The sequence below is a fragment of the Nerophis ophidion genome, linkage group LG03 (assembly GCF_033978795.1).
Source record: "Nerophis ophidion isolate RoL-2023_Sa linkage group LG03, RoL_Noph_v1.0, whole genome shotgun sequence".
Lineage (NCBI taxonomy): Eukaryota > Metazoa > Chordata > Actinopteri > Syngnathiformes > Syngnathidae > Nerophis > Nerophis ophidion.
The window spans coordinates 18,145,953-18,218,041 of NC_084613.1; the positions used below are offsets into that span (position 1 = coordinate 18,145,953).

General features: G+C 39.5%; 4 protein-coding genes and 1 non-coding gene across 5 annotated transcripts; 2 read left to right on the forward strand and 3 right to left on the reverse strand.

Annotated features, from left to right (window-relative positions):
* Positions 1-5,646: 5,646 nt before the first annotated feature.
* Positions 5,647-18,175, forward strand: LOC133548721 (uromodulin-like). The gene is made up of 10 exons (XM_061893694.1): positions 5,647-5,760; positions 5,827-5,912; positions 11,401-12,195; positions 13,534-14,010; positions 14,487-14,801; positions 14,887-15,095; positions 15,720-15,871; positions 17,470-17,712; positions 17,791-17,953; positions 18,029-18,175. The coding sequence occupies exons 2-10, from the start codon at positions 5,855-5,857 to the stop codon at positions 18,128-18,130; spliced, it is 2,514 nt and encodes an 837-aa protein (XP_061749678.1). The 5' UTR covers positions 5,647-5,760; positions 5,827-5,854; the 3' UTR covers positions 18,131-18,175.
* A 9,561-nt stretch (positions 18,176-27,736) lies between these two features.
* akip1 (A kinase (PRKA) interacting protein 1) lies at positions 27,737-34,164 on the reverse strand. Its single transcript, XM_061894471.1, has 5 exons — positions 34,011-34,164; positions 31,188-31,360; positions 31,051-31,125; positions 30,876-30,983; positions 27,737-28,012 (listed from the first exon to the last, which is right to left on the reverse strand). Exons 2-5 carry the CDS (start codon positions 31,341-31,343, stop codon positions 27,863-27,865), a joined length of 489 nt encoding a protein of 162 aa, XP_061750455.1. The 5' UTR covers positions 31,344-31,360; positions 34,011-34,164; the 3' UTR covers positions 27,737-27,862.
* A 2,123-nt stretch (positions 34,165-36,287) lies between these two features.
* rpl27a (ribosomal protein L27a) lies at positions 36,288-44,169 on the reverse strand. The gene is made up of 5 exons (XM_061894472.1): positions 44,079-44,169; positions 43,475-43,538; positions 43,310-43,385; positions 36,539-36,713; positions 36,288-36,450 (listed from the first exon to the last, which is right to left on the reverse strand). Exons 1-5 carry the CDS (start codon positions 44,079-44,081, stop codon positions 36,322-36,324), a joined length of 447 nt encoding a protein of 148 aa, XP_061750456.1. The 5' UTR covers positions 44,082-44,169; the 3' UTR covers positions 36,288-36,321.
* Positions 39,473-39,602, reverse strand: LOC133550255 (small nucleolar RNA SNORA3/SNORA45 family). Its single transcript, XR_009806269.1, has one exon. It is a non-coding gene; the product is annotated as a small nucleolar RNA SNORA3/SNORA45 family (small nucleolar RNA).
* A 5,039-nt stretch (positions 44,170-49,208) lies between the features above and the next one.
* On the forward strand, positions 49,209-60,345 carry LOC133549250 (E3 ubiquitin-protein ligase TRIM33-like). The gene is made up of 9 exons (XM_061894473.1): positions 49,209-49,284; positions 49,361-49,505; positions 49,712-49,960; positions 50,032-50,102; positions 53,855-54,214; positions 54,322-54,427; positions 54,490-54,564; positions 54,646-54,798; positions 57,661-60,345. Exons 3-9 carry the CDS (start codon positions 49,733-49,735, stop codon positions 57,868-57,870), a joined length of 1,203 nt encoding a protein of 400 aa, XP_061750457.1. The 5' UTR covers positions 49,209-49,284; positions 49,361-49,505; positions 49,712-49,732; the 3' UTR covers positions 57,871-60,345.
* Positions 60,346-72,089: the final 11,744 nt, after the last annotated feature.

The following is a 72,089-nucleotide window of genomic DNA, read 5'->3' on the forward strand; positions in this document are numbered from 1 at the left end:
GCCTGGAGGTGTTTTTTTAGTGCAGTTTTGAAGGAGGATAGAGATGCACTTTCTTTAACACCTGATGGGAGTGCATTCCACATTGATGTGGCATAGATGTGGTGCATCGGTCCATTTCGTTTTTATGAACATTGGATGGAAGATGACCAATACAAACTGGATAAAACGTGGACCAAATACGAGTATGAAAAAAGGAAATCCAACATGGTTCGATGTATTTTTTGCTCCATTATCTTGGTTGTCGACTTAAGTGTTTTTCAACCATGTTTCCGTGGGAAATTATGCAACTTTGCCTAATTGGTCCAAAAAAACATTATTTGCAAATCACTCATAATTTGCAAATAATGTGCCGCTGCTTAGTGTCTGTGCTATAACAATCAGGATGGTTCTTTTCCTCTATGGCCCAGAGGACACGACGTCCACAGTTTCCAAAAACAATTATAAAAACGTGGACTCGTCAGACCACAGAACACTTTTACACTTTGAATCAGTCCATCTTAGATGAGTTGGGGCCCAGCGAAGCCGGCGGCGTTTCTGGGTGTTGTTGATAAATGGCTTTCGCTTTGCATAGTACAGTTTTAACTTGCACTTAAAGGGGAACATTATCACCAGACCTATGTAAGCGTCAATATATACCTTGATGGTGCAGAAAAAAGACCATATATTTTTTTAACCGATTTCCGAACTCTAAATGGGTGAATTTTGGCGAATTAAACGCCTTTCTGTTTATCGCGCTGGAGGCGATGACGTCAGAATGTGACGTCGCCGAGGTAATACAGCCACCATTTTAATTTTCAATACATTACAAACACCGGGTCTCAGCTCTGTTATTTTCCGTTTTTTTGACTATTTTTTGGAACCTCGGAGGCATCATGCCTCGACGGTGTGTTGTCGGAGGGTGTAACAACACTAACAGGGAGGGATTCAAGTTGCACCACTGGCCCGAAGATGCCAAAGTGTCTGCCGCCAGACCCCCATTGAATGTGCTGGAGTGTCTCCACATTTTACTGGCGATGACAGACATGGCACAGAGATGTATGGATGACCTGCAAATGCATTTGCAACGATAGTCAACGAAATCACAAAGGTGAGTTTTGTTGATGTTGACTGCCAGCTAATCGATACTAACATGCTATGCTAATCGTTGCTAACATGCTATTTGCCGGCGGTGCTAAAGCAGACATGGTACAGAGATGTATGGATAACCTGCAGATGCATTTGCAACTATATTACGTTTCCTTCCACCCACATTCAATGCGAAAAAAACACTTACCAATCGACGGATTTAAGCTGCTCCAGTGTCAAAAGATGCAAAAGTCCTGATCGTTTGGTCCGCACATTTTACCGGCGATGCTAACGCAGCTATTCGGCCAAGCTATGGCTATGAATAGCGTCAATAGCTATTCGCTCAATAGCTTCAGTTTCTTCTTCAATACTTTCATACTCCAACCATCTGTTTCAATACATGCGTAATCTGTTGAATCGCTTAAGTCGCTGAAATCCGAGTTTGAATCCGAGCTAATGTCACTATATCTTGCTGTGGTATTCCCATTGTTTATTTACATTGGCAGCACTGTGTGGCGTCACAGGAAAATGGATAGTGGTTTCGAAGATAGCGAAAATAAGGCACTTTAAAGCTTGATTTAGGGATATTCCGAGACCGGTAAAATTTTGAAAAAATCTTCAAAAAATACAACAAGCCACTGGGATCTGATTTTTATTGTTTTTGACCCTTTTGAAATTGTGATAATGTTCCCCTTTAAAGATGTAGCGACAAACTGTAGTTACTTACAGTGTTTTTCTGAAGTGTTCCTGAGCCCATGTGGTGATAGTCTTTCCACACTGATGTCGCTCATTGATGCAGTATCAACTGAGGGCTCGATGGTCACGGGCATTCAATGTTGGTTTTCAGCCTTGCTGCTTACGTGCAGTGATTTCTCCAGATTCTCTGAACCTTTTGATGAAATTACGGACCGTTGATGGTGAAATCCCTAAATTCCTTGCAATAGCTGGTTGAGAAATGTTGTTCTTAAACAATTTGCTCACGCATTTGTTCACAAAGTGGTGACCCTAGCCCCATCCTCGTTTGAAAATGACTGAGCATTTCATGGAAGCTGCTTTTATATCCAATCATGGCACCCACCTGTTCCCAATTAACCTGTTTACCTGTGGGATGTTCCAAATAAGTGTTTGATGAGCATCCCTCAACTTTCTCAGTCGTTTTTGCTACATGTGCCAGCTTTTTTGAAACATGTTGCAGGCATCAAATTCCGAAAGGGGTTTACATTTGCAAAAAATAACAAAGTTTTCCAGTTCGAACATTAAATATCTTGTCTTTGCGGTCTATTCAATTGAAAAGGATTAGCAAATCATTGTATTCTGTTTTTATTGACCATTTACACCAGGTGCCAATTTCGCTGGTTTTGGGTTTTGTATATATTTCTGAGATTTCCCCGGCTTTATGTCAAATGTAATATAACATGTAAAATGTCATGACATGGAGATTAATATAACATTTTACCACAGCCATATTGCCAGACCCTTCCTGCCTTTTCACAGCTGCATACGGGCGGCAGGCGGGGTACACCCTGGACAAGTGGCCACCTCAAGGCAGCATAACAATACGCATGTATAATATTTATTAATGCGCTAAAATGCCTATTTGTCCATCACATAAGATTGTGTTACGTAAGAGTACTCACCCTCGTTAAGTGCATACTTTAAGAATTGTGCAAGGGGAAATTTACTGTAATAAAACACTGCAAATATTGACTGAACACTTTAGCAAGTCAATTATTGACATTTATATGAACGGTTTACCGTAAGGGTGGAATATAATATATTATGAAGACTTATTGCATAAGCACACATGAAGCATATAACGTGTTCATTCAAGTCTCTATGATGATCACCTATTGAACTGTAATCAATCAAATTCTACATTGCTACAATTAGGGCTCCCCTTTGTATTGGAAAATGGTCTCAGTCATTAAAGTGCTAAAAATGAATCATACATTAATATTTTTCTCACTTTCAATACTTAAATATCTATTGATCAACTACAGATCTACCCCTTGGCATAACATTTACATTCTCTAATGTTTTAACCCCTTTTGTCAGAAAAAAGAACACTGCTTTTTACTGCAAAAACACAGACTATGCAATATTTCACCCCCAAAAAGTAATAGGAGCCTTTAAAATGTAAATATTTCCCAACACTGCATTATTTTCATTGTAGTTTTTTGTAAACACATATCGGACTAAAAGTCTTAGGTATGAAAAAGGGCCCCACTCATAAAGGTGTTAAAAAGAAGTCATGTATCAATAAATATGAGAATTTGCAAGTCAGCCGATACGATTGAAACACTTGAACGTCCCGAGTGAGTAGAGTGGATGTGGATGGTGGAACGGTTCGAATCGGATGAGAAGAAAAATACTGGAAATTCAGGGCAAACCGGGAATTTTAGGAGAGGGATAGTATGTTTAGCGTTCGATAATTTTGTTGTCCCAACCAAGAGGAATGTTTTGAAGGTGGAATGGTCAAAAACGGTTTAAAAAAACAGACGTTGAAAACTTTTCAGCAAGAGGGGAAAATTGGGCTTTGGAAAACCGGAAATTTGGATGAAAAACAATTGTAATTTTGCTGTCCCAACCAAGAGGAATGTTTTGAAGGTGAAATGGTCAAAAACGGGAATTCTGGAAATTCCTGGAATTTTTTTGAAACTTTGGAGCCTTGAATATGTCAATAATTTATCACAACCTACATTTTGATTCATTATTATTTTGTGAGCAATGACAGTTATAAGTGTCATTTTTTCATTACATCACACCCGTTTGCTCTTTTATCCACCTTGTATGTTTTATTTTCATACGAACGTTTTAAAAATACAGACTTTGAAAGCTTTTCAGCAAGAGGGGAAAATAGGGCTTTGGAAAACCGGTAATTCTGGGAATTCCTGGAATTTTTTTTAACTTGGAAAGAGGTAGTTTGCTTGTCCAAGGTGAGTGGAGTGTGTGGATGGTGAAATGGTTCAAATCGGATGAGAAGAAAAATACAGGAAATTCAGGGAAAACAAGGAATTTTAGGAAAGGGAACATATTGCCACACCGGAGTCGGTTTGGAGGGACTGGAGGAGGTGCGGATGAAGGGACAGGACTGCGGAGCTGGCACTGAGAGACGGGTCGGAGAGGCTTCGTGGTGTCTTGGCTGGGTTAGCAGATGTCGGACACCTCAGTCTCCTTGGACGTATCCTCGCTCATCCATGTGGACTGGACACTGGCCGAGAGTTGGTTGGCGACCGATAGTGGTTGCTTTGTTGGGTCTGCTCCTGTCTCTGGCCATGCTCCCTCCACCCCAGCGGACTATGGCGTGGAACACCGCAGAGGCCACCACAGTGTATGTTTCTTTACTTTTCATTCATAGCTGTATGTAGAGGTGGCTGGTTGTATCTGCTGCTTTAATGTCTTTCATGTCCTTTGTGTTCTTTAATGTTTGATGTTTCCCTCTTACACACATGTGAGAGGGATGTGTACTATAGCTATGAGTTGTTATTTTTTTCCCTTGGCCTCAGTCTGGACCCCCTCTCCAGGGCCCAGGCTTAGACCGATTTTTTAATTATATTTTATTTTACTTTAATCTTCTATTTTTTTCCCCATTCCCCCCACTTGTTTACCTGTATCTCACCTTCTTTGTAAGGGGCGCTGGAAGCCGGCAGACCCGTCAGCAATCCTGTTCTGTCTCCCTGTAATGTTTGTCTGATCTTGAATGGGATTGTGCTGAAAATTTTAATTTTCCTGAAGGAATAAATAAAGTACTATCTAGTCTAATCTAATATGTTTAGCGTTCGATATATGGGCAGAGCAGCGTCGGTGGATTGTTGAAAGGTCGGAATCGGGTTTGGGAATTTCGTGAAATTTTGAAAATATTGATCCCAGCACATTTGTCTTAGATGGTATGAATGGGTCGGCAATGGAACTTTTAGAATCGGTTGAAAAATGCTGATGTAGTAACACTTCAAATTTAGAAGTGGTATTTTGGAATTCCTGGAATTTTGAGGAAACCGGAAATTTGGAAGAAAAAAAATGTCATTTTGTTGTCCCAACCAAGAGGAATGTTTTGAAGGTGAAATGGTCAAAAACGGGAAAATAGGGTTTTGGAATTCTGGAAATTCCTGGAATTTTTTGGGAACTTTGGAGCCTTAAATATGTTAATAATCCATAACAACCTAGATTTGATTCATTATTATTTTGTGAGCAATGACAGTTATTAGTGTCATTTTTTCATTACATCACACCCGTTTGTTATTTTATTCCACCTTTTATATATATATATTTTTTTTGTATGAACGTTTTGAAATCCCGCTGCGGGCCGCACTTGTCAAACCCCTTCACCAACACTTCTGATTTGCTGGAGACATGCATGTTGAGCAAGACGTGTTGGGGGAAAAACAGTGTTCCAATATTTCCTGAACAAGCAAAGAACAATTCAAACGTACCGACAAATCCCCAAAGTGTTGCATAATTGTCGGAGACAGTTTGATTTAGAACGTTCTGGAGAGGGACAAGGACACACAATTGATTTCTGTGTTATCAGTCGACAAATTGCTTTTCATTGTGTTGACTGTTATCTCTGTTTGTTGGAAATTAATATGTAACTTTTCAAATGGTTAACCATCATTTTGTACAGTAACGAGCGCTATAAATTCCCACCAGTCGGTGGTTACCTCGGAACATCGGCTCCTGGACTTCCTCCTTGTCAAGGTAGGAGGTTGGAAACCGGGACAGCAAACGGGGGAAATCTAACGTTGAAATCTAACTTTTTCGTAGTCGGCTTTGAGAAGAAAAGAGCTCCAGGATGTTGACGGCTGCGAGCGTCTTCCTGCTCCTCCTGCAGGTCATGACACGAGCGTCAGGTAAGGTTTTGAGTAAATTGGAACGTTTTCAGCGGCTTGTAAGGGGAGAACACGCACACGGGTAGGGGTCCCATCCCATCCCATTTTCTACCACTTATTCCCTTTCGGGGTCGCGGGGGGCGCTGGCGCCTATCTCAGCTACAATCGGGCGGAAGGCGGGGTACACCCTGGCAAGTCGCCACCTCATCGCAGGGCCAACACAGATAGACAGACAACATTCACACTCACATTCACACACTAGGGCCAATTTAGTGTTGCCAATCAACCTATCCCCAGGTGCATGTCTTTGGAGGTGGGGTAGGGGTGTTCAACAATAATAAAAAAAAAAAAATCTGATTTTCAAAATGAATCATGATTCTTACTTATAATGATTCTTAATCGAGAAATAAAAAATATTTTTCTTTCCTCAATCCGTCCATCAACTCAGAAAATGATATTGTCGAGTAGGTCCGGGGTGTCAAACTCATTTTAGGTCAGGAAACTCTTTTCCGGACTATAAAAATTATGGCGTTCAAATTAGAAAAAAATAAAGACAACTTCAGATTGTTTTCTTTGTCTTACTTTGGCCCAAAAAATAGAACAAACACATTCTGTAAATATTACAATAAAAATATAGAAAAAAGCGGTAAAGTTTAGATCCATGAAGGAAAGAAGAAAGTGAATGAATGTTTTTAACTGAATAAATGTAAATATATGCATAACATGATTGACACGAGTGTCAGGTGAGGTTTTGAGTAAATTGAACGTTTTCAGCGGCTTGTAAGGGGAGAACACGCAAACGGGGTAGGGATGTTAAACAAAAAAACAAACAAACAAAAAATAAAGTTTTTCACAATGAATCGTAGTTCTTATTTATAATGATTCTTATTCGAGTATAAAAATGGATTTTGTTTTCCTCAATCTGTCCATCCGCTTAGAAAATCATATTGTTGATGTAGATCCGGGGTGTCAAACTCATTTTAGCTCGGGAAAATCTGTGCCTGACTATTACAATCATGACATTAAAAAATTAAAAAAATAAAGACAACTTCAGATTGTTTTCTTTGTCTTACTTTGGCCCAAAAAATAGAACAAACACATTCTGTAAATATTACAATAAAAATATAGAAAAAAGTGGTAAAGTTTAGATCCATGAAGGAAAGAAGAAAGTGGATGAATGTTTTTAACTGAATAAATGTAAATATATGCATAACATGATTGACACGAGTGTCAGGTGAGGTTTTGAGTAAATTGAACGTTTTCAGCGGCTTGTAAGGGGAGAACACGCAAACGGGTAGGGATGTTAAACAAAAAAACAAACAAACAAAAAATAAAGTTTTTCACAATGAATCGTAGTTCTTATTTATAATGATTCTTATTCGAGTATAAAAATGGATTTTGTTTTCCTCAATCTGTCCATCCGCTTAGAAAATCATATTGTTGATGTAGATCCGGGGTGTCAAACTCATTTTAGCTCGGGAAAATCTGTGCCTGACTATTACAATCATGACATTAAAAAATTAAAAAAATGAAGACAACTTCAGATTGTTTTCTTTGTCTTACTTTGGCCCAAAAAATAGAACAAACCCATTCTGTAAATATTACAATAAAAATATAGAAAAAAGCGGTAAAGTTTAGATCCATGAAGGAAAGAAGAAAGTGGATGAAAGTTTTTAACTGAATAAATGTACATATGCATAACATGATTGACACGAGTGTCAGGTGAGGTTTTGAGTAAATTGAACGTTTTCAGCGGCTTGTAAGGGGAGAACACGCACACGGGTAGGGGTGTTCAACAACAACAACAAAAAATCGATTTTCAAAATGAATCGTGATTCTTATTTATAACAATTTCAGGAAAATCTGTGCCTGACTATTAAAATCATGGCAATCAAATTAATCCCTCAGTGATCAGGATTAATCAAAACATTAAACAAACACATTCTGTAAATGTTACCATAAAAAATATAGAAAAAAAGCGGTAAAGTTTAGATCCATGAAGGAAAGAAGAAAGTGAACGAATGTGTATATGTTTATACATATGCATAAAAATTTGATTTCTTTTGTAGAATTTTTTTTAATGAATTAAGTAACGTTTGTGACAATATAGAATGTTGGATATAACAGGATAATGCATACATTTATCATTTGTTTTCAAAACGCTTACAAAAAAGTGGTACCCCCAAAATTGACTGTGGGACCCTTGTATAGTTTACACAATTACATTTCCCTTTGCAACATGTTCGAAAAGGAGTAGGAAGAAGGCGAGCTTATTTAAGCCGACCCCTTTTCCGATTCATAGCGGTTTTAGTAGGACGTGTTCACTTACTGTCCTCATTTATGGATAATATTAGTTAAGTCGTTTATAGGTCACATACGAGATGAATATTATCGCATTTTTGATCAATTTCAAGATGTTCTTCAAAATTCTTCTTCGTAGTACTTGGTAAACATTTTTAGTTTGAACAGCCTCTTAAAGCGGGCCCATTCCAAAATGTAATTCCACATATTGAAAGGTTTGAAGTGTTGTACGTGCATACAAATATTTAAAAATAGATCTCTTTTCAAGTCCAACGGACATTTATTAGATCTGATTGTCCATTTTATGGAGGAATACAGTTAATCACAGAACTGGCACCCAATAATTTTTTTTTTAAAACTATACATTTTGAATCGAGAATTAATTCAGAATTGCATCGTCACCCCCAAGAATCGACTCGAAAACAAATAATATGCAACACCGTTCTGGTTTCTTGAGGCAAAAAATACCAGAGTGCAATTGTGTTTAATTATGTGTCGTCTGTAAACACAATTATGAAGTAGTTTACTCTTTAAGTAATATACGGGGAGTAGAAATCATTTCTCATACAAATGTCCGATAATCCACCCATCCATTTTCTACCGCTTATTCCCTTTTGGGGTCGCGGGGGGCGCTGGCGCCTATCTCAGCTACAATCGGGCGGAAGGCGGGGTACACCCTGGACAAGTCGCCACCTCATCGCAGGGCCAACACAGATAGACAGACAACATTCACTCCCACATTCACACACTAGGGCCAATTTAGTGTTGCCAATCAACCTATCCCCAAGTGCATGTCTTTAGAAGTGGGAGGAAGCCGGAGTACCCAGAGGGAATCCACGCATTCACGGGGAGAACATGCAAACTCCACACAGAAAGATCCCGAGCCTGGATTTGAACCCAGGATTGCAGGACCTTCGTATTGTGAGGCAGACGCTCTAACCCATCTGCCACCGTGAAGCGATAATATTGATATAAATAAAATAAGATTTTTAAAATTAATTTCCCTTTATTTAACCAGGTAAAAATCTCTTTTGCAAGAGTGACCTGGCCAAGAGGGCAGCAAAAAGAGGTTTTATGAATAAAAATAAATTGGACAACAATAGCAAACACACCGTACAGTTGCCCGATTCTTCTCCTTCGTCTTGCTATCCATTGGCTAATCCTAACGAGTGAAACACCAAGTGTTTCAATTAACTGTGACTAATTGTGGTCAATCCCAATTGAAAAGTGAGATTACTTGGATTTCAAATATTAATCGTTTGATATTACAAATGCGATTCCATCCGAATCTGATTCCTGGGGTTACGATTCGATTAAGAATCAATTCTCGATTCAAACCGATTCTCGCCATATAATGTTACAGAAAATATTCTTCTGGTTGCATGGAGACGGCCTAAGAAAGTCTTTTTAAAAATTGATTCTCAATCCAATTTGTTTGTTTGAATTAAAAAAATATATTCATGTTTAAAAAAAAGTATGTTTGAAAGTTGTGAATCGATTTAAAATCAGGACGAATAAGAATCGCGATTCGAATGTGAATACATTTTTTGCAGCACCCGTAATGACCAATAGGGGTTTGAATCGTTGGGCCCCAAAACGATTTGGTCCGATTCCGATTCCTGGGGAGACGATTCGATTCGGAATCGGTTCTCGATTTAAACAGATTCTCGCAATGTATTATTTCGTATGATAATTATAATGAAACTTTTTCAAAGGAAGTTACAAGTTAGAAAGTCTCCTTCTGGTTGAATGGAGACAGCCTAAAAACGTATTTTTAAAAATAGATTTTGTATTTAGAAAAAAAACCAAAACATTTTTTATTAAACAAAGTTAAAAATTAATGATTGATATAAAATCGGCATTTAAAAGAATTGTGATTCACATGTGTATCAATTTTTTATGCAGCCCCATTGACCAATGGGTCAATTCCGATTCCTGGGGTGACAATTTGATTCTCGCAATGTAAGGTGGCCATGGAGGTGGCCTAAAATGTCTTAAAAATGTATTCTTTTTTTATTTAAAGATTGCTGAATTTTTTTTTATTTTTCAATTCAACGTGGCAATTTAGAACCGGGATGAACAAGAATCACGATTGGGATGACAATCATTCATTTTGTGCACCCCTATTGACCAATAGAGGTGTAGAATCTTTGGGCACCCTATGATTACATCCGATTCCGATTCCTGAGGGGATTGCTCGATTCACAAAAGATTCTCGTTTCAGCACAATTCTCGATTCAAACCGATTCACGCAATGTATTTTTTGGTATAATAATTATAAGGAAACATTTCCGAAACAGGTTAGATGTTATAACAGCTCCTTTTGGTTCCGTGCAAATGGCCTAAAAACGTTTCTAAAAATGAATACTTAAAAAAAATACATATTTTGAAAAATTATGAACGAGTTCGAATCGGGATTAATAAAATTTCAGTTTTATTGTGCAACCCTGTCAGGTTCACACACTGATGACATCTATTAATCAGACAAGAAGCAAGGAACCAAGCAGAAACAGAGTTCAATATAGCTCATGAGGAGAACGCATGGCGCTGAACACTTAGTCACAGCCTTGCCCTACGCTCTAAAGTTCAGCTCCCGTATCCCTCTTTTTATTCAGAGTTCCATAGTCAACATCACTGAGGCCGCCTCTAAAAGGAGTGGTCACATACATTATGCAAAGCAGGTCCAGGACGCACAGTCCGTGACGGAATGGGCTGGGGGCCTCGTGATTTCGCCTTGTCCCCGCTTCGTCTGCGTTTTGTCATCTTATCTTCGTTGAGGTCCTTGAAGTCCTTTGTTGTTAGCGGGCTACCCCTCAGACAAGAAGTTTTGTCCTTGCATAGATTAGAAAAAGTCTAACTTGAGCACAATGGCTAATAACTAAAGCAAAGGACTTTAAGCATACTAAAGTTAGTGTGATAATATATACATAATTATTCTAACAACCCCTAACAACCAAGTTTTGAAAACATGACGTGTATGACTTTCCGACGATAAAATTGCATTTGTGTCAGAATATTAGGTTCTTTTTCAAAGTTAATGTCAATTATGCAAGCAAGTAATTAACTGTGATTAATTATGATTCATTCAATTTCAGAAGTGGGATTAACTTGGTTTGGAAAATGAACCGTTTGACCGCGCTAGTATTTGCTATTTATCGTAGGAAAAACGAAGAATACAAGCAGCAATGAAATATGATGACTTTTCCAGGTTCAGTTGTCTCCAGCTGCGAGGCGTGCCACGATGAAGCAACATGCCAGCAGTCACAGCAACGAGGCGACTCCTTCCCCGGCATTTCATGTATCTGCAAAGACGGCTTTGTGGGTGATGGTGCCGCCTGTTACGATACCTCTGCCTGCGGCGATGGTTCTTGTTGTCACCCGGGTTATCAGTGGGCGCCGGGCCGCGGCTGCGTGGACGTCGACGAATGCACCCTCGCCGACTCACCTTGCACGGCGCCGTGGGTTTGCCAAAACACGGCAGGCTCCTATGAATGCCTGGCACCTGCTCCGCTCTCCAGATCCGCCAGTTCTTCACCGTCCGTCCAGTTCAGATGCGGCGACGCTGCGTGTCCGGTTGGCATGGACTGCCTTGGAAATAACGGGACGAGCTGCGAAGACCCGTGCGAGAGCTACACTGTACTGAACGACACCTGGCGGTCCACAGAAAATGGATTTGACCATTTCAACGTAGCATGTGACCAAAGAGTGGAGTGGCGCGGCTGGTATCGCCTGTTCCTGGGACAAAACGATGCACGTATTCCTGAGGGATGCGTTCCTGGATTCAAGTGTGGAACACATATTACGATGACGCTAAATGAACCTCATCCCACACTGTCTGATGGCATCGTAAGTCGCTCTATATGCAACACCTGGGCTAGCGATTGCTGCGATGCCAATCATAGAATACGCATCCATGTCAAGATGTGCTCCAGAGCACATGCTTCCAGCTTCTACGTGTACAAACTTGTCAAGTCATTACAGTGTCACTACGCATACTGTACAGGTACGTTTTGCCTTGTGAAACCTGAACAAAAAAAAATTATAGAACTTTCTGGTAGAAGGTTTGGAGTTCAGCTTGGGTTTATGCTTCTGTGTCAAAAAATAAATCCAACCTCACATTGTAAGGGCTGTGACTGGTCAGCTTTTTAAGACATTATTTTCAGAGTGGGGGGCGCCTTCTCCTTTATCGGTCGAGCTACATCCCTGTCCTCACATATTCTCAGGGCATTCAGTCGATCAAAACTGGACTGTTTGGTTTGTCTTAGAAGACGTTTGTTTGGTCTCTCATCTAGTTCGCAGACTTGGATTGGTCAAATCGAGGCTTTGATGAACTGATGAAGCCTCTAAATGTCCTTTAAAGACAAACCAAGCAGTCCATTGCGAGCTATTGAATGCCCTGAGATTACAATGACCTGGGTGAATGAGAACATCTTCAAATATGGTCACAAGCTTTGGGTTGTGACCGAAAGGACAAAACCACATGTACATGTGGCTGAAATAAGGTTTCTCTTTTGGGTGTCGGGATTCTCCCTAATCATTCCAAAGGAGCTCAGAGTAAAGCCGCTGCTCCACCACATCGAGAGGAGCCAGATGAGCTGGTTTGAGCATCTGGTCAGGATGCGCCCTGGACACCTCCCTGGGGAAGTGTTCAGGGCACGTCTGACCCGTATAAGGTCACAGCAAAGCCCCAGGACACGTTGGAGAGACCAAGTCTCCCAGCTGGCCTGGGGATGCCTCGGGATCCTCCAGGAAGAGCTGAATGAAGTACCTGGGGAGAGGGAAGTCAGGGCTTCTCTGCTGAGTCGACCCAACCTCTGATAAGCGGAAGAAGATAGATATATGCAGAAAACAAAATAATGTTGCAACATATTGATTTGTTCCAGCTGCAGTAACACTTACCTTCTCTCTTTGACTTTCTCTAGTGACTCTCTTTCACTTAGGGACAAACGACACTAACCAGATAAATAGTCGGCGACGGTCATGGTTGTTCACTGACTTGACTCTACGGAAAATGCAGTGAATGCAGATGTAGGGGTTGTGTAGTCTCCCTCCCTCTCTCTGCTGCATTGTGTTTTTCCTACTGCTCTGAGGGGGGCACAAACCCAGGTCAGGCAGACTACCGAGCTAAAAGCCCAGGCTATACGCTCGATAGCCAGAACTACTCTAGAAGTTGTTAGGGAGTGAGTGAATGTACACATGGCCCAGCCACACTGGCTAGCCTCCATTACACAGAAGCATAAACCAGATGTTATGAACAAATAGCTTACCACCTGTTGGAACATCTATTTAGGGTCTCATCCCCCAAAATCTGCAATTTTAACAAAATGTTTTTTGTCCTCAGAGGTAAACGAAGCAGGTTCTTTTACACCAGAACCTGAAGGAACTTCATCTGAACCAACGACTTACACTCATCCAAGGACAACCAATGCCATGGAAACAACAGAAGCTAACACTTATCCAGAGACGACCACTGCTGCCTCAACAACGGTGCCCTCAATAAATGAGGGCGAGGTCCGTCTGGCAAATGGAGGAAACAGCTCCTGCTCCGGTAGAGTGGAGATCTTCCACCATGGACAGTGGGGAACAGTGTGTGATGATATCTGGGACCTGAAGCATGCCCAGGTGGTGTGTAGACAGTTGGGCTGTGGCAGGGCCCTGTCAGCCCCACAGGAAGCCCACTTCGGACAAGGCAGGGGACCCATTTGGTTGGACAACGTCAAATGCAAGGGCAGTGAATCAAAGCTCAGTGAATGCACACACCAAGGGATTGGATCACACAACTGTGGTCACCAAGAAGATGCTGGTGTGGTCTGTGAAGGTAAGAAGATATAAATTACAGACACTGAAATCTTTAGTCTGGACTAGGGAAGAGACGATTTATGAAAAACAGCGGCGAAGGCGTGGGATGAGGTATGGGGTGCAGTGTGTGTAGTAGTCCAAGGGTGCGTATTTGTCCATAAGCCTGGAAGTCGCTTCATTCGGCGGCATCATGGAATAAAGTCAACATTCCGAGTGTCTTTGCAAGAGAGATACGGGAGGGGGAGGGGATAAGTCTGCCTTTGTTGAGAGACCGAAGAAGAAGCATTATTGGGATGTACGGTCCCTTATAATCTTTATCTAAACCATAGAGTTTTGTGAACCGTTCCAACCTGGATCCATGTTGTGTAAGAATGTTACAACACTGATGTCAAGACTTAAAACAATCATCAGATGCAAAGTCTGAAGATTGTATCAGTATGTTAGTTCCAATATGTGTAGGCTGACATGCATGAACAATGTGTTTTGTTGTGTCAGCTGCTTCCCCCTTAAGGCTGGTCAACTCTGACAACCGCTGCTCTGGAAGAGTTGAGGTCTACCACAATGGACAGTGGGGGACGGTGTGTGACGACATATGGGACCTCACCAACGCCAAAGTGGCATGCAAACAGTTGGGCTGTGGCAAGGCTCGGTCGGCACTGCACAGCGCAGCTTTCGGACAAGGCAGGGGACCCATCTGGTTGGATGACGTGCGTTGTTATGGCAATGAAACATCCCTAGTGAGCTGCAAACATCTTGGATTTGGGAGACACAACTGTGTCCACGGGGAAGATGCTGGCGTCATTTGTGAAGGTGGATTTTATCTATTTATTGGAAAAATATTTTGGCACATTAAACTAAGGAAGGGAAATTGACGCTCTCATAATACTTTCTCTAGAGTCGGAAAATTCACTCAAGATATCCCGCCTTATCTGCGGCTCTGACAAACTCCAAGTTGGGCTGGATTCAGTTAGCACAACAAGCGCTGGTTATAACCCACTCACTGGCAACCTGGCAGTCCACAACTGTTCCTGGGTCAGGGTGCAAGATGGCGTCGTGTGGTACGAAGCTGACGCCCAGGCAGATGCTTGTGGAACCAAACTGGCGGTAAAAACAAACTTATGTATTTGAAAACATGTAAGGATTGGAGTCATCTTAGATCATAAGTGTGGTAAATTGTTATTTATCAGGTTCTGGTCATCAGCCAAGGTGAAATGGGGGCAACTGATCTCTTCTAGACATTTCATTCTGAAAACTTCTTCACTTCTACATTTTAGGTGTGACCATCCTTCATTTATGTCCCTGACATGTCCCCTTGGGGTAGTCGCAATAGGTCAAATGTTAGCCGCACAGTCAGGAGGTTGAGGGTTCTCTGGGGGGAGTTTGCATGTTCTCCCTGTGTGTTTTACGCCACCTTCCTCCCACATTCCAAAAATAGGAATGTTAGTCCAATTAGAGACTGTAAATTGTCTGTAATTGGTCTCTTACCCAAAATCAGCTGGGTTAGACCCCAGCATACCTGTGACCCTAATGAAGATAAGTACTAAAGAAAATACATGAGAAGCCTTAAGAACGATGAAACGTTTTCAAAAAACAAGAAGAGTCCAATTGCCACCATTCAACCCTTTGCTGATTCTTTGACCATCTCTTCAACATAAATGTATCAATCATCAAGAAAATAATGTAGTTGAAAGACATGTTGATGTTTCAAGTCATGACTGTGTTTTTCAGATCAACGGCACACATGCCATCTACTCCAACAGTTTATTCGTCTATCCAACAATCAACGCTTCCTTCTCCGTCCCCGAGAGTCTTCCGTTCTCATGTGCTTATCCCCTGGACACAGAGAGCAGACTGAACGTGGCCGTCAGACCACACCTGGCGTGAGTAGCTGTCAGGTTCAAACACTGATGACATCTATTAAACAGACACGAAACAAGGAATCATGCAAATACAGAGTTCAATTTGGCTCAATGAGGAGACGTTTTTGGGCTGTACTCTAGTTACAGAACCAACCTACGCTCTAAAATCCTGCCCACGTGCTCCTCTATTTATTTGTGAGGTCCTTTTACCATGAATTAATTAACGTGGACCCCGACTTGAACAAGTTGAAAAACTTATTCGCGTGTTACCATTTAGTCGTCAATTGTACGGAGTATGTACTGAACAGTGCAATCTACTAATAAAAGTATCAATCAATCAAAAAAACCCTGGTTACATCACTGAGGCTGCCGCCAAAGGAAGGGGGTAATCTCAGCAGCCCTAGTTCGATACAATATGACTATTAATGAAATGCAAATGTGCTGACACTCGTGATATCGCCCTGTCTCTGCTCTGTCTGCGTCACGGCACTCGATGTTCACCCTTGGCAGTCAGCAGGCCGATTCTGGAAACAAACACTGATACGAGACGACTTGCTTTGCACAGATAGAAAAGTACAACTTCAGCACAATTGATAATAACTATAACAACGGCCTTTAAGCACAAGAGTTGTGTGATAACATACACATAATTATTCTAACAGTAGCCCATTCAAGAATAGGACATTAATGATGGTTTTCAATTATTTTAGTCAATATGTCTACTTAAAATACTTCAAGAGAGCAGTCAGAAAGTTTAGGGAATCCACTTAGGTGGCTGCAAGATGAGGCCTGTTCGCAGCCGAGTGTGAAGCTAATGGGATGAAAATCAGCGACTCTTGGTCAGAGTTCATGGTTTTAGCCCGGAAAAAGGGTAGAATATCATCTCCAGGTGGCGGATGAGATCCTGCCCCAAGTGGAGGAGTGCAAGTACCTTAGGGTCTTGTTCACGAGTGAAGGAAGAGTGGATCGTGAGATCGAAAGGCGAATCGGTGCGGCGTCTACAGGGATGCAGACCCTGTACCAATCCGTTGTGGTGAAAAGGTAGTTGAACCAGAAGGCAAAGCTCTCAATTTACCGGTCAATCTACATTCGTATTCTCACCGATGGTCACAAACTTTGGTTTGTGACTGAAAGGATAAAACTGTTGATACAAGCAACCAAAATAGGTTTTTGGGGTAAAGCGGCTGCTCCTCCACACCGAGAAGAGCCAGATGAGGTGGCTCCGGCATCCGGGTAGGATGCCCCTCATACGCCTCGCTGGGGGGTTGTTTAGGGCATGTCTGACTGGTAGGAGGCCACGGTGAGGACCCAGGACACGGAGAGACAAATTCTCTCAGCTTGCCAGGGAACGCCTTGGGATCCCCCGAAAGGAGCTGAACAAATTAGCTGGGGAGCAGGAAATCTGGGCTTCTCTGCTGAGGCTGCTGCCCCAGCAACCCAAAAAAGAAAAAAAGACAGACGAATGTCCACTTAAAATACATAAATGTGTTGATAGTTTTCTTGTTTACTAATCTCTCTCGGGCTGGAATTTTAGTCATGACGTCAAAATGTTAGAATAATAATAATAATAATGACAAAAGGAACTAGTTTTATGATTTTTATGTGTATTTCATTGACAGGTTGGAAGGCGGTATTGTTGGTTCAGGTGCCAAAGCTAGAGCCTCCATGGTACTGTTCCACGACTCCAACTATACAGAAGCTTATCCATCTGGTGCGGTGTACCTTCCAGTGGGCTCACCCCTGTATGTCGGGGTCTCTGTGGACAAAAGAGATCCCAGCTTGGCAGTTGTCCTGGAGGACTGCTTCGCCTCTCACTCCTCAAACCCTGACAACTCTGAGCGATACTCCCTCATCCACAATAAGTACGTCTACGCTCAGTTGGGTAAACCAGAGACCGGATGCTTGCTCAACGCCGACTGATAAGTCATTGTCTTCGTCAGGTGCCCCAATGACCGCCAACAAGTGTCTGTGGTTGAGAGCGGCTCATCCCTGCGGGCTCGGTTCTCTGCCCTGTTCTTCCTTCCTCAGGGAGAATACCGGAATGTTTACCTCCACTGCAGCCTCAGCCTGTGCGACCACAGGGGGTTGTACTCTTGCGCTCCGGTGAGTTATACTTCACATCTCAATTCTGTCTCTGTTATTGTTTCTAATGTTTCGTGACATACCCCCACCGTGTAGTCCTGCACAAGGCGACAACGCTCGGTCTCTCACTCCATTCAAACCGAGCCACTGACCATTGGACCAATCACGTACGTATCTCAAGAAGGCAGTGGTTTTTAGGCCCCTTTGGAGGGAGGACCAGTCGTCGTTCCTGGAGCTTCACCACACTGTCTACAAAATCCTAATAAAGAAAAACTACTTTCATGGCATCTTTGTGAATCAATTTTGGTACGTTTTGACTCAGACCAGGGGTTTCCAAACTTTTTTGGACACACCTTCTCATTCACAACACAACTGATGGTCCCAACCCCTATTTCGGGTGACTACCTCTTGAAGCTCATCGAGAGAATGCCAAGAGTGTGCAAAGCAGTAATCAAAGCAAAGGCTAACAAAAAACAGTGAAATAACTGAAAACATGTTTTATATTCTCGTTTCTTCAAAATAGCCACCCTTTGCTCCGATTACTGTTTTGCACACACATGGGATTCTCTCGATGATCTTCAAGAGGCCAAGTTAAAGTACAACTGATAGTCACACACGCACTAGGTGTGGTGAAATTACTCCCTGTATTCGACCCCAGTAGTGAGCAGCTCGTTCGGGAATCATTTTGGTGGTTTAACCCCCAATTCCAACCCTTGATGCTGAGTGACAGTCTTTGGTACGACTCAGCCGGGGTTTCAAATCACGACATACCGATTTCAGGGCGGACAATCTAACCACAAGGCTACTGTGCAGGTTTCAGACTTTCAGGTAGTCACCTGAAAGGATTTTCACTTCACAGGTGTCATGGTTTTGATGCCTTCAGTGACAATCTACAATGTAAATAGTCATGAAAATAAAGAAAACGCATTGAAATGAGAAGGATTGTCAAAACCTTCGGCTTATACTGTGTGTGTATATATATATATATATATATATATGTATGTGTATATATTATTAGACTTAGACAAACTTTAAAGATTCACAAGGTAAATTGTTCCACACAGTAGTTTAGTGACAAATGATGGAAAGTGTAAGGATGGAAAGGACAATCCAGGTATAAAATAGACTAAATATAGCAATATGAAATATAACATTTATACGTAATATCTACATAATATATGTACCGTATATGATATATACTGATATATTATGTGTTACTGTCAGTAACTACAGTTGGTCGCTACATCTGTAAGTGCAAGTTAAAGCTCTACTATGCAAAGCCAAACCCATTTATCAACAACATCCTGAAACGTTGCCGGCTTCGCTGGGCCCGAGCTCACCTAAGATGGACTGATGCAAAGTGGAAAAGTGTTCTGTGGTCTGACGAGTCCACATTTCAAATTATATTTGGAAACTGTGGACGTGGTGTCCTCCAGAACAAAGAGGAAAATAACCATTCGGATTGTTATAGGCGCAAAGTTGAAAACCCAGCATCTGTGATGGTATGGGGGTGTATTAGTGCCCAAGGCAAAGGGAACTTACACATCTGTGAAGGCACCATTAATGCTGAAAGGTCCATACAGGTTTTGGAGCAACATATGTTGTCATCCAAGCAACGTTATCATGGACGCCCCTGCTTATTTCAGCAAGACAAGTGTTACAACAGCGTGGCTTTGTAAAAAAAAAAAAAAGAGTGCGGGTAATTTCCTGCCCTGCCTGCAGTCCAGACCTGTCTCCCATTGAAAATGTGTGGCGCATTATGAAGCGTAAAATACGACAGTTGAACGACTGAAGCTCTACATAAAACAAGAATGGGAAAAAATTCCACTTTCAAAGCTTCAACAATTGGTTTCCTGAGTTCCCAAACGTTTATTGAGTGTTGTTAAAAGAAAAGGTGATGTAACAGTGGTGAACATGCCCTTTCCCAACTACTTTGGCACGTGTTGCAGCCATGAAATTCTAAGTTAATTATTATTTGCAAAAGAAAAATAAAGTTTATGAGTTTGAACATCAAACATCTTGTCTTTGTAGTGCATTCAACTGAATATGGGTTGAAAAGGATTTGCAAATCATTGTATTCCGTTTATATTTACATCTAACACAATTTCCCAACTCATATGGAAACGGTGTTTGTACTTAAAGTGAAAGTTAAAGTACCAGTGATTGTCACACACACACTAGGTGTGGTGAAATTATTTTCTGCATATGACCCATCACCCACTGGGAGGTGAGGGGAGCAGTGAGCAGCAGCGGTGGCCGCGCCCGGGAATCATTTTTGGTGATTTAACTCCCAATTCCAACCCTTGATGCCGAGTCCCAAACAGGGAGGTAACGGGTCTCATTTTTATAGTCTTTGGTATGACTCGGCCGGGGTTTGAACTCACAACCTACCGGATTCTCAGGGCGGACACTAACCACAGACACGTTGTGAAATGAGATACTTACACGGAAATATTACGTAAATGTTTATTTACAGGGCAGCATGGTGGGAGAAGGGTTAGTGTGTCTGCCTCACAATACGAAGGTCCTGGGTTCGATCCTGCGATCAGGATCTTTCTGTGTGGAGTTTGCATGTTCTCCCCGTGACTGCGTGGGTTCCCTCCGGGTACTCCGGCTTCCTCCCACTTCCAAAGACATGCACCTGGGGATAGGTTGATTGGCAACACTAAATTGGCCCTAGTGTGTGAATGTGAGTGTGAATGTCGTCGGTCTATCTGTGTTGGCCCTGCGATGAGGTGGCGACTTGTCCATCAAGCGCTACTGCCTACTGGGGCTGACGAGACGCGGGGCCGCCATATTGGAGTGGTGATCCGCCCCATTCGGTGCAATACATTTGGCAGGAGCAATGAACTGTCAGCGCATTTTAATTAATTTTACCTCACTGAATACCACTGATTTTCATGCGCTTTTTTGTCATACATGCAGCTGTGATAAAAGAAACATGTTTTGGCGTGTTTTATTATTCAGTTTGCTTAACAGTAAAATAATATTCTTATATGCTATACGTGACCAGACGTCCGAGATCAAAAGTGGGAATATAATCGCAGAGAAGGGGGACCAAAAACGGTCAACTATTTTTAAGTGGAAGAAACAATATGATTAGGTTATATATTCATGCCTATATCCTGCCTAATGTATGAATACATTAGATATCTATATATCGATAGACTGTATCTCTGTTGCTGCAGCAGCAGAGACTTTATTCTGTCTTGACACTTTGTATTAATATTTTGTATTACTTTCCTCCCTTAAATTATCATGTTTCAGTGATTGTTTTATATGTATTTTTTATGTATGTCGCTTTGGATAAAAGTGTCTGCCAAATACTTAAACATAAACATATATTAAGACCTGACAGTCCTTATATCAGCTAAAACCACCAATCTGTTTCACTGGATTCAGAATAAAAGCAAAGTCTTTCTTACCCAACAATGTTAGTATTTGAGTATTGTTACTTGAAGACTTATTCCTGGTTACGGTTATACTGTTAAGAAAGTATTGTCTTATATTTTGCCTAAAATGAGAATGAATCATAATCAGTGGCGGCTGGTATATTTAGTTTTAGGTGGGGCAGAAAGTTTGTAAAACTCACCCCTGTAGGGGGTTCATCCTCCCCCAAAAGATTTCTTTGTGATTTTCACATACAAATACTGTAGATCTCTGCTCCTTCTCAACTCTGTGGTAATATTATTTTCACAAAATACAACCAATAGTACGTTAATGTTAAATCTTACTTGTGAAAAGTAATCCCCCGGTTCCTATTTACAACAGTCCGCTCATTTGTGCAGGAAAGCGCTGAACATCTTTGTTTTCTACCTGTCAACTGTCAGTTTAGGCTGCTTGCCGGCTCCTCATCACCACTTTAAAATGGCGGCCAAATTGCTCGCATCACAGCAGCCAATGCTGCATCTACTTATGTCTATGGTTATAACGTCATTGCAAACACGGCCATCTGTTGCATCCACTGCAGTTCGCTACCTAATTCATACTTTTTAAGTGATTTTTTTTAAGCAGGGTTGCATGAGGTACCTACACATAACGTTACATTAGTGAATGTATCACACACAGTAACGTAACGTTAGATGGCGGTCAACAGTACCACGTACTTTAGCCACCTACAAAAAAGTAGAACAGTCAAATAAAGGTCAGTTAAAATGTATACTATATTAAGAATATGGTATACATACATTAGGTGTCCATTTTTTTTGTTTTCATTTGTTTTCTCAGGAAAAAGGGAGGTTTTTGTGGTTGGTGCACTAATTGTAAGTGTATATTGTGTTTTTTATGTTGATTTAATAAAAAATTAAAAAACAATTTTTTTTTGTTTTTAAATAAAAACGAATACAAAATTCTTCTGCGGCCCGGTACCAATCGGGTCACGGCCCGGTGGTTGGGGACCACTGCTGTAAGGGAATGAGTTAAATATTTAAAATGACTGTAGCTGAGATAGGCGCCAGCGCCCCCCGCGACCCCGAAAGGGAATAAGCGGTAGAAAATGGATGGATGGATGGATGGTTAATAGTGCTATTATAAGGTGATATGTAAGCACAATTTTTTTTCCCTGCAATTTCAAATGCACTTGTTTTAATAAATAAATACAGTATATTTATTTAAAAGCATACACAATCCGTGTAAATTATATTAGTCTCTGGTTAAATGGACTTGAAACGACTCGAAACTCAAAATGCAGGACTTGAGACTTTACTTGAGACTTTCCAGTCTTTGGACTTGAGGGCAAAGTCTTGAGACTTTCTTGTGACTTGCAAAACAATGACTTGGTCCCACCACTGGTTATAACGTTAGCAGTGAGTTTACAGCCTCACTGATTTAACTACACAGCAAATAAGTCATGTTACTTAGCAAATAAACATTAGCTTACATTCAAAACTTACCCTTCTTTGTGCATCTTCAAATGTCGAACCAAGTTGGAAGTTGTTGCATCCCCGTCTGTAATATTCCAACTGCATGTTGTGCATACTCCAAATAATTTTTTTGTTGACCAACTTGTAGTTTTAATACCGGAACGAAACCAACTTTGGCATAATTTTCTCTCACTGGCGTGTTCTTTGACATTTCTTCTTCGTTGGTTTTCCTGCAATTTGATTGGATGAATGCCGTGGGATGAAAACAATGTAGATCTCATTTGATTGGCTATTGTACTGAGAGCGCACACGCACAAAATGAAAGATACGGAGCGCTCCTGAACAACTTTTTAACATTTGGGTTTTAGAGAAAGTAACAAGTCTTGTCAAGTCAAAAGGCTCAAGTCTAAGTGAAGTCATTGATGTTAAAGTCTAAGTCGAGTTGCAAGTCTCTTTACATTTTGTCAAATCGAGTCTAAAGTCATCAAAATTCATGACTCGAGTCCAAGTCATGTGACTCGAGTCCACGCCCCTGCTAACAGGTATTTACTTACCAACAAAGTCAGAGATCTCTTTCAAAATCATGGTTCCTACCCTGTAAAGACTGATGGTTAGATACAAGAAGGACAATGATGTTACCTGCACATTATGTAACATGCACCCAGAGACTGTTTACCACCTGTTTTGGACTTGTGAAAAGCACTCGATCACTACGGCAGGTCACCTTGGACAATATTCATGACAAATGTGTGCTTTGTCTTAAAGATGTGCTATGTGGATTTACACTGCATGATAAATACATTTGAAAATGAATTCCACCTTTGCAACCTCATTATAGTATTGGCTAAGTTTTATATTTCTAAATGTAATGTTCGGAAAAGCGTTGTCTTTTAGTCGTTTCCTCGCTCCAAAACACAATCACAGCCTTGTTTTAGTCACTTCCTGGTTATAAACCCAATCACATCCCAGTGTTTTAGTCACTTCCGGTTTCTAAACCCAAACAAAGCCTTCAGTCACTTCCTGCTTCTAAACCCAATAATAGCCTTGTCTTTTAGTCATTTCCTGGCTCCAAAATACAATCACAGCCTTGTTTTAGTCACTTCCTGGTTATAAACCCAATCACATTACCGTGTTTTAGTCACTTCCGGTTTCTAAACCCCAGCAAAGACTTCAGTCACTTCCTGGTTCTAAACCCAATAACAGCTTTGTCTTTTAGTCATTTCCTGGCTCCAAAACCTAATCACAGCCTTGTTTTAGTCATTTCCTGGTTATAAACCCAATCACATTACCGTGTTTTAGTCACTTCCGGTTTCTAAACACAAGCAAATACTTCAGTCATTTCCTGGTTCTAAACCCAATAAAAGCGTTGTCTTTTAGTCGTTTCCTGGCTCCAAAACACAATCACAGCCTTGTTTTAGTCACTTCCTGGTTATAAACCCAATCACATCCCAGTGTTTTAGTCACTTCCGGTTTCTAAACCCAAACAAAGCCTTCAGTCACTTCCTGGTTCTAAACCCAATAACAGCTTTGTCTTTTAGTCTTTTCCTGGCTCCAAAACCTAATCACAGCCTTGTATTAGTCACTTCCTGGTTATAAACCCAATCACATTACCGTGTTTTAGTCACTTCCGGTTTCTAAACCCAAACAAAGCCTTCAGTCACTTCCTGGTTCTAAACCCAATAGCCTTGTCTTTTAGTCATTTCCTGGCTCCAAAACCTAATCACAGCCTTGTTTTAGTCACTTCCTGGTTATAAACCCAATCACATCCCAGTGTTTTAGTCACTTCCGGTTTCTAAACCCAAACAAAGCCTTCAGTCACTTCCTGGTTCTAAACCCAATAACAGCTTTGTCTTTTAGTCTTTTCCTGGCTCCAAAACCTAATCACAGCCTTGTATTAGTCACTTCCTGGTTATAAACCCAATCACATTACCGTGTTTTAGTCACTTCCGGTTTCTAAACCCAAACAAAGCCTTAAGTCACTTCCTGGTTCTAAACCCAATAGCCTTGTCTTTTAGTCATTTCCTGGCTCCAAAACCTAATCACAGCCTTGTTTTAGTCACTTCCGGTTTCTGAACCCAAACAAAGCCTTCAGTCACTTCCTGGTTCTAAACCCAATAATAGCCTTGTCTTTGAGTCATTTCCTGGCTCCAAAACACAATCACAGCCTTGTTTTAGTCACTTCCTGGTTATAAACCCAATCACATTACCGTGTTTTAGTCACTTCCGGTTTCTAAACACAAGCAAATACTTCAGTCACTTCCTGGTTCTAAACCCAATAACAGCTTTGTCTTTTAGTCATTTCCTGGCTCCAAAACCTAATCACAGCCTTGTTTTAGTCACTTCCTGGTTATAAACCCAATCACATTACCGTGTTTTAGTCACTTCCGGTTTCTAAACACAAGCAAATACTTCAGTCACTTCCTGGTTCTAAACCCAATAAAAGCGTTGTCTTTTAGTCGTTTCCTGGCTCCAAAACACAATCACAGCCTTGTTTTAGTCACTTCCTGGTTATAAACCCAATCACATCCCAGTGTTTTAGTCACTTCCGGTTTCTAAACACAAGCAAATACTTCAGTCACTTCCTGGTTCTAAACCCAATAAAAGCGTTGTCTTTTAGTCGTTTCCTGGCTCCAAAACCTAATCACAGCCTTGTATTAGTCACTTCCTGGTTATAAACCCAATCACATTACCGTTTTTTAGTCACTTCCGGTTTCTAAACCCAAACAAAGCCTTCAGTCACTTCCTGGTTCTAAACCCAATAATAGCCTTGTCTTTTAGTCATTTCCTGGCTCCAAAACCTAATCACAGCCCTGTTTTAGTCACTTCCTGGTTATAAACCCAATCACATCCCAGTGTTTTAGTCACTTCGGGTTTCTAAACCCAAACAAAGCCTTCAGTCATTTCCTGGTTCTAAACCCAATAACAGCCTCTTGTAGTCATTTCCTGGCTCCAAAACACAATCACAGTCTTTTTTTTAAGACACTTCCGGTTTCTAAACCCAAACAAAGCCTTCAGTCACTTCCTGGTTCTAAACCCAATAATAGCCTTGTCTTTTAGTCATTTCCTGGCTCAAAAACCTAATCACAGCCTTGTTTTAGTCACTTCCTGGTTATAAACCCAATCACATCCCAGTGTTTTAGTCACTTCCGGTTTCTAAACCCAAACAAAGTGTTGTCTTTTAGTCTTTTCCTGGCTCCAAAACACAATCACAGCTTTGTGTTTCAGTCACTTTCTGACTCTAAACCCAGTCACAGCTGAGTGTTTCAGTCACTTCCTGGTTCTAAACCAAGTCACAGCCTGGTTTCAGTCACTTCCTGATTCGAATCCCAATCACACATCCCAGTGTTTTAGTCACTTCCTGTTTCTAAACCCATTCACAGCCTTGCGTCAGTCACTTCCTGGTTTTAAACCCAATAACAACCTTTTTTCAGTCATTTCCTAAAAGTGTGAATCATTGTTTGGAACATGAAACCGTGCATTTATTTGAAGAAAACAGAATAAGTTGGCTGAAAGACAAAAAGGTAAATATACAGTGGGGCAAAAAAGTATTTAGTCAGCCACCGATTGTGCAAGTTCTCCCACTTAAAATGATGACAGAGGTCTGTAATTTTCATCATAGGTACACTTCAACTGTAAGAGACAGAATGTGGGAAAAAAAATCCAAGATTTCTCATTGTAGGAATTTTAAAGAATGTATTTGTAAATTATGGTGGAAAATAAGTATTTGGTCAACCATTCAAAGCTCTCACTGATGGAAGGAGGTTTTGGCTCAAAATCTCACGATACATGGCCCCATTCATTCTTTCCTTAACACGGATCAATCGTCCTGTCCCCTTAGCAGAAAAACAGCCCCAAAGCATGATGTTTCCACCCCCATGCTTCACAGTAGGTATGGTGTTCTTGGGATGCAACTCAGTATTCTTCTTCCTCCAAACACGACGAGTTGAGTTTATACCAAAATGGATACATGGATGATACAGCAGAGGATTGGGAGAATGTCATGTGGTCAGATGAAACCAAAATAGAACTTTTTGGTATAAACTCAACTCGTCGTGTTGGGAGGAAGAAGAATACTGAGTTGCATTCCAAGAACACCATACGTACTGTGAAGCATGGGGGTGGAAACATCACACTTTGGGGCTGTTTTTCTGCTAAGGGGACAGGACGATTGATCCGTGTTAAGGAAAGAATGAATGGGGCCATGTATCGTGAGATTTTGAGTCAAAACCTTCTTTTACCAGTGAGAGCTATGAATGGTTGACCAAATACTTATTTTCCACCATAATTTATTAATAAATTCTTTAAAAATTCCTCCAATGTGAATTCCTGGATTTTTTTCCCCCACATTCTGTTTCTCACAGTTGAAGTGTACCTATGATGAAAATTACAGACCTCTGTCATCATTTTAAGTGGGAGAACTTGCACAATCGGTGGCTGACTAAATACTTTTTTGCCCCACTGTATCCCCATGTGAGTTATTGTTTGATTGAGAGCTTTAGAAGTGTTTATTTACTTGACTAAATTTGGCATGTTTATTAAAGATGGCAACCTAGAAGCGAAGTTTTTCATACTTCATGGTGAAAACCAATTTATCGCATTGCATTAATTTTAAATTAGAAAAGCTTAAGCAACGTTTTCTTCATTAATGAAGATAAGTTGTTTTATATAAGCCCATTTTTTAATATACATTTGTTTAATATTTATATAATTTCTTACTTTTACAGTTTGTATAAGGATGTTGGTTGTTCGATTTGAAAATATTGATTTAATATGTACAATAAAAAAAAAAAGTTTCAATCACTTCCTGTTTCTTGGGAAAGAGAAGCAAACATGGCCGCTTTTACAGCGACTGTGCTTCAATGTGGAGGAGGAACTGTTAGCGCTAACATGAGTTGTCTCCACAACATGTTGCTCTCCATGAAGACAACATAACATTCTCTCATTGAAAAATAAAATCTTTATTTTGATACTGGGCGGTGGGATTTGGTATCAATTAAAAAAATGCTGACGTAAAAAAATATATGTGTATATATGTATCATTACTAGTGACAGTCTTGGTGTGGCGGGGTCAGAGGTCAAACGTGAGGCTGACCGTCTCGCCGGCACCGAGGTTGATCATATGAGTTTTCTGCTGGGAGCCCGGAAGGCTGGCGCTGACCGCGTATTCTCCTGGAGCCACCTCGATGTAGAAGTCCTCCTCTGCCGACGTGCCTTTACCCTGAACACAAGTTGGTAGAGGGAGTCTGACGTCACCCAAGATGCTCTTTGACATCTCCAAGCTCACTTATTTTTACACTTTGTGTTAAAATGAAGCTCTCCTGTACATTCAATTAAGCTATTGTGGAGGCCAAAGTTTGACCCTGGAACAAATCATTCCTTATGGAAAAAAAAAAAAAGGCCAGTGTTCACGTGTATTCTCAACTGCATAGTTTAGACTGTTCAAACTTCAGCTAAGTGATGTTAATAGTTGAAATTTTAATTGAAAAAAAATATATATATTCAAACCCTTCACATTAATAATGGAAAACACTGAAGTTATTTTTTTGTTTTTTAAAAGACAAAATAATTTCTAAAAATACATTTCAAACACAAGAAAATAAGTTTATATATATTTATAAAAAATTAAGGGAAAAAAGGAAGAATAAAGGAAAATAAAGACATTAACAGAAATAAACATACTCTGGCAAATATAAAAATGTATTCTTAGTAATGTAAGGGGTAACATTTTTGAATATCAAAGAAAAAAGTTGAAAAACATTAAGAATAAAATAAATTACAGTAAATAAGTCAAAAAAAAATTCCATTAAAATAAATGGTAAAGTAAGGGAGAAAATAATTTTCCAAATGTCGAAGAAAAGAGTTGAAATACTTGTTCCATAAAAAATTATTGTAAATTTTTTTTTTTTTTTTACAGGAATACTTTTTTTCCCTGTTAATCCAAGGAAAAAGATAAGAAAACTGTGATAAGAACCAAGTCAGAATATGTAGAGAAAAAAGTACATTTGTAAATGTTTTACATGCAAACATGAACACGCAGAAAAAAGGTAGAAATATTACAACACCACTTAATATTTAGTCGAATAAACTGTAAAAATATAAAAAACAAAAACATGAGAATATTAAGAAAATTACGTGCAAGTAGAAAAAATATTGATCCCATAAGAAAAATGTGTCATTTTTCAGAATAAATAGTAATGGTGAATTTTTTTTAACGTTGCCAAACGAGAAAGGAAAATGAAGTTGGGAGAAAAAGTTCCAATATTCTGAAAATATATTAAATATGTGGGAAAAAAGATGTGCAAGAAAGGAAGCTGAAATATTTGTAAAAACCTTATGACTTACCTTTTTTTGTTGAGTTTAGTGATTACTGATTAGGCCATGAATTGATGAACGTGGACCCTGATGTAAAGGCCTACTGAAACCCACTACTACCCACCACGCCGTCTGATAGTTTATATAACAATGATGAAATATTAACATTTCAACACGCCAATACGGCCTTTTTAGTTTACTAAATAGCAATTTTAAATTTCCCGGGAGTTTCTTCTTGAAAACGTTGTGTAATAATGACGTGTACGCTTGACGTCACAGGTTTTAAGGAAGTATGAGCGCTGCACACACACACAGCTAAAAGTAGTCTGCTTTAACGGCATAATTACACAGTATTTTGGAGATCTGTGTTGCTGAATCTTCTGCAATTTGTTCAATTAATATTGGAAAAATCAAAGTAGAAAGATGGAGTTGGGAAGCTTAAACCTTTAGCCACACAAACACACGGTGTTTCCCTGTTTAAAATTCCCGGAGGTGAAACTTTACTATGGATCACAGCGAACATGGATCTCGACCGAATGTCAACCAGCAAGTTTTGGTGAGAAAATTGTGGTAAAAAAATCGCTTCTTACCGGAGATCAGCTGAGCTTCCCCTTGTCCATAAAGCTGCCGTCGACTTCCCTGAGACACTGCGCGTCAACACACCCGTGGACACACACCTCCGACTATCAGGTACTGTTAAACTCACTAAAACACTAGCAACACATAAGAAAGATAAGGGATTTCCCAGAATTATCCTAGTAAATGTGTCTAAAAACATGTGAATCCGTCCCAATGCAATCACGTTTTTTTTTTCTAGTCCGTCGCTATCAATATCCTTAAACACGAATCTTTCATCCTCGCCCAAATTAATGGGGAAATTGTCGTTTTCTCGGTCCGAATAGCTCTTTTTGTTGGAGGCTCCCATTAAAAACAATTTGAATATGTGAGGAGCCATCAACATGTGACGTCATCGTCTGCGACTTCCGGTAAAGGCAGGGCTTTTCTGTTAGCGACCGGAAGTTGCAAACTTTATTGTGGATGTTCTCTACTAAATCCTTTCAGCAAAAATATGGCAATATCGCGAAATGATCAAGTATGACACATAGAATGGACATGCTATCCCCGTTTGAATAAGAAAATCTCATTTCAGTAGGCCTTTAAACAAGTTGAAAAACTTATTGGGGTGTTACCATCAGTGGTCAATTGTACGGAATATGTACTGTACTGTGCAATCTACTAATAAAAGTTTCAATCAGGCATACTAGCGATGTGTCAAATAAAAAGTAGCAAACATGGTGACATCCCAAACTTCTCGTAGACATGCTTTTTTCTCAGCTGTTTCACTGGAACATGCATGCACATGCTTATTCATATTTTTTTTTATTTGATTATTATAAAAGTGTACTTCGGGTATTGTACAACATATATATGGACTCAGTTCTAAATTTCATTATTCGAAGTAAGACAATGTATTTAAAAATATATTTTTATGGATTTTATTGTGTAAATACCTCAATATATTTAAAAAACAATCATCTTTAAACATAATATCACAGGTAAACATAATTGAATACTATCTGTGTTGGCTCTGCGATGAGATGGCGACTTGTCCAGGGTGTACCCTGCCTTACGCCCGAAGGCAGCTGAGATAGGCTCCAGCACGCCCCGTGACCCCGAAAGGGACAACCAGCAGAAAATGGATGGATGGATATTATAAACTAATAAATCATGAGAAGCCATGATGGCAATTAAAGACTTTTTGTACTCACATGTCGCCCGGGTGGCGGTGGATAAGCGTTGATATGCTTATGGAAGCGATTCATATGTTTCTTTTCAGACTTGGGCATGTCCACACAACCTGCCAGCTGGTAGAACTTCTGCAAGGCAAAGAGTGAAGCGGTGACGGCGGGCTCAGGTGTGACGTGCAAAGAGGCGCCGACTGACTTTGCAGTAGTAGTTGGTCTGCACCATGTACTCGGCGATGGTGGCGAAGGCTTCCTCCAACTCTCTCTGGCTTCTCTGCACAGCAACAAGGGTGGGAAGGTGGCGTAAAAAGTTCTTCAACAGTACGACGGGCTCACCTTGTTACGTGTGACCGGGTCTTCGGGCATGTCAGTGGCGTAGATGTGCGGGGGCGTCGTCCAGTCCACCTTCCGCCTGGAGGCTCGCTCCAGCACCTGCAGGCCCAGGCGGGCGCTGCGCTCCAGGGAAGACTCGATCCAGTCTAGCGTCGTCATCAACGAGACCCGCTCACCTGGGGAAGCGGAATTGACCAAAAGTTGCGAACTTTATCGTGGATGTTCTCTACTAAAGCCTTTCAGCAAAAATATAGCAATATCGCGAAATGATCGAGTATGACACATGGAATGGACCTGCTGTCCCCGTTTAAATAAGAAAATCTAATTTCAGTAGGCCTTTAACATGCTGGCAGGGGACCAATTAGTATATTTTTTAAAATGACGCCAAGTAAAAAAAATCCACGCTTTTTCGGTTAAAATCGGACATACTTTGCTTAAAACATTAGCATATTATTGTTCCCAAGGGAACAGGTAGCATACTTCTAAGACGGCGCCAAGTAACAAAATCCACGATTAGCTTAAAAATGTATGAAATTAGCTAAAAATGCTCGCATAAACTTTAGCATGCCGACAGAGCATCAATTAGCATACTTTTAAGATAGCGCCAAGTAACGTTATCCATGCTTTTTTGGTTAAAACGTACATAATTAGCTTAGTATATTAGCATATTAACATAGCGTCAACTGACAAAATCCACAATTTTTCATACTTTTAAGGTGGTGCCAAGTACAAAAATACAATTTTAACATGAAGGTTAACATGCTAACATTACAACAATTTAACATTAGCTTGCTAACGTTACAATGTTGTCACATAAGTACATAATTAGCTTAGTATATTAGCATATTAACATGGCGTCAACTGACAAAATCCACAATTTTTCATACTTTTAAGGTGGTGCCAAGTACAAAAATACAATTTTAACATGAAGGTTAACATGCTAACATTACAACAATTTAACATTAGCTTGCTAACGTTACAATGTTGTCACATTAGCATGCTAAGAGGTAATAAAAAGGTAACAAAATCGACAAATTTTAGGTTAAAAAGTACAAATTCAATAAAATGCCTGTATGAACGATAGCACGCTAACATTAACATGCCGGCAGAGGATCAATTAGCATACTTTTAAGATGGCACCGAGAAACGAAATCCATGCTTTTTCGGTTAAAACGTACATAATTAGCTTAAGACATTAGCATATTAACATGGCGCCGACTGATGAAATCCACGATTTTTTTTACTTTTGAGATGGCGCCAAGTAGAAATACAATTTTTCACATAAAAGGTTAACATGCTAACATTACAACGATGAACCGTTACCATGCTAACAGGCATGCTATGCTAACATTAACATGCTATGCTAACAGGGGAACAGCGAGTGGTATTCTATGACACCAATTGTCAAAATCTATGATTAGGTTAAAATGTACATATTTAGTCGTGTAACATGTTAACTTGCTAATGCTGGCATGCTAACAAGAATAGCTTATGTTACAAGTCACAAATCACCAAAATGATTCCCGAGCGCGGCCACCGCTGCTGCTCACTGCTCCCCTCATCTCCAAGGGAATGGGTCAAATGCAGAGAGTAATTTCATCACACTAGCAGTGGTACTTTAAGTGAAAGTCAACTAATACCAATGTTTTGTTCTCTTTTCACTAAAATTTTTTAAACAAGATTTTAATGTGCAAACATTGGAGCTTTTTCCGGTATTACGACTTGATTCAGACTTGTACTCCTACTCAAAATTTCTGCTCTAGGTGTATCTTTAAAAATGTGCTGAGGGCAAATACACAAAAATCTCATAAAACAACTGCATGGGAGAACGAATCTGCCAAATGACGGAACAAACGGAAGTAAGCCGGACTACCAGGAGACGCAGACCAGGAAAGATCCCGGGATAAAGTTTTTTGTTTTTTTTAACATATAGCCGTAATATTTATTCAATTATTTTATAGTAGGCTTCACGGTGGCAGAAGGGGTAGTGCGTCTGCCTCACAATAAGAAGTTCCTGCAGTCCTGGGTTCAAATCCAGGCTCGGGATCTTTCTGTGTGGAGTTTGCATGTTCTCCCCGTGAATGCGTGGGTTCCCTCCGGGTACTCCAGCTTCCTCCCACCTCCAAAGACATGCACCTGGGGGATAGGTTGATTGGCAACACTAAATTGGCCCTAGTGTGTGAATGTGAGTGTGAATGTTGTCTATCTGTGTTGGCCCTGCGATGAGGTGGCGACTTGTCCAGGGTGTACCCCGCCTTCCGCCCGATTGTAGCTGAGATAAGCGCCAGCGCCCCCGCGACCCCAAAATGGAATAAGCGGTAGAAAATGGATGGATATTTTATAGTAAAGAAAACTTCCCACACTCAGCACTCTCTTGAACGCATCACCAGTCAGAACCTGCCAGGTGGGCAGCACTAATTAGCAGTGTTTAGAACGTAATGTATGATCGCAGTGTGAACTTTACTACATCAAATTAAAACATTTAAGTAGTTTTACTCACCAAAAAAGGAGCAGCCCCTGGAAGATTTCAACCATAAAACTGTTCTTTCTGACTACATTGAACTACACATGGTGGACAATGCATGCTCGCTTCAACTTACAAACATTCCTCCGTCGCTTCACCCGGTTTAGCACATTAAAAACATAATTAGGGGATTTTTAAAAATAGTATCTACTTATTTATTAAATACATTTAGTGAGACTTGTCAAGTTTGGCAGCAATGACGTAATGAAGTTTGGCGAGCCAATATGGCGGGCGAAGACGAAGAGTGGAGCATTTTAAACGTACCCGCTCGCAGGCAACTTGTCAAGTATTCGACATCTTACCTCACTTTGACTAGCGACGTCATCCGCGTCTACTGAGACATTTGCTCCTTCTCACAGTTGACACTTGACACACGACAGGACGAAGCATTCCCTCGCGTTTTAAACCCCGCCCCAGAAGAAAAAAAAGCCGGAAGTGGTGGGGGTCGCGAGAGACCACGCCCCCTAGCGGTGGCAACAACGGGCAAAAGAACGCTCCCCTTGAACGTGCTCTATTCGTTGCATTCAGGGACTATTTCTAAAATTGGAATATTGTGCAATTTGTTTGACTTCAGGAGTGCAATTCAGACTGAGAACAATTCAAAGCATAGAAACCCGGGGTCACCAACACGGTGCCCGCGGGCACCAGGTAGCCCGTAAGGACCAGATGAGTAGCCCTCTGGCTGTCTAAAAATAGCTCAATTAGCAGCACTTAACTGTGAGCTGCCTCTTATTTTTTTAATTGTATTTATTTACTAGCAAGCTGGTTTCGCTTTGCTCGATATTTTTAATTCTAAGAGAGACAAAACGCAAATAGAATTTGGAAATCCAAGAAAATATTCTAAAGACTTGGTCTTCACTTGTTTAAATAAATTCATTTATTTTTTTACTTTGCTTCTTAGAACTTTCACAAAGACAATTTTTGAGAAAAAAATACAACCTTAAAAATGATTTTAGGATTTTTAAACACATATACCTTTTTACCTTTTAAATTTCTTTGTCTTCTTTCCTGACAATTTAAATCAATGTTCAAGTATTTTTTTTATTGTAAAGAATAATAAATACATTTTAATTTAATTCTTCATTTTAGCTTGTGTTTTTTCGACGAAGAATATTTGTGAAATATTTCTTCAAACTTATGATTAAAATTCAAAAAAATTACTCTCAAAACAAGAAAATCTTTAGAATCAAATGTATATCTTATTTCAAAGTCTTTTGAATTTATTTTAAATTTTTTGTTCTGGAAAATCTAGAAGAAATAATGATTGGTCTTTGTTATAAATATAGCTTGGTCCAATTTGTTATATATTGTAACAAAGTGCAGATTGGATTTTAACCTATTTAAAACATGTCATCAAAATTTTAAAATTAATCTTAATCAGGAAAAATGACTAATGATATTCCATAAATTATTTTTTTTATTTTTTCGAAAAGATTCAAATTAGTTTTTCTCCATTTTTTTTCAGTGGAATTTTAAAGAGTCGAAATTGAAGATAAACTATGTTTCAAAATTTAATTTTAATTTTCTTCGGGATTTCTCCTCTTTTAAACCGTTCAATTAAGTGTTTTTTTCATCATTTATTCTCTACAAAAAACCTTCCGTAAAAGGAAAAAATTTTTACGACGGGATGACAGACAGAAATACCCTTTTTGTTTATATGTATAGATTTATTTATTAAAAGTAAATTGAGAAAATTAACTATTTCTGGCAATTTTTTTAAGTGTGTATCAAACTGGTAGCTCTTCGCATTAATCAGTACCCAAGAAGTAGCTCTTGGTTTCAAAAAGGTTGGTGACCCCTGATATAAACTATTCACAGCTAAGGGGGCAAATCATCCATCCATCTTTCTACCACTTGCCCCTCTCAATATTTTACCAAATTAAACTTTCTGATATTAGATAGGATCAGATAAGAGACCAAAATGATCACGGTATTGTTGAAAGTGCTCAGAAAGTATTTATACACACACCGAAATCATTTGAACTAGTTTTTTTTTTTTAATACCTGTTAAAACACCCTTTACTTTGCATTTATTTGGTTTTATAATGCCTCACTGATAGTATTTTATCTGTAATTGTTATATTTGTTTACACAGCAAAATATTAGGATTTATTACCGAAGAGCGATCCTTGATCGCACAATAAAAACTGCATCTCCTATTCCTCATTTTAAGAGAGCACATCTTGCAGATTCGTTGTGCACAATTGAATAGCTACGTAGCTCAGACAATATGTTGATCCAAGTTTAGATCGATGTATGAGATTTAACGGGGAAAGATGTTAATATTTCTTGTTTTCATGTTAGCATTTAAGACAGCGAGCTGGCACCAGTCTGTCCTAAGATTATCAAAGTGCTGTTATCAGTTCATTAATTTTGATGTGGTAATACTAATCGTCAAGAGTTTACCACAGTCAACATTTATGGCATTTATTGTTGCATCCGTAATTAGCTGTGTAAACATTAAATACACTGAATATCAGTGGATTTATAATGTATGAGTTCTGCTATGCGACAAACTCTTGAACGTAACTTTTTAAAAAGGTATTTATACATCTTTAACCGTCAAGCCCAGACATGTGTTTCTTTTATAAACTTTATTTTTGCAAAAAGGCATTAAGCCATCAGTACGCAGGCTCCACCCACTGCCTTGATCTTTTCTTCGGCCAGTCGGCTGAAGAACTTGGCTTTGACGATGACTGGCTGCTTGGGCAGCTTGCCTTTGCCCAGAATCTTGTAGTAGCCCTGAAAAGAACAATTCAACGGTGAAGATCACAAAATGTTCAAACGCTTTAAAAGTTGAGAAGTTAACTTGTGACGCGGCTCCACTTACAGCGCGCACAGCATCAATGATGGGCGCGGGTCCTTCGGGCTTCTTGCTGTAGTTGACCCTGGTCTGCTCACTCACCAGGGTCCACAGCTTGTCCAGGTTAATGGTGGGACAGAAGGTGGTGTTCCTCTTCAAATGGTAGTGTCTCATACCCACCTTACCAAAGTACCCGGGATGGCTGGAAGCACACAGCAAATAAGACGTGAGCACAAACCAACCACTTAAGAATGTGGTATAGTCACAACTTCATCAGATGCAATTAACTACTGTCATGATAGGAGTACATTTAAGTTGTGGACTAATCAAAACATTTAGTACATATTTGGAATAAATTGCATTTACAAATGACACTAAAATACATACACCTACAGTTAAAACATCCACACCTTGTCAAGCGGGTTAAGAATATTTAAATGTTTCATGACATCACAGCACTAGTTTAGTTGCATCCACTTAAAGGGGAACTGCACTATTTTGGTGGAATTATTTTCCATCATTCACAATCATATGTAAGACAAGAACATAGTTTGCTTTCTTAACGCATTCTAATTTTCAAAATACAGCAAGTACAAGGTGGCTAACAATGCAGCTAATTAGAGTAATCTATTATAAACTCAAATCCCTGAAAAAATACTTAATTTACATCTTGTGACCTGAATGTTATTGTTATAATCACAATCACTAAATTATCTTAAGCGGGGCCGTGATCACAGAGCGCTAACTAGCTTATGAAGCTACATTGAATATTGAGCTGCTGCATCACCTCTCCAGTTGGTAAAAGTTTAATCTAGATCAGTGGTCCCCAACCTTTTTGTAGCTGCGGACAGGTCAACGCTTGATAATTTGTCCCGCGGCCCGGCGGGGGTCTTTTTATGTTGTTGTCATGAAAAAGGCAGGTTTTTTTGGTTGGTAAACTAATTGTAAGTGTATCTTGTGTTTTTTTATGTTGATTTAATTAAAGAAAAAAAAAAAAAGAAAAAAATATCTATCTATCTATCTATATATATTATATATATATATTCTTCTGCGGCCCGGTGGTTGGGGACCACTGATATAGATGATAATTCATGCTTCTCACTTGTATAATAGGAGGTTGTGCACATAAACCAAGAAATTGGTCAACTTTGACATGCAACTTATACCAGATGGCATGAAGACACGAAAAGACGTCAGTTTGTGGACACTTCGTTAAAATATCTTAAGGAGGATAATGATTAATTCTTCATCCAAACGGGAAGATATATGAGATATGCTGTCAGCATCCCATGAGAGCAGACAATAAGCCCCCTCTCCACCGCAGGATACATTTAGTTCTTTCGGAACCTTTTGGCGTTCCTCCTAGCTAGGTGGGACTTTTACAAGCGACCAAGAACCTTTTCGGGGCCGGGATGTGCTCTCGAACGCTGATTGAACACAGTTGGGGGCTTTCCTTAAAATTAATTTTCAATCACACCACTGCCATTGGAAAACACACAGCGACTTGTTTATTTCTAGTTTGTGTATTTCTGTGACAACAAACTTGACAACGGAGAGAAAGAAGAACAGAAAAAACTTTCGACTTGCAGGAACTTTTGTGGGGCATCTTTGTGCTCAAAAACACTGATAAGTGGAACTATCTTGCAGTGTTTTACTCAGCTGTAGTCTTTAAACTAAAAGCAGTTTTATTTTTTTAGAAACTTAATTTGGATACGCAAAGCTACGAGAAGTGGACGGACTCTTTTAAACGTATTTACCGAGGACTATGAAGTCAGACTCAAAGCGGCGACCTCAGCTGCTTACTAATCTGACTGTTAAATGTGGGGAAAAAAAGGAGTCAGCACACGAGCGGAACGAAAGTAAAGAACATCAAATATGTAATTATTAGCCTCAACCCCGGTGAACAGAATGCTAACAACTTAACTAACGGTAAAGCCGATGTGTTTGTTGTCGGTGTGAGATAACACTGACATGTATTATTTTTTCTATATTGTTATTTACAGATACACTGACATTTAAATGTTATTTACAGATAAACACTGACATTTAAATGTTCTTTATAGATAAACACTGACATTTAATATTGATATATTTACAGAAAAACACTGACAAGTAATTTTTATATATTGTTATTTACAGCTGAAATCGACCAAAAGGAATCACCTGACCCTCATGAACTCATTTACTCAGAGGACGACTTTCAGACTGTTGGACATTGTGGACAAAAGCCTGACTTTTTATGAGCAATTTGGTACACTATTTTTTTTAAATCATATCATTTTGTAGATTATAGATTTCTATTCAATTTACTTTTTATAAAAATAACTGACCTAATATTTTCTGTTTATTTACATGGTATTAGTGTAGAAATATACTAAACCACTCCTCCATGTCAGCCTGATTCATATAACCTACCTAAAAAACACTTCTCCAGGAACCTATGGTTGCAGAAACTAGAAATCCAGGGCCGCAGAAACTAGAAATCCAGGGCCTACTGTACAGTAAGGGATTGTTTTATTTTGTATGGAGTTTGCGTTTTTGTAGTTAATATTGCTACTTGCTGGATATGTTTATCACTCAGCTTCTAAAACTTGTACTTAATCCTACTTATAGTCATTACAAAAAATAAGGTTCTGGATCATTTGTCCCGAAGTGGTCTTTTTTGTCTCTCATTAAGTCTGACACGAGTAGTAGTTTTGAATGGAAAAGTAAATGTGATGCATCTGTGAAAAAAATACGCCACAGTATGCTAAAAACGACAAAGAACACTTTATAGGTGGAATAGAGCAAATCCCATTGGCTCCATTAGTAGCCGACTCTAGCTAGCATTTATTTATCAGTTAAAATGCATTAAATAAAGAAAAACGTGTTCTTGCCTTGTATAAGAATTGTGAATGATAGAAAAAAATTCCAAAAAAAGTGCAGTTCCCCTTCTAACAATATGAATAAGAACTAAGTGCTTCTTGTGACTGGCTGTGTGACTGACTGGCATAGAAAAGTGCCAGTCGGTGAATTAAACCAGTCTTTCCTCTAAGAGAACTCTAGCACACCAAGACAATGATTACTGTCAAGATGAGACTCTAGTCTCTACAACACAAAAGCTCAATTCCAATACCCCCCTTGCACTCCCTCCTTGATTTGTCAATCAAGAAGCGTTTGAATTATAAATAAGGGGAAGGGTCAAGTACCTGCCTCGAAGTGAGCGCTGAGGCCTCCCTACACTATCGAGTGCGAGGAGTAAGATGACCGTAAACCCGGAAAAACGTAGAAATGTAAGTAATACACGTAATTATTGATTTTCAAAATAATTCTGGTTTCAGTCAGACTTTAAAACTTTTCTACTGCATGTAAATATTGGTTCAAACACACAATGAAACATTCAACATACCGGAAGTTGATGCGCCAGCACTTGCATATTTCGCCAAAAACATGGTCTTCAAAACAGTGTTAATAAAGACAGGTGAAATAAAATAAGAGAGCACAAGCAAAGCCGGGCATCTTGTGTGACGGTGTCTTGAGAGTAAAACACCTGTCGCATCTTACCTCACTGCTGGCTAAGAGCGAGGGTCAATAACGTAGCGAGACTCGATTGAGGTCCGTATGCATAGGGGCGTATTTGCAATACAGGGTTTCCCCTAAACTACCAAGACACTTGTGGCATTGGGGGCGTGGTCACAGTGCCATCAAATAAATTGCTATCCGTCCATTCTCTACCGCTTGTCCCTCTCGGGATGGTATGATTCTTTTTAAAAAGGCTCAAAAGATGCATACATTTAAATCAAATCTGTTTTTCTTAAATTAGTATTAACATTATATATTTAAGCGTTTTGCCCTATTTTCAACTGTTACTTTTTGTACAGGGTGCTTTGTTGACATTTTTTACAAGTGTTTACAGACTTAATGACTTTGTTTTACTTAAAAACAACTAGAAATAAATCTAACATCTTCTTCTGGTGTTATTATAGAATGTACTCGTGTACATTCCTCGATGTCCGTGACTTAAGAGGCTGAAGCGAACATGACGCCACACTTGTTTGACGCTGTTGCTCTAGTTGGACTTTCTCTTCCTAAAAGCTGCCACTGTCCCCTAAATATTTGCACATTTTGTAGATGGATGCCTGCAGATCTTTCTATAATATGTATAAAAATCACGTCCACATCACAGAGATGCTGACAATGCTCCAGACAATGGCATGCGTCTTGATTACTTCCAGTTATCAGAGTATTTTTTCAGTGGTCAAGTTTTCACTGCATCACTTTTCAATAGTGCGCACATAATAGGTTAAATATATATCAATTCATACTGTAACAATCAGCTAATGTTAATGTTTTATGTTTGTGTGGTTTGGATTTGATGTCAGTTTTCCCCTTAATTACAAACACACCGTCCTTGCCTGAAAGGTGATTGGCAGAAAATAAGGAAGCGTTGTGTGTACGGGGCAGCGAAGACTCACGGAGTTCAAATTGTGCCGCTTGCTATAAGGTTGGTAATAAAATGTTAAAAATAGCGTCGGACTTTGTGTGATTTCTTCTGTGGGCTACAATATATGCCTTTAATTAATTTTCAAGAAAAAAAAAGGCCCCTATTTTAAAGGTCTGGCGATAATAAAAATGCAGTGGCGGTGCGCAACATTCAATTACATCAAGGGGAAACCCTGAAATACTTTGACATGGCACTAGATGCAAAGCAGAAGAGGAGCAGAAAGAATTCGAACTGAACCAAATTCACAACACAGAACAATTGTCTTACATTGTTACATGATGGACACAAGAATGTTAGACATTTGGCAACAGATAGGGGCATTGAAACATTTGTCAATGTTAGGAGTGAGCAACTATTTCCTTAATGAAATAAATTGAACGGGTGATCTTGAAATAAATTGCTTTGAAATTATAATACGTTATAATCACATCTTACAACCCAGGATTTCCCCTTAATGTGATGGAATGTGGCGCACCGCCACATCTAAAATATCGATCCTGTATTTACTCTAGGGCTGGGCGATATCTCGATATACACAATATATCGCGGGTTTGTCTCTGTGCGATATAGAAAATGACTATAACGTGATATTCGAGTATACGTTCTCACGCAGTTGCTTTTAGCTGCGGATATTACACTACAGGCTCTCCTTGCTCTTTCTTGTCTCCTCACAGACAGACAAGCGTACCTTCTTACACGTAATTCGTCTCATACGTATACGCCCTCGCGGAGCAGAGAGGTAGCAGTATGGGTAATGTTAGCTGTGATGCTAGCAGAGCCGTGCAAGTGGTAATACGAGAGAAAGAAGGTGCGAATAAAGGTAGAAGTCATTCCCAAGAAAAACAGCCGGGGGTCCATCATCTGGCGGTGGTTTGGCTTCAAGTGGGAATATGTCGAACAGACAACCGTAATAAGTCAAGCATGCGGCACAGGCGTCTATAAAAAGTAGCATTACTGCTAATATTTAGCACCTTTTTAAAAAGTCACCCGCTAGATAATGAAGAGTGCTTCAAACAGCATATCAACATCTCTGTTCGGCGTCACACCATCAAAATGCCAAGGCAAACAATTCCCCATTAACACCGTATGAAAAAATTGGAATTTAATAACGTCCGTAGTAACCTACCACATATTTGATTTCCTATCATGCAGCTCATTTTTATTTGACACTTAAAATGTATCTGACAATCTTGCACTTTCTGTTTTGGAAATGACATGAACGTTTGTGCCATTGCTTGATAACTGTTGAATAAATACAGTTTTGGTCAATTGACTTAGTTGTGATTTCCCTCTCTGCATAAAAGCTAAAAATGAGCATATATTAATAGAGTATGAACAAGTATGTTTTAATGTAAAACACATAGAATCATCATACTGCTGTGATTGTATGCATCTAGTGTTAATTCAAGGCTAAGGCAAAATATCAAGCTATATATCGTGCATCGTAATACGACCTATAAATATTGAGATATTAAAAAAAAGGCCATATCGCCCAGCCCCACTTACATGTTTAACATTACCTCTTACTAACCAGGGTTTCTCCTTAATGTAATTGAATTTGGCGCACCGCCACATCACAGTATTGATCCTGTATTAACCCGATACAGGATCGATACCAACATTTCTAATGTTAAACAGTACCATCCGCTTAGAGCAGTAGTTCTTAACCTTGTTGGAGGTACCAAACCCCATTAGTTTCATATGCGCATTCATCGAACCCTTCTTAGTGAAAAATAAAATGTTTTTTTTCCAAATTCAAGACAAAGTTATGTGTTTTTGGTAACACTGTAGTATGGAGAACATATTCTAAGTAACAAAGACTTAATTTAGAGGTTTTTGGACACTATGGCAACATATTCTAAGTAACAAAGACCTAATTTAGAGTTATTTGGTTAGGGTTATACTGAGGCCATGCCGAATAAGGCATTAATAAGTACTTAATGATGAATAGTTAAGGGCCAATATGTTACTCATTTGCATGTTAATAAGCCACTAATTAATGGTGCATATGTCCCCGATATTAAAGTGTATACATGTTTTTATTCCGGTGCACAAAATTAACCGTGCATGAACACCACCTTGTTCAAAGAACAAAACCAACACAGTGCATAAACTCACAACAAATTACACACCTGCAGATCAGTGTGACTTCTACTGTTGCCATATTCACAATATGCTAATAGAAGTTTTTATTGACACGATGAGTCGGGTGTGTTTAGACCTCCGCCGAATCCCTGAGGCCGACTCACTGAACCCCTAGGGTTCGATTGAACCCAGGTTAAGAACCACTGGCTTAGAGACGATACAAGACTTACTATTTATCAAAGCTGGTCCTGTGGTGATGCATACCACCAGCGTTACCTCGACCTCCAGGATGCTTCCTGTGCTTGCCTGCCCAAAGACAATACAAATTATTTAATAATAGGGTTGCAACACGTTTATCCCACGGAGATATTTAACAAAACAAAGTGTATTCATACCTACACGACCATGTCCGTGGCTCACATGTCCTCGGAGCTTCCTGGTCTTGCTTTTTTTAGTAGGCTGTCAGGGATTAAAATGACATTTTAGACAAGATGGTTAGCTAATATGGTCTTTGTCAGGAATTTATGTAATTAGTTAATTTAAATACGAACACTTTCAGACGTTACAACCTGCATGGCAATATGTTCATGCTAAATGTAACCTAGCATGCTCGGCTAGGTGGCTAATGCTAAAAGCCGTAGCTTCTGATTAAAAGGATAACAGCTTACTTGACTTTAAGTTGTCGCTATGTTCTCATATGTTGCTTTTTGGCCGACATCATAAGTAAAAGCGCATACATAAGACAGGGAGCGAGAAAATTGAGGGGACAATCACGATTGTTTATCTGCTTTGGCCAGAGGCCGAGAAGCTCTCATTGAGAAGCGGCAACATACTTCTTATTAATCTACGGACATCGTCACAATAATGACCACCACAACAACTGCAGGGTATGTGGAATACTTTCAGCCTGCAGATAATCGACGTAAATAAACGAAAAACAAGGATGGCTATAGATTTGGATGGCTTTTAAAGCACAGTGATGTACACGATTGCACCTACCATCTTGGAGGTTGGTTGAAAGAGGAACGAGACTTGGAAATCACGCGATTTTCTGTGAGATTTCGCTCCCGGAGATAAATAAACTCGACTGCCCTCTGGCGCTCTTTAGGAGACATTTTTCTTAAAGGGGCCCTTTAAAAAATTGGGTTGTTGTTATATTTAACTGTTTTAATCAAGGAGCACGGCAGTTATAAGATACAATGTGGATCAAAATCCATCCATCCATCCATTTCCCACCGCTTGTTCCCCTTTGGGATCGCAGGGGGCGCTGGTGCTTATCTCAGCTACAATGGGGCGGAAGGCGTCGTACACCCTGGACAAGTCACTACCTCATCGCAGGGCCAACACAGATAGACAGACAACATTCACACTCACATTCACACACTAGGGCCAATTTAGTGTTGCCAATCAACCTATCTATTTACACAAATATTACACTATTAATAATTAAGAACTTTATTCTGAAATCCATCCATCCATCCATTATCTACCGCTTATTCCCTTTTGGGGTCGCGGGGGGCGCTGGTGCCTATCTCAGCTACAATGGGGCGGAAGGCGTCGTACACCCTGGACAAGTCACTACCTCATCGCAGGGCCAACACAGATAGACAGACACCATTCACACTCACATTCACACACTAGGGCCAATTTAGTGTTGCCAATCAACCTATCTATTTACACAAATATTACACGATTAATAATTAAGAACTTTATTCTGAAATCCATCCATTATCTACCGCTTATTCCCTTTTGGGGTCGCGGGGGGCGCTGGTGCCTATCTCAGCTACAATCGGGCGGAAGGCGTCGTACACCCTGGACAAGCCGCCACCTCATCGCAGGGCCAACACAGATAGACGGACAGCATTCACACTCACATTCACACACTAAGTCCAATTTAGTGTTGCCAATCAACCTATCCATTTACACAAATATTACACGATTAATAATTAAGAACTTTATTCTGAAATATTGGCTGTAATTGTGTTGTTATGCCTTATCCTCGCATCACTATTTAGAATTATCCCTCAACTAAAAAAAACTTGGTGGCACAAGAGCATTTTTACAATAGAGAATGCACAGATTGTAGGTCAAAATAAAAAGTACTTGATGATATCAATCAATCAATCAATCAATCAATGTTTATTTATATAGCCCCAAATCACAAATGTCTCAAAGGACTGCACAAATCATTACGACTACGACATCCTCGGAAGAACCCACAAAACGGCAAGGAAAACTCACACCCAGTGGGCAGGGAGAATTCACATCCAGTGGGACGCCAGTGACAATGCTGACTATGAGAAACCTTGGAGAGGACCTCAGATGTGGGCAACCCCCCCCCTCTAGGGGACCGAAAGCAATGGATGTCAAGCGGGTCTAACATGATACTGTGAAAGTTCAATCCATAGTGGCTCCAACACAGCCGCGAGAGTTCAGTTCAAGCTGATCCAAGACAGCAGCGAGAATCCCGTCCACAGGAAACCATCTCAAGCGGAGGCGGATCAGCAGCGTAGCGATGTCCCCAACCGATACAGGCGAGCGGTCCATCCTGGGTCCCGACGAGCGGTCCATCCTGGGTCTCGACTCTGGACAGCCAGTACTTCATCCATGGTCATCGGACCGGACCCCCTCCACAAGGGAGGGGGGGACATAGGAGAAAGAAAAGAAGCGGCAGATCAACTGGTCTAAAAAGGAGGCCTATTTAAAGGCTAGAGTATACAGATGAGTTTTAAGGTGAGACTTAAATGCTTCTACTGAGGTAGCATCTCGAACTGTTACCGTGAGGGCATTCCAGAGTACTGGAGCCCGAACGGAAAACGCTCTATAGCTCGCAGACTTTTTTTGTACAAAGTACAAATATAACTGCGATAAAAATGAGGACATAATAAAAATGTGGATTGATTGATTTGGTTTGATTTAGATTTATTGATCCCATCAATCCATCCATCCAACTTCTTCCGCTTATCCGAGGTCGGGTCGCGGGGGCAGCAGCCTAAGCAGGGAAGCCCAGACTTTCAGTTATTGGTCCCCGTTGGGGAAATTCATTTTCACTGCCATACATTTAAAAAATAGACATTACACATCACAAACAAAAATAACAAAAAGACATCATACATGACCAACACATTTACAGGCTTGTCAGACAGGTCAGCCGGGCCTACTGTTTAGGGCGACTATAGCTGCAGGGATAAGGCTTTTCCCGATGCTGGCTCTCTGGAATTTGATAGTTCTGTACCTGCGCCCTGATGGTAGTGGGATGATGTATTGGTGTAGTGTGTGAGTGATATCCTGGTCTATTGTGTTTGCCAGTCAAATGACTGACCTGTTTAGATCTGAAATGTCGGGTGTGGGTAGGCTGATGATTTTAGCTGCTATGTTTGTAATGCGTGTGAGTTTGGTCCGGTTTTATGTGTATGGATCAATATAATATAATTTAATATTATATAATCTAGATTAAGTGTGGCGGTCACTTTTGACCGGTAACACAACATGTGTAAGAAGTTTGACTAATGAAATAGAAGTGGTGATTTATATGTGTGGAGGATATTATAAGGCCTTGAGATTTGTAAATCATGTTATTCATTAATGTTTTCATTCGTGACCCGTTCTGAATCGACTCGAATATGACAGGAAAGTTAAGTTTGGCTTATCAAATTAACTTTTTTATTGACAAATATCAATTTGATCAAATCTGTACAATAGTGGACATACACATGCAATCATTTGTTACTCTGGATTAATCAAATACTTTGTGGTTTATTTACGCTCAATTTACCTGTTCAGATGAACATATTTCAATTACAAAGTATGTATGGTATTGTGTTTTACAAATTATCAATATAATATAATATAATTTAGTACAATATATGTATTTAACTATATATATATATATATATATATATATATATATATATATATATATATATATATATATATATATATATATATATATATATATCAATCAATCAATCAATCAATGTTTACTTATATAGCCCTAAATCACTAGTGTCTCAAAGGGCTGCACAAACCACCACGACATCCTCGGTAGGCCCACATAAGGGCAAGGAAAACTCACACCCAGTGGGACATCGGTGACAATAATGACCCAGTGGGACGTCGGTGACAATGATGACTATGAGAACCTTGGAGAGGAGGAAAGCAATGGATGTCGAGCGGGTCTAACATGATACTGTGAAAGTTCAATCCACAATGGATCCAACACAGTCGCGAGAGTCCAGTCCAAAGCGGATCCAACACAGCAGCGAGAGTCCCGTTCACAGCGGAGCCAGCAGGAAACCATCCCAAGCGGAGGCGGATCAGAAGCGCAGAGATGTCCCCAGCCGATACACAGGCAAGCAGTACATGGCCACCGGATCGGACCAGACCCCCTCCACAAGGGAGAGTGGGACATAGAAGAAAAAGAAAAGAAACGGCAGATCAACTGGTCTAAAAAGGGAGTCTATTTAAAGGCTAGAGTATACAAATGAGTTTTAAGGTGAGACTTAAATGCTTCTACTGAGGTGGCATCTCGAACTTTTACCGGGAGGGCATTCCAGAGTACTGGAGCCCGAAATGAAAACTCTCTATAGCCCGCAGACTTTTTTTGGGCTTTGGGAATTACTAATAAGCCGGAGTCCTTTGAACGCAGATTTCTTGCCGGGACATATGGTACAATACAATCGGCAAGATAGGATGGAGCTAGACCGTGTAGTATTTTATACGTAAGTAGTAAAACCTTAAAGTCACATCTTAAGTGCACAGGAAGCCAGTGCAGGTGAGCCAGTACAGGCGTAATGTGATCAAACTTTCTTGTTCTTGTCAAAAGTCTAGCAGCCGCATTTTGTACCAACTGTAATCTTTTAATGCTAGACATGGGGAGACCCGAAAATAAATAATATATATATTTATATATATACACATACACACATATATATATACATATATATATATATTTATACACATACACATACATATATATATATATATGTATGTATATATATATATATATACATATATATATATATATATGTATGTGTATGTGTATAAATATATATATATATATGTATATATATATGTGTGTATGTGTATATATATAAATATATATATTATTTATTTTCATTATTTTATATATATATATATATATATATATATATGAAAGAGGTATACCTGTTACGATTAACATATTTAAATTACATTTTTATATGGCATTTTGTTTCCAAATCGTCAGTTTGAAATATATTATAAATTAACATAATATAAAATAAAATAAAATAATATAACATAACAACAAAATATGACATAACATAAAATACTGTAGTATAACATAATATATCTATATATGCTACTATAGTTCATAATTTTTTATATATATTGTTTTATATATATATATATATATATATATATATATATATATATATATATATATATATATATATATATACGTATATATATATATAAAACAATTTTAGATTTATTATTATTTCATTTGTATTTTTTCATAGCTATATATATGTTAGCAATATATATATAAATATACAGTACAGGCCAAAAGTTTGGACCCACCTTCTCCTCATTGAAAGCGTTTTCTTTATTTTCATGACTATTTACATTGTAGATTGTCACTGAAGGCATCAAAACTATGAGTGGACACATGTGGAGTTATGTAAATAACCAAAAAAGGTGAAATAACTGAAAACATGTTTTATCGTTGAATTTCTTCAAAATAGCCACCTTTTGCCATGATTTGATTAACGTGGACCCCGACTTAAACAAGTTGAAAAACTTATTCGGGTGTTACCATTTAGTGGTCAATTGTACGGAATATGTACTGAACTGTGCAATCTACTAAAAAAAGTATCAATCAATCAATCAAAATTGCTGTGATTGCTGCTTTGCACTCTTGGCATTCTCTCGATGATCTTCAAGCACACTTTTGAAGTGTAAACAATTTCAGGTGACTACCTCTTGAAGCTATACATATATATATATATATATATATATATATATATATATATATATATATATATATATATATATATATATACTATGTTTTAGTTGTTATATCATAAATCGAGTGCCATGAAAGAGACCTATAAATAAAATGCCCTGGTCATGTTTCATAATACTGTAAATAGAATTAAGCTGCTGTCACGACACCTCAGTAGGACTGGATGCTGTACTTTTATAGTCTATAGAGAGACTTCAGGTGTGTTTTCCTGCTAAAAAACATGAATATGTATGTAGCTCACTTGAAGTATTATTGCTGTTGCTTGTGTCCCTAGAGGACCATCAAGGACAACGTTACCAGAAGCCGCTCACTTGCAGGGATTCAGTGAGAGGGTTGCATCACCGCTCTCAACCTCATCTCCCGTCCAGCCTGGAGAGTCCTTGATCAGATCATCTCTTCAATATTGTCACCATAATCAGGTAAGGATCATGCTCTCGTAAGCTGACCGTGTTTTGTTGCTGTTATTGCTGTTTTTTCTCTAAAAATCACATCCAATTGTTATTTTTAAGTTATTTTTCTTGTGGTTATGACCCAGAGAATTTCCTTCACCTTGTTCCTGGCGGGTTTTATAACGGACTTTAATCCAGTGCCGACATCAGACATTTTACTTCTGCATTTTCTTCAGGCCCTCCAGAGGCTGGAGCTCATGGAGACGGTAGATCCTCCCTACCCACGTCATGGCAACCTCCCCAGTGGACAGCCTAAAAAATACTGTAAAGTGTCAATAGAGACGGACTCCTCTGAGACGGCTCCCAATGTGGCGAACAAAGATGTCCGAAGGGTTCTGGGTGGCTCTCGCAAAGCTGTAGTGAGGCTGGAGCGTCTGGACTTCCGTACTTCATCCGGCGCTTCTCTGGGACAAGTCGGGACTCTGGTACGGGTGCCATTTAGTCCGGATTAAAAAAAAACAGACTCCGATTTGCTTTTGTCTCTTTCTGTTTTCAGAATGAAGTGAATACAAATGGATCAGCTAAGGTGGAGATCCAGGAGAAAATACCTGACTTGAGTCCCTCGGGGTGCGTTCACACTTGTAGTCCGGAACAAACATTAAACAAGTACTTAATGTGTTTTTGAATGCGCTTTGGTTAGTGTTTCACACTTGTATTTTTCTCATCGGACATGTACTGCTCTCAGTTACCCAGCAGGCACAATACATTAAAACAACGTTGAGAACTTGTTGAATCAGGTCCTGACATTGAACAACTCAAACCTAACATTGGAACAACATCCTTTTTTTCAACGTTTAATCAATGTTGGGTTCTAATGTTGATTTGACCATTGAAATTTGGTCAATTCCCAACCGATATTCTACAACACAAATACAACATGCTTTTTGACGATGTTTATTACCGTATTTTTCGGAGTATAGTCGCTCCGGAATATAAGTCGCACCCGCCGAAAATGCATAATAAAGAAGGGAAAAAACATACATAAGTTGCATTGGAGTATAAGTCGCATTTTTGGGGGAAATTTATGTGATAAAACCCAACACCAAGAATAGACATTTGAAAGGCAATTTCAAATAAATAAAGAATAGTGAACAACAGGCTGAATAAGTGTATGTTATATGACGCATAAATAACCAACTGAGAAGGTGCCTGGTATGTTAACGTAACATATTATGGTAAGAGTCATTCAAATAACTATAACATATAGAACATGATATACGTTTACCAAACAATCTGTCACTCCTAATTGCTAAATCCGATGAAATCTTATACGTCTAGTCTCTTACGTGAATGAGCTAAATAATATTATTTGATATTTTACGGTAATGTGTTAATAATTTCACACATAAGTCGCTCCTGAGTATAAGTCGCACTATGAACAAAACTGCGACTTACAGTCCGAAAAATACGGTAAATGTCAGGTTGTGACGTTGATTTGCCCATTAAAATTTGGTCCTTTCCCAACCAATATTCCATCCATCCATTTCCTACTGCTTGTTCCATTCGGGGTCGCAGGGGTGCTGGAGTCTATCTCAGCTGCATTCAGGTAGAAGGCGGCGTACACCCTGGACAAGTCGCCACCTCATCACAGGGCCAACACAGATAGACAGACAACATTCACACTCACATTCACACACTAGGGCCAATTTAGTGTGGCCAATCAACCTAGCCCCAAGTGTATGTCTTTGGAGGTGGGAGGAAGCCGGAGTACCCAGAGGGAACCCTTGTAGTCACAGGGAGAACATGCAAACTCCACACATAAAAATCCCGAGCACTGGATCGAACCCAGGACCTTTGTATTGTGAGGGAGACGCACTAACCCCTCTTCCATTGAGCTGCCCCAAATCAATTTTCTACAACACAAACAACATTCTTTTTGAAGTTTATTCAATGTCAGGTTGTGACGTTGATTTGACCATTGAAATCTGGTCATTTCCCAACCAACAACGCAGATTCAAAGTTAGACACCCACGTTGTCTCAATTTACGAATACAACAATTTTGCAACGTTGTTTCAAAGTCGGTTTTGAAAGGTAAGTACTGTATAATTGACGTTGTATCATTGTATTGTGCCTGCTGGGTAGGCATATGCAAGCATATCATTAAAACCATTTCTGTAGATTATCAAAAAGAAGATGGCAATTCTGACAACTTCACCAAGCTGCAATGATTAACATAAACTCTCTGTTTACGCATGCGGTCCTCAGTTGTAATACACTTTTACACCACCTGTGGCAGTAGTGACAATCTCAAACAAACAGAAGAATTCTAGGGCTAAAGTCATAGAGCAGTTTAAGTGCAAAAAATATGACTACACGGATGAAGTAGTATTTGCATTAGTACTTTAATTTTGTTGACAGTTTGTCTAAAAAACATATTTATAATATTTTGTATTTATTAATTTAGGCTTCGCAGTGGCAGAGGGGTTAGTGCGTCTGCCTCACAATACAAAGGTCCTGCAGTCCTGGGTTCAATCCCAGGCTCGGGATCTTTCTGTGTGGAGTTTGCATGTCCTCCCCGTAAATGCATGGGTTCCCTCCGAGTACTCCGGCTTCCTCCCACTTCCAAAGACATGCACCTGGGGATAGGTTGATTGGCAACACTAAATTGGCCCTAGTGTGTGAATGTGAGTGTGAATGTTGTCTGTCTATCTGTGTTGGCCGTCCGATGAGATGGCGACTTGTCCAGGGTGTACCCCGCCTTCCGCCCGACTGTAGCTGGGAAAAGCGCCAGCACCCCCCGCGACCCCGAAAGCGAATAAGCGGTTGGAAATGGATGGATGTATGCATTAATTTGGTTAGAATTTTTTTTCAGCAATGCGTAAATTTATTTTCATCAGTTTTCACGAGTCCCTTCCTTTTCAGTATATTTGATTAGTATTTATTTTCTATTCAGCCTGACCGAAGCCTTGATAATAATCTTTGTGATTAAGACATGCTTTCATATCATTTGACACGGTTTATCCTGTTAGACTGAAAGTACGTAAAATTTAATTACTGAATATGATAAAAATAAAGACTAACATTACTAATTCCGTGCCCCCCTGTAGTGCAGAAGTTGGGCACCGAGACCTGTATGGTTAAGAACCCATGGTAAGGCTACTAGGAGCTCGCGGCTACACAACAGCTAAGCACGCAATAGCACGCAAGCTGGATTTACATAAAAGGTGTCCCTCATTGAACAATATTGCAGTCTAAGACAGGTAATTTGTCAACATAAACAAGTATGAAGTAATTATAGTTGAGTATTACTAGCACATACAAAGTCTCCAAGGCAGAAGTGTGTTAGAAAGGATCCAGTAACAAGTGTGTCCACATCCTTTAACTTACTGCAACGTGGGCTTAACGTGATATTTTGGGCACTAGGTGTCACCAAAAAAGAACAAATAACCTTGGGGAATATTCTCTCCTTTGGGCAAAATTAAACACTTTAGAAGTTACTAAATTTGGCCTTGGTTTTGCTCAAAGAGATAAACACAATGATCTCAACCTGTATCTTATTTGTACGCTCACACACATATTACTTCTTCTGGTGTAAATGCGGTAAGGATGTTCCAGGTGCGGAGAGTGAGAGTGGACAAGAATGTTTCGGTTTCGTTCTCCTCCCGACATTGGACGGCTCGGTCCTCTCTCCAGCGCTGGTATTGCCATTGTTTGTACTTAGTCCTGTGTATCAGATGAATTGTTCATCTTCAAATCTAGTAACCTGTTTTTTATTTAGACAGCCTTAAATAAAAATAATCTGGGAGGACTCTTGCCTCTAATAACTACTCCACTTCAGTCTAAAGACAGCATAAGTCCATCCATACGATTAATAGTAAGTGGTTTTCATATTTACCATTGTTAAGCATTTTCTAATATTGCACACTATCAAATGATAGACGTTGGTAGGATTCTTGCTGATATAGTATCAGATAGATATCGGCCAATACTGAAAACTCCAATACCACCATCGTATTAGAAGTGCAAAAAGTTGTTTCGGGACACCCCTTGCGAAAATATGCAGGTATGTTTAACTACGGTACTATTTATACTTCTGGTTTTACCCTTAGCTCTTATTTCTTGAGGATTTTCACTCAGCTTTCTGTTACGCTTTGCTAGCCATCGCCTTATTTTGCTCAAAATTGGCAATTAAATCCTAAATTTAGGTACGGTCTGTGTTCATAATTGCCGAACTCAGGACTAGAGTGTGCTTGCAGGCAGACCAAGACATTCACCTGTGTTTGGTGAAATGTGTCACAACTTGACCGAAGAACCAATACGAGCAAGGATATCAGACTAAAGCGGCGTCATTCTGGACTGAACCACTTTGTCCTGACAGCTCACCTGCATCGGCACCAGAACTGGAATCCGATCTGGATCCACCGTACATCATGGTTCACCAGCATGGGAAGGCTGACTTGGACACCTTCTACTTGGATCCGGACCGTAAGCTCATAATGGTACTGGAGCTCGAGCCAGAAGATTCTGAATGCGAACCGGCTCCAGAGACAAAATGTGGAGATCCTCACGGGGATTTCTCGACTCAAGAAGTGGTCCAAAGTGGAGGCGGGAGCGAGGAGATGGAGAGTGAAGACTACTGTGCTGTGTGTCGGAGTGGAGGAGATCTGCTTTGCTGTGACTTTTGTCCTAAGGTTTACCACTTGGCTTGTCACATTCCTTCACTCCTCAGCCTCCCAATGTGCGTACCGTCTTTAATCTCATTTTCTTCACGTGAAGCCATAACGTGCATCTGGTACATTTACTAACCACGACACCGGAACTGCATCTCCACCCAATGTCCTGCAGGGGAGACTGGGCCTGTTCGCTGTGCACGACTGACCACGACCCAGCAGAGTCCTTCGTCAGTGAGGGGGCCAGCACCCCGTACGCCCTGTCCCCGTGCGACCAGAGGGTGAGCATGTAGTTGCAAACATTGAAAGAGGAAGTCCAGCATCTTTGTCTGCTGTCCTGCAGAGATGTGAGAAGCTGACGTTGCTGCTGTACGTCCACACGCTGAGCGATCCTTTCCACGAGCCTGTCAGCCGCCAGGTGGGTCACAAGGTGCATTCTGTGTACAGTACACAGTAGACTGTGTGTACAGAGTTCATTGAGTTGGGGACTATGCCTCAGGTGAGGAACTACTACCAGGTCATCAAGAGGCCCATGGACTTGTCGCTGATCCGCAGGAAACTCAACAGGAGCAACACTGTGCACTACTTCACAGCCGACCAATTCGTCAACGACGCCCTGCTGATGTTCAGCAACTGTGCTACCTTCAACTACGTAAGTTTCATACATACAGTGGTACGTCTTACTGAATGACTATTTTTTGATTTAGCAGTAAGTTATTAGCCCTTATAGCATCTTGTAATGCTAAGAGTACAGCACACGCTAAAAGGTCCAGAGGCTCAGGTCAAAGGACTCGCCAGCTGCGTTTTCATTACTCCGAGAAATGCGTAAAACCTAAATATGGCAATAAGAAACTGCTAATCGAACCTCTCAAATATCGCTGAAAAAATGTTGCGCTCTCATGAGGTGGTTTAGAGACGCTCTGATATTTTAGTGTTTCGCAAAGGCATGATGCAAACACTGTTTTTACATTTAGAGGTCACCTAAACACTGAACCGGCAGGGTGCCAACGCAGGAAATCCAGGGCAAACCGGTCGTCTGGGTCTTGCTGGGGGCGAGAGTGGCGGCACCGCCGCACCGTCCCTTCTCCGCAATAGAAGCCAACCCGCAGGCCCGGGGAGAGCCACATGCCCAAACAATGTTAAAGGGAAGGGTATCGTACTGTGTCGTATCGTAATTTAAAGTATTGTAACTAATCGTATAGTATCAGATCGTGAGGCATGCAGCATAACGTATTGTATCGTATCGTAACTTACGGTGTTGTAACTAATCGTAAATTATCAGATCGCGTGTAGCACAACGTATTATATCGTATCGTAACTTACAGTACTGTACTTACTCAAAGTATCAGATCGTAATGTGTGTAGCACAACGTATTGTATTGTATCGTATCTTATGGAATTGTTACTAATTGTAGCGTGTTGTATCGTATTGCATGTAGCATAACGTATTGTATCGTATCATGAGTTAAGTATTTTAGTAATTGTAAAGTATCACATTGTACTGAATGAAGCAAAAAGTATCGTATATTGTATTGTAATGTATCGTACTGTGTTGTATCGTAACTCACAGTATTGTAACAAATCATAAACTATCAGATCGTGATACATGAAGCATAATGTATTGTATCGTAACTTACAGTATTGTAACTAATCCTAAAGTATCAGATTGTAATGCGTGTACTACAACGTATTGTATCGTATCGTAACTTACAGTATTGTAACTAATCGTAAAGTAGCAGATCGTAATGCATGTAGCATAACGTATTGTATCATGTCATAACTTACAGTATTGTAACAAATCGTTAAGTATCAGATCGTAATGCGTGTACGACAACGTATTGTATCGTATTGTAACTTACGGTATTGTAACTAATCGTAAAGTATCAGATCGTAATGTATGTAGCATAACGTATTGTATCGCATCGGAACTTACGGTATTGTAACTAATCGTAAAGTACCGGATCGTAATGTATGTAGCATAACGTATTGTATCGCATCGGAACTTAGGGTATTGTAACTAATCGTAAAGTATCACATCGTAATACATGTAGCATAACGTATTGTTTCGTATCGTAACTTACAGTATTGTAACTAATCGTAAAGTATCAGATTGGATTGCGTGTACTACAACGTATTGTATCGTATCGTAACTTACGGTATTGTAACTAATCGTAAAGTACCAGATCGTAATGCATGTAGCATAACGTATTGTATCGTATTATAACTTACGGTATTGTAACTAATCGTTACGTATCAGATCGTAATGCGTGTACGACAAAGTATTGTATCATATCGTAACTTACGTTATTGTAACTAATCGTAAAGTATCATATCGTAATGTATGTAGCATAACGTATTGTATTGCATCCTAACTTACGGTATTGTAACTAATCGTAAAATATCAGATCGTAATGCATGTAGCATAACGTATTGTATTGTATCGTAACTTACAGTATTGTAACTAATCGTAAAGTATCAGATTGGATTGCGTGTACTACAACGTATTGTATCGTATCGTAACTTACGGTATTGTAACTAATCGTAAAGTACCAGATCGTAATGCATGTAGCATAACGTATTGTATCGTATTATAACTTACGGTATTGTAACTAATCGTTACGTATCAGATCGTAATGCGTGTACGACAACGTATTGTATCATATCGTAACTTACGTTATTGTAACTAATCGTAAAGTATCATATCGTAATGTATGTAGCATAACGTATTGTATTGCGTCCTAACTTACGGTATTGAAACTAATCGTAAAATATCAGATCGTAATGGGTGTACTACAACGTATTGTATCGTATCGTAACTTACGGTATTGTAACTAATCGTAAAGTACCAGATCGTAATGCATGTAGCATAACGTATTGTATGGTATTCTAACTTACGGTATTGTAACTAATCGTTACGTATCAGATCGTAATGCGTGTACGACAACGTATTGTATCATATCGTAACTTACGTTATTGTAACTAATCGTAAAGTATCATATCGTAATGTATGTAGCATAACATATTGTATTGCATCCTAACTTACGGTATTGTAACTAATCGTAAAGTATCAGATCGTAATGCGTGTACGACAACGTATTGTATCGTATCATAACTTAAGGTATTGTAACTAATCGTAAAGTATCAGATCGTAATGCATGTAGCATAACGTATTGTATCGTATCGTAACTTACAGTATGATAACTAATCGTAAAGTATCAAATTGAAATGCATGTAGCGTAGTGTATAGTGATGTACTGTTGGGTATAAGTTTGTAGTGTACTGCAGTGTAACTCATAGTAATACATGGTATCCTACTGCATGTATAGCGAAAAAGAGGATAAGTCAAGTACTTTAGGGACTAGCCTGAGACATTTAAGGACAAGTCTCAGTTCTGATTAGAGGACTTGAGTGTGAGTGTTTTAAAGGTAAACTAATTAGGGCCTCATTAGCGGTGCGATGTAGAAGTCACACAAATGAAACAGGCACTCTGACCCCAGCACTCTCCTCACCGCAGCCCGACTCGGAGGTGGGCCGGGCCGGCCGGCACCTGGAGGTGTTTTTCCTGAGCAAGCTAAAGGAGATTTTCCCGGACAAGAAGTTCCCTTCGGCCAGCCGGGACAGGGCGGAGCGTGCTCGCCTGCAGTGGCGCAGCAGGAGGAGGAAGGAGGCCCGCAGGCGGGAGAGATATGTGAGGAGTGGATGGAGAAAAGACTTTCTACTCTAAAGACCTGATGTAGTGAGATCCGAATAACAAGTTCTAAATACCGTGTAGTACTAGTGGGCGTGTGTGCACAATTAATAACAAGTGCAAACAGTGTGCAGACCACCATTTTTACATAAAGGTTTTATAGAGAAGCGTTATTTAGATGATAGAACCTACTTTTAGTTGTGATTCTGGTCTGTAATGATCCAGATGCATGAATATGCATATTGCGAGAAGATTTTTCATACAAGAAAAAACTGTATGCTGTTGTGCTTGTAGCGTGAAAGCAAGACAACTACAGTGAAACAGGACAACATTGTCATGTGCACAATCGAACAGTACAGTGAATAATAACAATAAAGTCAAGCAACAGGTGTGGTGAATTATGTCTGTAAATCAACCGCTACAATGCCGTATTTTCCGGACTGTAGAGCGCATCGGTAAATAAGCCGCTTCCACTAAATTTTAGGGAAAACTAATATTTTTCCGTATATCAACCGTACCTGACTATGAGCCGCAGATACATACTTTGTGAAATTAGTTATTTACGCGGAAATATTTTGTAATCTTTCATTTACATACTTTAATTATGTCCAAACGGTGTCTGTAACACGGCAGTAAAACGGCTGATCAAACAAAACAGAAGTCATCGTCATGGACCCACTAGCTGCGGAAGCTACCAATCCAATAAGCTAAACGCACTCAAGAATTCCAGGGTGACGTTTTGGTGAATTTACTGAGGAATTTGTGAAACTGAAACAATACAAAAAGAATGCCGTTGTAGGTTAACAACAAAGACACTTGTAAACGCTTTACCATGTTAGCCAACGCTAACAACGCTAGCTTGATTACATTAGGATTGTTTGTACAAAAATGTATGAAAACACTCCTACGGACATCACACATGGGACGGTTGAATAAGTATACTGTTGGGAACTCGCATGTCGGAGAGCCGTAGAGGAAGGATGGCGGCGTAGGACGCGCCGGTCGGAGAGCCGTAGCCGGTAGCGTTGCCGCGGGAGCCGCGAGGCATGAAGGTAGTGGCGGACGTGCTGGTCGGAGAGCCGTAGCCAGCCGTCGAGCCGAGAGGAAGGATGGCAGCGGAGGACGCGCCGGTTAGAGAGCCGTAGCCGGTGGCGTTGCCGCGGGGAGAGGGTCCGCGTCTGTTGGCTGGGACCGCACAAACCTGGCCTTCAAGTCCTCCAGGAATTGTGTGGTCCAGAAAGTCGGCTGAGGATTGCCAATAGGGATTCTCGCGAGGTCCCTTTCTGGCTCGATGATACTGTTGGGAACTTGCATGGCTGCAGTTGTGTGTCCCCGATAATGCAAGAATCCAGGAGAGAAGAGTGAAGGTAAGACAAATTTAATATGGAACTCATAAGAAAACAAATAAAAATAAAGCAGTCGTGCAAATTAACGTTCTCAACATGATATTATCAACGAGCACTGAGGAGTGCTCAAGTGAAACATAAATAGACACTAGTGTGATTGACAGCAGGTGTGAACCGCTGCCAATCAACGAAAAGAGAAAAAACAACAGTGCCCCATAAATAAAACAGGAAATACAACAAAATAAGAGCACTGTACAGGAAGTAAATACAAAAACACGAAAAACTAACAGAAATGAAGTGACAGATTGTCACATATACACAGTTTTAGTTCTATTGGAAAACTTACAAATGTTGCTTGGAGTGATAAATGAAAAATACATACGAGCAGTGAACAGCTAAAAGACTCAAAGGCAGTTGTACTTCCGGTTCAAAGCCTTACAAATGGAAGGCACCTGCAGTGAGCAAACTTGTCCAAAAGATGACGCCATAGCCCAAAAAACAGCACACCTTTTCAGTGTATTTGCTTGTTTTTCTTAAAACAATATTTGTATTATGGCCGTCAGCAAAGAAAAATCCATAAAATAGCCTACAAGTGGGTTCAAAATGTAAAAAAAAAAAAGCAGCGGCTTATAGTCTGGAAAAATAAAAACACCATTAAAAAAAACGCAAATGAATTGATTTTGTTTGTATCGAACTCTTCTGTCATCCAGCAGCTATGAAATGATAAAATGTAATTGCTGAATAGACAATATGTAATATATGTTTATTTCTGACATTTCAAATATGTTGACACAAAATAATCTCTCTCACACTTGTTTTGTCTATGCTGTGCAATCGTCTCTTTTCCCACAGCATTTGTGCGTAACTGTGCCAGTTTGAGCAGACATTCCATACGTGCTGCGGTTGCAGAATAGTTTTGGTCTTGATAAATGACATTACGAGTGCTAAATGATTACATTTGCCTATTCTGAGATATATTCTCCATACACATGTCAAGAAAATGGATTGTGTTTGCTATATTGCTCATTTAAGAGATGCAATCTTTTAGATCAACTTTGCGTATGCTATCATGGTGTGCATGTGTTTTAATACATGCAACCTACAGTAGATTAGGCCCTACATGTTGCTTGACCAATAAAAGCACAGTGTTCACATGCTAACCACACATGCTAACCCTGTTTTCTTTCATGTTTCTCTATGACTCAATGTTGCGTTTCTTGCTGCTGAGCTTGTCGTTCCTGTTCTCAAGCGAACATTTTATTTAAATATCATTTACACGAAAAACATCGCATTTTCACTTCCAGTTGAAAAAAAAAGACAACTATCTAATTTATAATCTGTCTATTAAGTTGAAAGTTGAACAAACAACCAACAATTAGCATATAAACTCATATTTGTGAATCAGTAGCTGCTTTCACCCGAATAATTTCACATCGCAGCTATTGTTACCGTTGTCATTAACACAGTATTGTTGAATGTGCTCAAAAGTACTCATAACCGAGACTGACCATATGTCCTCTTTTCCCCGGACATGTCCTCTTTTGCAGGGCTGTCCGGGTGGGGTTTCTTAAATACCTCAAAAGCCCGGCATTTTGAGTCAGGATTGCGTGTATTTTTATTGTACTTTCAAGATTAAGAAGAGGTTAAAAACAAAACAAATTGTGCAGGTGTGCGCACACATCAGCATTTGTGAGGGAGGGGCAGAGAGAGCGAGAGCGAGGTAGTGAGGTAGTGGATTGATTGTTAATCAAGGCACACTTGATCAACAGCCATACAGGTCACACTGAGGGTGGCCGTCTAAACAACTTTAACACTCACAAATATGCGCCACACTGTGAACCCACATCAAAAAAGAATGACAAACACATTTTGGGAGAACATCTGCACTGTAACACAACATAAACACAACATAAAAATACCCAGAATCCCTTGCAGCACTAACTCTTCCGGGATGCTACAATACACACCCCCCCGCTACCCTCTACCCAAACCCCGATTACGTCACATCAAATATTCCACTTTGAAATATTTTTGGTGGAAGATTTTGCATATTTTGTGTGGTTGCCATAAAAAACATTTTTGTTTGACAAAAAAGGGCAGAAAACAAACAAACAAAAAAACAACATGAAAAAAAACTAAAACATGGCACACCATTATCATCATTTCATGACCCGAGCAAAACACTTTTTACACTTTTATACTGAAATAAATACACCTACAACTTATTAAATAAAAACATAGAAAAAAACTACAGGCAGCAGTAAAGTTTAGATCCATGAAGGAAAGAAGAATGTGAATGAATGTTTATAATTGAATACATTTACATATGCAGACACATTTGTCTTCTTTTTTTTATTATTTATTTAAATGAATAAAGTAACTTTTATGACAACCTTTTTCCAAAACACAACATAGAATGTGAGATATAACAGGGCAATGCAAACGTTTATCATTTGTTTTCAAAACGCTTACAAAAAAGTGTGACCCCAAAAATTTACTGTGGGACCCCATTTTTTTGACTTGATGGGGTCCCTGGGACCCCATTTTGAAAATTCCTAGCGCCAACAGTGCTGTCAACAGAGCAGAAAAAATGATTTATTTAAATAAATATATTATTTATAAAGCGAGTTCAAGTATCATTGGCAAATGTTCACCTAGTCCCGGCCTTGGCACGCATATATGTGTCCTCTTTTTGGGATTTCAGTATATGGTCAGCCTATCATAACCAAGTTTTATAAAAAAAAAACAGCAACACAAATTACTTTATTGCCAGACAAAGTATGTTATGTAATAATAGGCCCTGGACAAGCCGCCACCTCATCACAGGGCCAACACAGATAGACAGACAACATTCACACTCACATTCCCACACTTGGGCCAATTTAGTGTTGCCAATCAACCTATCCCCAGGTGCATGTCTTTGGAAGAGGGAGGAAGCCGGAGTACCCGGAGGGAACCCACGCAGTCACGGGGAGAACATGCAAACTCCACACGGAAAGATCACAAGCCCGAACTCAGGACCTTCGTATTGTGAGGCAGGTGCAGTAACCCCTCTCCCACCGTGCTATATATACCCATACATACATATATATATATATATATATATATATATATATATATATATATACACATATATATATATATATATATATATAAATATATATATATATATATATATATATGTATACATACATACTATTTACAACATTTTATGACTGCTAAAATGAAATCTTTATATCGTATTGGTTTTGAAATGGGAAAATGTCAAAATAGCTTTAAAGGCCTACTGAAATGAGATTTTCTTATTTTAACGGGGATAGCAGGTCCATTCTATGTGTCATACTTGATCATTTCGCGATATTGCCATATTTTTGCTGAAAGGATTTAGTAGAGAACATCCACGATAAAGTTCGCAACTTTCGGTGCTAAGACAAAAGCCCTGCCATTACCGGAAGTAGCAGACGATGACGTCACATGTTGATGGCTCCTCACATTCTCACATTGTTTTTAATGGGAGCCTCCAACAAAAGGTGATATTCAGACCGAGAAAACGACAATTTCCCCATTAATTTGAGCGAGGATGAAAGATTTGTGTTTGAGGATATTGATAACGACGGACTAGAAAAAAAAAAACACGAATGCATTGGGACGGATTCCGATGTTTTTAGACACATTTACTAGGTTAATTCGATTGTGTTGCTAGTGTTTTAGTGAGTTAAATAGTACCTGATAGTCGGAAGGGTGTCTCCACGGGTGTCTTGACGCGCAGTGTCTCAGGGGAGTCGACGGCAGCATTATGGACGGCACAAGCTCAGCTTTTCTCCGGTAAGAACTGACTTTTTAACCACAATTTTCTCACCGAAACCTGCTGGTTGACATGTGGTCGGGAACCATGTTCGCTTGACCGCGCTCTGATCCATAGGAAAGTTTCACCTCCAGGAATTTTAAACAAGGAATCACCGTGTGTTTGTGTGGCTAAAGGCTAAAGCTTCCCAACTCTATCTTTCTACTGTGACATCTCCAATATTAATTGAACAAATTGTAAAAGATTCAGAAACACAGATGTCCAAAAAACTGTATAAATATGCCGTTAAAGCAGACGATATTTAGCTGTGTGTGTGCGCAGCGCTCATACTTCCTTAAAACCTGTGACGTCTTGCATACACGTCATTATTACACGACTTTTCGAAGATGAAACTCCCGGGAAATTAAAAATTGTAATTTAGTAAACTAAAAAGGCCATATTGGCATGTGTTGCAATGTTAATATTTCATCATTACTATATAAACTATCAGACTGCGTGGTGGGTGGTAGTGGGTTTCAGTAGGCCTTTAATATTTCAGTGTGCGGCCCTAAGTGGAAATAAGTTTGTGCAAGATCATCCGTTAGGAAAAAGCTCTTCCTGCCATAAAAAAAAAGCATGGAAAAGTCTGCTGATAAGAGCAATGCGTGAGATCACAGGGAAAGGCGCGTGGGGGTTGTTTGGCCCAGCTTTTAGGGGGTCAACGACCTCGCTTCAATCTGAGGAAGCTGAGCGCATCAAAGACCGTGCTCGAGTCCCGACTCCGTCCAGAAAAACCTCCGTCACGTGACGCTCGGCGCTGGGCTGGAAGGTGCAGATGTTTGCCTCTGAGACACCTGACATAATGGTGGGGTGGCATAGCTCGGTTGGTAGAGTGGCCGTGCCAGCAACTTGAGGGTTGCAGGTTCGATTCCCGCTTGTGCCATCCTAGTCACTGCCGTTGTGTCCTTGGGCAAGACACTTTACCCACCTGCTCCCAGTTACACCCACACTGGTTTGAATGTAACTTGGATATTGGGTTTCACTATGTAAAGCGCTTTGAGTCACTTGAGAAAAGCGCTATATAAATATAATTCACTTCACTTCACATCAAACAGGAAGGAGAAGGAGAGGGAGGAGACCTCCGTGTGATGTTTTGCTTCTCCATTGCTTCCTCCGTGTCATTCCAGGTCACTCCCGCTCATTTCCTCGCTCGCCGTGCGGATAAGACGCGGCATTAGAAGGCGGACTTTTTCAACAAACAAAAAAAAAAGTCGGCGGAGAGCGGCATGTTTACTTTGGATCTCGCAGTGAGCGCCTTGCACTTTTTCTTCTAACGGCGATTGAATGAGAAGAATTCCCGGTCTAAAATGTCTCCTTCTTAAACTTTTTTTTTTTTAACTTTAGGCTGACAAGCTCCACTTGCAACAAAATAAAAGTCCTTTTATGCACTTTTCACGCACTGATAACGACTTTAAAATATGCTCCATCAGTCATTTTCAATACTTCAGACTACCCACATGCCCATATATGGGCATTGACCTTTTCCAAACTGATCTGCATCAAACTTTCAGGGTTTATTATTGGACCAAAGGCAAGAACCCTGCTGATTGCGGACTGATCCAAGGGTGATGATATCAATATATCAATATTTTTCTCCTCTCATGGATGGAACTCCTGGAAAGATTCTTCTAGTATCATCTTAAAGACCGTAGTACTGGGAGTTAATAGTTGATGTTTTATTTTTTTTGCATATTTTTCACTATTGTACGGATACAATACAGTACTACTACTGTGGAGTGATATCGCATATCGGTCCAATATCAGCAAAAGAAAATCATGTATTGAACTGTATCGGCTTGCATGTAAAACCCGTAGATCAGTTTTTTCAAATATTTTGACAAATGATACTTGTTAGCATGCTAATGTTAGCATAGTACTGTTAGCAGGCTAGCTTGTTTTTTTTATTTTCATTTTGTTCACATTTTTGTAACTTGACTTGGCTAGCATTTTGAGTTCGGCTATTTCAACATTTACATGACATTTCTGATAGAAGTGCATTTTCTGTTTCTTTCCCCAAAAAATATCTACATGTTGTACTGATTTTGAAGGTGAAAACTACAAAAATGGCCCCCACTTCAAGTTTAAATTTTTATTTTTTATTTAAATCTGTCCTTTCCAGCCTTGCAAATCATATTGTTGATGTCGACTGTGTCGTTTGCGGGGCATCGTGATGCAGGTTCGTTCTTTCTTGATGCAGTCGGGCTACGGACACAGTGTGAAGGTAAGAACCAAAGATTTATTTAATAAATAAAACAGACTATGAAACAGAAAAACTGGTACGAGGCACAAAAGGCAAAACAAACAGAACTAGCATGGGAGCTAGAAAAAAAACAAAAGCATAGCGCGGAAGCTAGCGAGTACAAAAATGGTTACCAGAATCGGGAATCAAGGCCGTCACTGTTGTGCAAACAGAAACTAATAAGCAAGGACGAGTGAACAAAGAAGGCAGGCTTAAATCAGGTCAGTAATTACAAAAACAAGTGCGCGTCAAAAGCAAGGGGCAGGTGAAATTAACGCGTGACTATGGTGACAGACTAAACAAGGAAGTACAACCAGGAACCGAAAGAGTCCAAAACAAAAAGAAAATACAAAAAGACTCAAAAACCTAAATCAAAATATGATCCGGGCAGCGGATCAAAACAGTCGACGCCCATATTTGCTGTACAGATAAGTAGTTCAAAAAATGATCAAAACTGTTATTTGAAGGAATGTAGTTAGTCATAGACCGTTGCACCCAATGATATAAAAAAAGTATTGATTATTAATCGAGAATCGTTTCGGATTGAGAATCGATTCTGATTCGAATCGTACTGACTGCATCTGCAACGTTCCACGGCTTTCCCCGTCCGTCCTCTGTCGTGTGGGGCGGCGGCAATTTGCTTAGTAACAAAAAGTCTATCCAAAATACAAAATAAACCAGTGGATTGTGCTTTCAATCCAAATGAGGCCCTGACGTGAAGGAAAACCAAAGGGGCCCCTCTGGGACTAATTAGCGATCGTTCATGAGATATCTAAAAAACTGGCAGAGAAGCAGGCGTCTCGTCTTTAGATTCACGCCATCCGAACGTCCGGTCCTTGCAGTCCTGTAATGTCAACACGGCGGGGAAGGAAACTCCATAAAAGGGAGAAGTTGCGAGTATTTGCTTGACTGACAGGCTGGGAATCATCTAGAACACGCTCACCATTGTTTACAATGCTGAGAAGGCCTGGCGGTCCCTGAAGACAAGATGGTGGTCTTTGACGGAGCCAAGACCACATGAAGGCTTTTTTTGGTAATCGGGTTTTGATTGCTTTCGTGAAAGACGGTCACTGGGTTGTTTAGTCGAAATAGAAACCGGAGCTTTCTTTTCGAGTTCAGCAACTTTGCGCCAATAAAAAGGCTAGGAATGTGTTTCCACTCACAAATATGAATTCTATGGACGTTTGACAGAGGCCTGATCTACCGGAGGTTTGCGTTACGATAAAGCGTATATCAATCAATCAATCAATGTTTACTTATATAGCCCTAAATCACTAAGCCTGCTCAGTGGCCTAGTGGTTAGAGTGTCCGCCCTGAGATCGGTAGGTCGTGAGTTCAAACTCCGGCCGACTATAAAAATGGGACCCGCTACCTTTCTGCTTGGCACACAGCATCAAGGGTTTGAATTGGGGGTTGAATCAGCAAAAATTATTCATGGGTGCGGCCACCGCTGCTGCTCACTGCTCCCCTCACCTCCCGGGGGGTGGAACAAGGGTGATTTCACCACACCTTGTGTGTGTGTGTGACTACCAGTGGTACTTTATTAATGAGAACTTCCGACGAATGATGGAAAAAACGTGAATTAGTGATGCGCAAATACTGAAATATCAATATGGCCGATACCAGATCTTTATGGTCTGATGTCGATCCTCAAATCAAAATATCCATACTTTTTCCGTCAAAGTCAAAGTATGCCGGGGCCGTATCGATATTTTTGTATGTATTTTTACATGTGTGTCAAAAAGTCTGCCTGTACAAAAATATTCATGTTCAATTTTAGTATGGCTGTAATTTTTCAAATTAATTCATAAGTGAGCATTATTTTTTATTAACTAACTAAACTTTTTTCATATTTCAAATATATATATATATTTTTTGAGGGCTAGTATTTTAGATCAGGCAGGGGTGTCTAAATTTTTTCCACTAAGAGCCGCATAATGAAAGGTCAATATATGCGGGTATATATAATGTATATATATATATATATATATATATATATATATATTTATATATATATATATATATATATATATATATATAAAGACAAAACATTGTGCTACAGGTGACTAAGTATACTATCAATAATTATCAGATTAAAAATGTCAGCTATTTGTCATTAAATTTAGATTTTTTTGCTCTTTTTTCTTTACATTTTCTCTTGTATTTTTTTATAGATAGAAATAATAATATTTAATATTTAATTAATATTAGGAATATCTGGACAAAGCATCGGTATCAAATTGGTATCAAACAGGAGAACTTCAATTATGACCAATGTATGATACTGTAACTATTTGGTATCGAATTCATACCCAAATCAGTAGTTTCAGCCAAAAGCCAAAACTAATGTCAAGTATCAAACAACAGAAGAATAAGTGTTTATTACATTTTAACATAACATTGTAATTTTCCTGAGGGAACTCTCCTGAAGAAATCAATAAAGTACTGTCCATCCATCTATAAGATAGATAGACAAAGTACTATTTATAAAGTACTATCTATCCCTCTATAAGATAGAGGGATAGATAGATAGATAGATAGATAGATAGATAGATAGATAGATAGATAGATAGATAGATAGATAGATAGATAGATAGATAGATAGATAGATAGATAGATAGATAGATAGATAGATAGATAGATAGATAGATAGATAGTACTTTATTGATTCCTTCGGGAGCTTTCCCTCAGGAAAAAAAATTGTAAATAGAACATGTCAAAACAGAAAATAAACAGACATTAACAGTAAATGAACAAGTAGATTAATAATCCATCATTATTTTGACAAAACAATAATACATTGAGAAATGACACAAAATGTTACTGCAGACAATTAAAAGCCCTTGTTTGCTTACTCTAAGACAGGGGTCTCAGACATGCGGCCCGCGGGGCAATTGCGGCCCCCACCTTAATATGAAAGTTTTTATGTTAGTGCGGCCTGCGAGTTTTGTATGAATGGCGCGTGACAGTGTTGTGTCCGGAGCTGAAGGAAGCTACCAATCACCGTGTGGTATGTGTCTCTTGAGGGCCGAATATTGACATCACTTGCATGATGCAAGCAGAGAACCCTCCCTCCCCTCCCGTTTGCTCCAGACAGAAATTATTTTGGGTATTTGGGACCAAAGTGGCTCTTTCAACGTTCTGGGTTGCCTACGCCTGCATTAGTGGAAAAGCGGAAAGTGAGTGAAAGCGACAGAGACGTTGCCATGGAGACGAGGGTTTTCTAACGTGTCTGGCTGCAGTCGCACCATGACACCTGTCCGTCAGTAATAACAGACCCCGATAACCTGGACCATTTCAAACCGTTATATGTTATTATTTATGTATTTAATTTGCATTGCCTCACATTTCTTAATCCTCATTTTGTTCATAAATATTTAGATTTTATTTTGTGTTGAAAATAAAAATAAAGACATTTAAAACTATATTTTTTAAGAAATCTTTTCTTGCGGCCCAGCCTCACCCGGACTTTGCATTCAGTGGCCCCCAGGTGAATTGAGTTTGAGACCCCTGCTCTGAGTGATAAGTTGTCTAATTGTTTACTATTTTATTTAATGAAAAAATCGTTGTTTGATTGCAATACGGGTTTAAAGTATCAGAAGATTTTTTTTAATTAAAATAATGCCAATGATAAAAAAAATTGTGGTCACATTTGGTATCAAAACATATTTTAGTACATGTACCAAAATATTGGTATCGGGGTAACCCTATCCGTGACATTTTTTTTTTTTTTAACTTTTCACATGATAATTACTGTGTGTTATTAGGGGTCTTAGTAGATCAGACCCTCAGGTTAGCGTCTACTCACGCTGGACCTTGACTTTATGACTCCTAGCCCCCAAACAATTGAATCAACATTTTTTCCACATATTGTCACTGCCTTTTCTTCATGAGACTACAATTTCAATAAAACGACTTTCCGTGGAAGAGTATGAAGTCTTTCCCAGCATGAAGTCATGTATTCAACCTGGAGGAATAAAGGCTTTTTTTGATGTGGACTCCTTTAGTGGACCCAGCTGCTTTATTACAGGAAACTAAGATTTTATGTCTACAAGAGGAAAAAAAAATGCAACATGGTCTGAAGTTTTTTCCTAAGAAACCAGATCCATCAGTGCTTCAACAAATTTTGGATTTACTACGCACCAAGTACTTTGTGTTGCGCTGTTTAGAAAAGCATATTGTATAATAAATAAACATTTGCTTGAAGCGAACAAACTGGCGAGTCCCTTTTTGATTGTATTAATGGCTTAAAAATTACCCAAGGCAGTGATTCCTAACCATAGAGCCATTATTGGGCCACAAGTGGCACTCAGGTGAACTGTAATACACTTTTCCACCACTTGTGTCAGTAATGACAATATTAAACACACAAAAGAAGTCTGGAGCTGACGTCATAGAGAAGTTTCTTAAGCGCAGAAAATTAAGACTAAAGTGGTGAAACTTGTATTTTCATTTGCACTTTAATTGCATTGACAGTTTATTAACAAACATATTCCTTATTAATTCAGTTCAGTTCATTTATTTATTTCAGCACAACATCATTCATCCACTTCAACCGTTCCACTTTCCAAACATTCCTCTTAATCAGGACAAAAAAACTAAGTTGTTTTTTGAACTGCAAAAAATTCACAGTTTTCCCGAAATTCCTGGAATTCCTTAATACATTTCTCAATTAAACATGTTACTACTTCAACATTTCTCAACCAATTTGAAAAATTCTAACACCAACCATTTCAACTCATTCAGAGAAGATTCAAGTCTTTTAACATCCATCCATCCATCCATTTTTCTCCCGCTTGTCCCGTTTAAGGTCGCTGGAGCCTATCTCAGCTGCACATGGGTGGAAGGCGGGGTACACCCTGGACAAGTCGCCACCTCATTGCAGGGCAAACACAGATAGACAGACAATATTCACCCTCATATTCACACACACATTCTTTGAACATTTTCCAAAAAAATCTCGCCTTTCCCAAAATTCCTAAATTTCCATGAAATTCACACATTTTTATCCAATTCAAACCGTTACAACTCCAAAATATGCAGCATGTTCGAAATTGTGTGCTCTCTTTCAACAGTTTAAAAAAAATCCTGGATTTCAAAGAATTCCCAGTTTTTAGGGATATTTATTAAATTTCCCCCATTTTCACATTTTTTCAACCGTTTCAAACCATTCTATAATTTTTCCAAGTTTAAAAAAATTTTAGGAATTCCCAGAATTTTCCACAATTCCTGCTTTTCCAAAGCCCTATTTTCACCCTTTTTTCTGGCCGCTACTTCTTCCACATTTTTCAGCGCACTTCAACCGTTCCACTGTCCAAACATTCCTCTTAATCAGGACAAAAAAAAAACGTTTGTTTTTTTTAACTGGAAAAAATTCTCAGTTTTCCCAAAATTCCTGAATACCATTTCTCGATTAAAAATGTTGCTACTCTGACATTTCTTGACCGATTTGAAAAATTCCAACACCAACAATTTCAACTCATTCAGAACATTCAAGTCTTTATGCATCTTCCAAAAATGTTCTGCTTCTCCCCAAATTCCAAAATTTCCATGAACTTCCCACATTTTTCTTCCGATTCAAACCGTTCCAACTCCAAAATATGAAGCCTGTTTGAAATTGTGTGCTCTCCTTCAACAATTAAAAATAAAATTCACGAATTTCCAAGAATTCCCAATGTTCAGGGACATTTTTACAACGTCCACCCTTTTCAACCGGTTCAAACCATTCTATCATTTTTTGAAGTTCAAAAAAATTCCAGGAATTCCCAGAATTTTCCACAATTCCTGCTTTTCCAAAGCCCTATTTTCACCCTTTTTCTGGCGGCTACTCCTTCCACATTTTTCAATGCACTTCAACCGTTCCACCGTCGAAACATTCCTCTTAATCAGGACACACACAAAAAAAAGTAGTTTTTGGAACTGAAAAAAATTCTCGGTTTTCCCAAAATTCTTGAATACCGTTTCTCCATTAAAAATGTTACTACATCAACATTTCTCGACCAATTTGAAAAAGTCCAACACCAACCATTTCAACTCATTCAGAACATTCAAGGCTTTTAACATTTTTCAAAAATAAATCCAGCTTTTCCCGAAATTTCCATGCAATTTCCACATTTTTCATCCGATTCAAACCGTTCCAACTCCAAAATATTCAGCCTGTTGAAAATTGTGTGCTCTCCTTCAACAATTGAAAAACAATCCCGGATTTCCAAGAATTCAGTATTCAAGGACATTCTCCCCATTCATAATGAATTGTCCATTTTTCAAACTTCCACAATTTCACATTTTTCAACCGGTTCCAAGTTCAAAAAAATTACAGGAAATCACAGAATTTTAAATGATAAATAAATGGGTTGTACTTGTATAGCGCTTTTCTACCTTCAAGGTACTCAAAGCGCTTTGACACTACTTCCACATTTACCCATTCACACACACATTCACACACTGATGGAGGGAGCTGCCATGCAAGGCGCCAACCAGCACCCATCAGGAGCAAGGGTGAATTGTCTTGCTCAGGACACAACGGACGTGACGAGGTTGGTACTTGGTGGGAATTGAACCAGGGACGCTCGGGTTGCGCACGGCCACTCTTCCACTGCACCACGCCGTTTTCCACAATTCCTGATTTTCCAAAGCCCTATTTTCTCCCTTTTTTCTGGCCACTACTTCTTCCACATTTTTCAGCGCACTTAGACCGTTCCACTGTCCAAACATTCCTCTTAATCAGGACAAAAAAAGTTTTTTTTTTTTAACTGGACAAAATTCCAACACCGACAATTTTAACTCATTCAGAACATTCAAGTCTTTAAACATTTTCCAAAAAATT

What these genes read in the sequence shown, in the direction of transcription:
- LOC133548721 (XM_061893694.1), top strand. Translation starts at nt 5,855, where the DNA reads ATGTTGACGGCTGCGAGCGTCTTCCTGCTCCTCCTGCAGGTCATGACA. An exon ending in TGCTGGCGTCATTTGTGAAG is followed by an intron (nt 14,802 to 14,886) that starts GTGGATTTTATC and finishes TACTTTCTCTAG; the next exon opens with AGTCGGAAAATTCACTCAAG. An exon ending in CTTGTGGAACCAAACTGGCG is followed by an intron (nt 15,096 to 15,719) that starts GTAAAAACAAAC and finishes TGTGTTTTTCAG; the next exon opens with ATCAACGGCACACATGCCAT.
- akip1 (XM_061894471.1), bottom strand. Translation starts at nt 31,343, where the DNA reads ATGACGACGCTAGACTGGATCGAGTCTTCCCTGGAGCGCAGCGCCCGC. An exon ending in ACCCGGTCACACGTAACAAG is followed by an intron (nt 31,126 to 31,187) that starts GTGAGCCCGTCG and finishes GTTGCTGTGCAG; the next exon opens with AGAAGCCAGAGAGAGTTGGA. An exon ending in CACCGCCACCCGGGCGACAT is followed by an intron (nt 28,013 to 30,875) that starts GTGAGTACAAAA and finishes ACTTGTGTTCAG; the next exon opens with GGTAAAGGCACGTCGGCAGA.
- rpl27a (XM_061894472.1), bottom strand. An exon ending in CCACGGACATGGTCGTGTAG is followed by an intron (nt 43,386 to 43,474) that starts GTATGAATACAC and finishes GTCTTTGGGCAG; the next exon opens with GCAAGCACAGGAAGCATCCT. An exon ending in AGGACCAGCTTTGATAAATA is followed by an intron (nt 36,714 to 43,309) that starts GTAAGTCTTGTA and finishes GTGTGCTTCCAG; the next exon opens with CCATCCCGGGTACTTTGGTA.
- LOC133549250 (XM_061894473.1), top strand. Translation starts at nt 49,733, where the DNA reads ATGGAGACGGTAGATCCTCCCTACCCACGTCATGGCAACCTCCCCAGT. An exon ending in TGTCCCCGTGCGACCAGAGG is followed by an intron (nt 54,428 to 54,489) that starts GTGAGCATGTAG and finishes GCTGTCCTGCAG; the next exon opens with AGATGTGAGAAGCTGACGTT. An exon ending in ACTGTGCTACCTTCAACTAC is followed by an intron (nt 54,799 to 57,660) that starts GTAAGTTTCATA and finishes TCCTCACCGCAG; the next exon opens with CCCGACTCGGAGGTGGGCCG.